Below are 60,948 nucleotides of genomic sequence, written 5' to 3' on the forward strand. Positions count from 1 at the left end.
AAATCAGAGCAGCGGTCTCCTCAGCACTTTTGAAAATCCGTCCACTTACTCAGATGCCTATATATGGATCTTAGGAGTCTAACTCCAAGATCCCATTTTAGAAGATCTTGCCTCAAATATTTATGGACATTGTTTGGGACAAGAACCAAATTACTCCACTTTCATCATGCATATTGTTTAGGCTTAGTTTAAACAAGCTACCTACTTTGTACGGGACAAAGCCTCCTGTCTTCACACAAGCAAAAATTCCCAGTGAAGTCTGATTAAGGAATCAGCAGGAACTGGCCCAGTATTTGTGACTTTTATAGGTTAACAACTCATCTCAATGAGGTCTTTGAACTTCTCATGCCAGTTACAGGTCACAACAACACACCTATCTCACTGAAAAGGCCAGACACCTTCTGACAGGAAAGCAACCAGCAAACCAAAGAAAAAGACAAGAAAACAGATTTTTTCAGGTCTTCTGAGGAAACAGTGGGAATGTTAAAGACAGACGCGCCTAGCACTAAAAGTAAAAACACTATCTCAGATTCAGTAGTTACAGAAGGGCAAGATGTTACTTGTTTTAAAAGGAGAGTCAGGGGAAATAAAGCTGAAGAGGGTGAAACATATGGCACTCACATTCCACTTTATGACATGAGACCAGGCTTTCCCACTGAAGTCAACATACGGCCATCTGAAGGGATCATCCAACTTCCTACGGGGAGAGAATCATTCCTGTTTCCCATTAGTTAGCTCCCAAACGCCCAATTACTCCCAGTGAAAATTTGGCATTTTCCTCTCTAGAAAAAGCTTTTGTTTTCACCCCAACAAATCTTACTCTACCACCCATTTTGCTAAATCACCTCCCCTCCTGCTGCTTGGTAACTGTGCAAGGTCCGAACAATCTTCCAACTTTTAGGGTCTGAACTTCCCATCAAGTACTTTCTCATTAAGGATTTCTGTTTAACTTCAAACTAGGCTCCAGGAGTGAATTTAAAGAAGGACCATGTGTAAGTGCCAAGCCACCTCCGCTTTTTAACTAAAAATTGCCAGATTATGGGTCCGTGCATTGTGCAAGACCATTTTTGTTTTTCGAACTGAGATAGAGAGACCAGGAAGTTAAAAGGCAACCCCGATGCACTGACACCTTTCAAGCTGCAAGTTGGTTTTATTTTCCCCCTAAACAAACAAAGTAACTTTTTTTAGCCCAGACCCCACAAGTGCTTTCTCTGGTGCTCGTTATTCACACCTGTGTCATATCAGGATCTACACAGTGAGACAGTTTTATTTATGGCTGTTCATTTGGTAGAACATTGGTTCCTTTAACTGCACCATGACCACCTGGGTTTCTCTTTTGCCTTTCTACAGCAGGTCAAATAAGCCAACAGGTCCACCTGCTCCCATTGGCCAGCCACATCCATTCAGATATATACTGATTGATATACTGTCCTCTACAAGTGCAACAGACTGCAGGGACCTTCAAGTCTGATTCTGCAAACATGGCCAGGTGAGACATCACGAGTCTCCTTGACTTCAAAGCACAATGCCAGGTAGTAAATGTTTACAGGGCCTGGCCTCGTATGCGGCTGTGTCTGTGGCCTAATGTATCTGGGATTCGGTATATGAAAATGATCACAACAGTTCAGTCCCTTTTTTAATGCACGTCATACTATGAGCCAAATTCCTCCTTCCTTTACAACAGGCAAACAAAGTCAATGGGACGTGCAACTGAAGGCATATTTAGCCCACCATGGTTAAGATATTGCAGAGGGGAGTCCTTGTCTGAATTACAATTTTCTGTCCATTCTGTCAAATTCTACTTGCTTCACTGCGGATTCATAGACAGGACAGGCCTGATTTTCAGCTGAGCTGAGCACTGCAGCTCCCATTGACGTCACTTGGAATAGTGGGTGCTCAGCCCCTCCTAGAACCAGACCCTAAGGTATTTCTATATTTCTGTGGTTTTCCCATTATCACACAGCTCTTCTGGAGTGGAGGGAACCAATAAAATAAGCCAACTGGGGGTTTCATTGGCCTTAGAGCTGGGATGAATTTGACCCAATCAGTCATGGTTCACTACAGATAGCAATACCTAGCTCTTATAGAGCATTTTGCATCAGTAGATCTCAAAACACTTTACAAAGGAGGTCTACCTCGTTGTCCCCATTTTAAAGAGGCATGGAGAGGGGAAGGATACTGGCCCGAGGTCATTCAGCTGGCCCATGGCAAAGCCAGGAATAGAACCCACGTCTCCCAAGTCCTAGTCCAGTCCTCTATCCACTAGGCCTCACTGCCTTTATCTCCATGATCAGCCTGATTTTCCCAGCACTTTCCCGACGTGTCGCCTTCTTAGCTGGCTAGGAATGTCATCTTCCACCAGCCGAGAAAGCTGACGAGGCATGGAACACGCCGTTTTCATACTTCTCCAGGGCTGTTAGTTTTATGCTGTATTCTATTCATATTACACACTAAAACGATGACACCAAAAAAAAAATGTAAGGAACCAAAAGCCAAGCACTCAAAAGTTACGAAATGCCAGAATTCAGATTATCTGTGCCACCTTAACTGGGCCCCCGCATGCATGGGCGCCTAACTCCTTACAGCTCCTTTGAAAAACTCAGTTAAACACCCTCCATCTTGCATATCACCATTCTCTGTACTGTGGCAGCACCTAGGGGCCCCAATCAGAGATCCGAGCTCTATTCCACTAGACACTGTATCTACAACCACAACAAAAAATGGTTTCTGCACCAAGGAGCTTAAAGTCTGTAGTTTTATCCAGACCAGTTTGCCCATCCATATTTTAAATGAAGCAAATTCATGGGGGAAAAAATCCCTGGTTTTACCAGGCCTCTTCCCCACACTCAGCCTTATCCCAGTAAAATTTATGTGCTTCAGAAATGCTCATATTAGCAGTGTATTAAAACAAAAGTATATCTATGTAGCATGGTTACAATCGTACAACATAGGTGCATAATCAAGCCTAAGGGTTCATTAGATCTATACAAATCTTCTCTGTATGCAACATAGTATGAGGAAAATATTGTAAATACCTTTATACTTTTAAGAAAGCACATTGCAATTACTCAAGTCGTACACTGTACAAAAGCTAAAAGAAGAAGAGCCAACTCTGTGTTAAAGGCAAGCTGCCAAAAGACAGTGAAAGTGAAGCAGAGTTTAACCAGTGCACCTGTTAGACAAAATATACAGCAGAAAATGCCAGAGTGTTGTAAATATTACAGCGAAGCAAGGGATAATAGCATAGTCTCTCTACCACCACAAACCATGCAGGGAGTGCAAGATGACAGAGAATATTTTCAGAGCAGAATTTGGCTGGAAGTGGAACCAGCTCCCCAGATGTTTCCCCAGTGTAAAATACAAACTGTGGCTTTGGATGGTAGCCGAGAGACTGCTGTAGCCCATTCTTTCCAGAACAGAACCCATGGACACTTTTACAGAAGAAGTAACACCAAAGCGGCAACCAGGCCAGCCATAAATAAGGGAGAAGGGTTAGCGCCTCTTCCTGCTTCCAATGTCAGTCTGGCAATTGCGCTTCCGTCGCTGCTTGCCTCAGGCGCGGAAGCCGAAGGATGATCGACGGGCGGCTGAGCAGAGCCAAAGTGGAAGTTCTCCTTCATTTCTTCCAGCATAAGGTATAGACTAGCATTGCTGCTGTTGCAGAACTAGCTTTAATCTCCATGAGTGGGTTAGACCATTGTCCTTTAGACAGCCACCCTGTGAAATAATCGCTCTCTCTTTTGGTACATCTGTGTGACTAGTAAAACATGGGGCCAAGGCACTTGGATGAAGGGGGTTTTCTTCTCTTTGCTATTACCCTGAACACTGAACCCTAGAAGCTACAACCCTGAACACTGGCAGTTGCAGTTAATCTTTCTGTCTCTGCTCTGCGCACAGCAGAACCGGAGTTTCTGCTTTCAGTCTCTCCAAGGCAATGGGCTCCATGAGGAAAGCAGTTAAGAACAACATAATATAGTAGTTAAATAGCCCCAGGAGAGCGATCGTGTATGTCTAATAGCTTCACAGGTGATCCACTGAGCGACACCCTCTGAAAGGTGCTGGCCTGGGGCCAGATTCTGTTCTTTGGAGGTGCGTGTGCAGCTCCTATCGAACTTCTGGCTCAGCCTCGCCTGCTCCGTGTAAAGCTGCCACGACCGCTAGCCTGCTGGGTGAAGAGCGATCAGCATAAAACCATTAAGGGAGCCAGACGTGCTGCCTATTATGGTTCCTATCCCCTGTTCATCACGATGGTATTTCCGCCTTTCAAGGGGGCCAGTTTTACAGAGACCTCCCCCAACGGGAGGATAGAGCTTCCTGGTAAAGCCATGGAACGAGCGTTCCCAGCACTCAGAAAGGAGCCTGGGTTTGGCTTGGAGGAGAGGGGCAAAGAAAGGAGGCGTGATAAGAGAGGGTAAAAGAAGAGGGGCAAACAGAGAGTTTGCAAAAGGGAGCTGATGGAGACAGAAGCCGTGGTTGAATCCAACACAGCAGCCAGGTTCCAAAACACAGTAAGGTGCAGTGTATGCAACCGACTGCAACCCCATTTGTAACCAGCTCTGGAACCCTTACACTGCTGTATTTGTAGCACAGATGACTCGGACAAACCCCCAGCTGTCCTAGGGAGAGTTTGGCATGAACCAAGCATGCAGGATCGGGCCGCAAATGGTATCGTTTACATAAAAAACCCAATTCAGTAGACTCAGCTCCTTAGCACACCAGATCCAAAGCAGTCCTTAGCTTAGCCCAGGATGTGTCCTCCGCACTGTGTGTGGACTACTCCGCTCTAGGCTTTAAACAAGTCATTTTTCAGCCATCACCTACCGTTCGATTTACATAGTAAACTAATCTGATCTCTAGGACTAAAATAGCCAAGCTCATCTTGTAAATATAGCAACGTACGTATTAACTGCTGCAGCTCCATTTTAGAGTTGTTTCACGTTAAGGCCCCTCCTAACAACAACAAAATGCAGCTAATAAAAATGCCCACTAAGCCAAACCATATTACCTCACTCAGAAACAAACACAAACAAAAGAAAAGAGCTAAGCAAGGGAACATCACTGCATTTGGGATTGAGAAATCAGTAACGCATAACAAAGCCCATCACTAGCTCTCACTTTCATTTGTCTTCCTGTGTTTATCCAATAATTCATTCTAGTGACTTCAACTATAGGAATATTTAACTGGGGCTGGTAAGTAGCGTACGGAAATTACAGCCAGACCGATGGAGCTGAACTGATTTACTGGAGCTGAGGACCCGGCTCTTTGTTTGCACAGCCATACCTATAGTTTATAGAGTCATAGATTTTAAGCCCCGAAGGGACCCTCGTCCGACCGATGGAGCTGAACTGATTTACTGGAGCTGAGGACCCGGCTCTTTGTTTGCACAGCCATACCTATAGTTTATAGAGTCATAGATTTTAAGCCCCGAAGGGACCCTCGTCTGACCTCCCCTATAACACAGGCCACAGAATTTCACTCCCTATTTTCGCCATCTAGATCGTAATTTCTGGTTGAGCTAGGGCATCTCTTTTAGAAAGACATCCAGTCTTGATCTACGGATTTCAAGTGATAAGAATCCCCTCCACACCCGTTGGTCAGTTGTTTCAATGGTTAATTACTCTCGTTGTTAAAAATGTGCACTTTATATAGCTCTGTTTACAGATACATTATTTAGGCTAACCCCTTTCGGCTTGAACCCCAGAATTACTCCAGCCTTCTCTAATAGTCTGCTGCCAACTCACAGATCTTTCAAACAACATACGTGAAACACCAAAATCTTGGAGTGGAAAAGCAAAATGGTCAATAATAAATACTGAAACACAAAATTTTGAGTTATTACAAAAGAAAAAAAATATTGACTACTGATAAGCCCAGCTGGTGTCCTGTGTGAACTTGGAGACATTACTTCAGTCTCTGTGCCAGATTAAATCATTCATTGAAATACCTGGTGGTTGCTTGCCAGATCGTCTTGTATATTAACGGCTGCAAGCAAACATTAGTGAAAGGAGAACTGCACAGTGAAACTGCCCAACTCAGTGTCCCGACTGAGCGTGCCTTTTTGCATGTCGGAGAGCTCTGTTAAGCTGCTGCAAACCGCTGGGATTTCGTTGGATGTGAAAGTTTGTGGGAGGGACCGGTGATCTTGAAAAATCGCCCCTTAAAATTCCTGTTACAATAAAAATAAACAAATGTCGAGAAAGAAGAATGGCCCCCAATACAAAATCAATGTTCGGTTCTTTGTGCAGATAAAGTACATTTCAGACAATACTAGCAGATGCAATGGCAACAGGCGCATACTGTGGTGGTGGTAGCCTGTATGAGGTCCGACATTGTGATCTCAGGTGAGAGTCAGGACTTCTGGATTCTATTCCTGGCTCTGCCAAAGTGCGTGAGCTTGAGGAAAACATTTCATATGGATCCTGAGGACTTGACCTCCAAGGGTTGAGGAAATGAACAGTTGTGAGTGAGTTGTTAACCGCCCTCTCCTTTCCATATTGCTAAATGAAAGGAGGCCGCAGGCAGAACCTTGCTAAATGGGATTAGGGTCCTGGCATGGGAAAGAGGCTCATGGTGTGGCAAATATTGCAAACCAATGACTCCACACAATATAGGGTTGAAGCCTGAGGGCAGCTGCAGCTCCTAAGGACCCTGCTTCAGTCTAGGAACCCTCTGTAAAAACTGCGTCTACGCATTAGCAAAAGACTAATAGTCCGAGTCTCTGCTTCCCAAAGCACTAACTACCTCCCCTCTGATGCTGGCTGACGTGATCCCCTGACCAAGATAATCCTAGAGTTAGCTTCAAACCCACCACTTCCCAGTGTGAGAGGTGGACCCCTGTTAGTGCACTGCCAGATTAGTCTATGGGGAGGGGGTGTGGGGCAGAGAAGGAGGAGGGTAGGAAAAGCTTCAGAGTCTACTCTGTTCCCTGTCACAGCAAGCACAGTCCCATAGCCATGGGCAAAACAGCCCACAGCTCCTTGAAAGAGGTCTGCTCCCCCTCAATACAGGTGGGGGTGTAGTGGGTGGACCTAGGTACAATCCTACCAGCCCAAGCTGCTCTTCTCAGAGTGGAACTGAGGGCCACATGAGCCCCACGGAGCTGCCAGAGGACGCCACCAACCATTCACCCCTCCCCCAGGTTGTATGTGGAGCCTCTAGATGCATTGAGAAGGGAAAAAACCCAACCGCTGCCATCACCACCACGGTCCCACACGAACTGAAGGAAAGGCAGAGAGTGGAAAGAGAGAAAAGAAAGGGAGAGAGTTTCACTTGTGCCAGGATGTGGCAAGGAGAGACCCACAGGTGGCTAGAGCACGGGCGGCCAAACTGCGGCTTTTGAGCCAGATGCAGCTCTTTTACAGTTAAAGCGCAGCTCACAGAGCGCCCCACAACCCCATTTTCTGCCTACCCGAGCTCGGGGCTTCTGCCCTGCAGCGGGGTGGTGGGGTGAGGGGCTTCTGCCAGAGGCGATTGGTTCCTGATGAGAGTGGGGGGTCACCATTTAAAGGTTCACACCCCCCCCCCAACAAGTTGAGTCATGCCCCTCCATCACACTCTCCCCTTAACCTGAGTGGTCGTCCCTGCAGCTTCCAGCTGTTTCCATGGCCTCTCCCCACGACTGCAGCGCCCAGCTGCACCATGTGACTGAGCGGGGCCATCAAATCCTGGCAAAAATCTGGAGGGTGGCATGTGACTCCACGTGCTCTCCCCCCAGGGTGTCACCTCTGGCTTCTGCCCAACAGGGAGAGGGGTCTCGGGGCTTCAACCCCCACAGGGTGTGCCTGCTTTAGCAGGACTGGGGCTGAAGCCCCGAGCCCAGACAGGCACCTCCTGCGGGGCTGAAGCCACAAGAACCCCCTCCCCACAGGGCAGAAGCCCCTACCCCACCACTCCACCGCAGGGCTGAAGCCCTGAGCCCCAGCAGGTGGCCCCAGCTCTTGAACTTCTGAAGACCGTTGTTTGTGGCTCAGAGGGTCAGTAAGTTTGGCCACCCTGGGGCTAGAGGAAGCAGAGGACCTCTGCCAATCCGTTATAAGGGGGGGGTCTGTCATGAAAGGAGCGGCAATCTTTGCTCCTGCAAGTTGTATTTAGCATTGTGTTACGTGAGCTGCATCCAATACTACCTCTGCGGCCCTGAGGATGTCACATGGGCAGCAGCTCTGTGCTGACTGGGCCGCAAGCGACCTGCGGGCCACAGGTTGAGAACCACTGCTCTTGACCATATAGCTGACGCTCCGGCCCCACCCTTGAGCTCTTAGCCCTCTGACAACGTGCAAGCCTCAACCTGCACTGCCGTCTGAAATTCACTGACTGGTTCCTGTTCAGCGAGCCTTACTGCTTTCACAGTGCGGTCCTTCCCAGCCTCGGCATTCACACCGGTAGCTTCCATTCCTGAGAACGCACACTCCCTCATTCAGGCACGGGTTAGGTTTGCACAGGTTCACCGGGTGTTTAGCCTCTGTAACAGAGAAAAACACAAACAGAACGGCAGGCTCTGGAGCATTACACAATATTAACTTCTCAAACCCACCTCCGGCGTGAGCACGTTGGCATGACAGTAAATGTTGCCCTTGCAGGGAAAGTCGGTTGGATTTACAGAAAGAGGTGGAAGGAAATAAAATACTTCAATGGCAGAGACCCAAGCCATTTGCCGTGTTGTTGTGTGTACATTGTAACAGCAAAACACCATCAGTTAAAGTCTAGAAAAGGTCAGGGAAGAGGATTTACTTTACTAGCTGTCCTGAGTAAGAGCCTGGCATGGCTCCCACTAAGGCAAGGGCATCGGGTCCACTAACAGACACCCCACAAAAGAGAGTAAGACATGTTTCCTGTCCCAAACAGCTTACAGTTGAAAGCCCCAGTCCAGCAGTCAGATGCATTAGCACAGAGCCCAGAGCTCCTGCACAGGAACTGAGAGAGACCACACAAGACATGGGACAGCATCTTAGATTAAAAAAAAAAAAAAGAGGGTGGAGAGATTATTGATAGAAAAGAAGGTGGGAAAGATTTCTGAAGAAATGGGTTTTTAAAGGGGGATTTGAAGGAGGAAAGTGTGTGTGTGAGAGAGAGAGAGCACAAGCGCGACCGCCTATCAGCTCTCCTAGCATAGCAGACTACAGCTGTCGGCAAGCCTCAGCACTTTTCGTGCCATTTTTCTGTAAAAACACAGGGTTAAGCAGCAGCATCTTAGAAGAATCTTCTTGTACCGTGACCGGCATTTCTGCAATAGTGTTTGCATGTGAAATTCCTCAGCTAAACAATTAAGTGGCTTAGAATGTGGGTCTTCTAACCACATCACTTTTGTTCTCTCACAACTTGGGTGCCTGGTAAAGAATATAAAAATCAGTTTCTCTATCCCCAGAATTGGCTCATTTGGATGCTATTTTCTATCAGGATTGTGTCTAAATAGTTATCTGTCAGAGCAACTTGGGATCCCATTCATGAACTCTCCAGAGAAGGTGGGAGGTAATGCAAAATACTGCAATGCAAGTCTCTGCCCTCTGCGGGGTGGAATAAGAACTACTCAACCACATGGCATAAGCACCCATTCCCTCACCCTGCATCGGTCTCCAACTTTCTAATTCCAGAAAACCGAATACCCCTGCCCCACCCCTTCCCTGAGGCCCTGCCCCCTGCTCACTCCATGCCCCCTCTGTCCCCAATCCTGCAAACAAACGAACAAACGAACATGAGTATCTTTACACCTGTATGTAGTTCCGTTGAGTTGAACGGGACTACTCACATGTGTAAAGTTATTCAAATGCGGAATCAGAGCAATAGTCCTCCCTCTGCTCCATTTCAATCCCAGCAATAACATTAATTTATAGACTAAGACCAAAAGGCACTAATTCTAGTCTAACCTCCTGGATATCGTAGGCCATTAAATTTCGTCCCATCGTGCATGTATTGAGTCTAATAACTCGTTAAATAGCTAATGTTTGGCTAAAGCATACCTTCCAGAAGTGCATCTAGTCTTGATTTAAAGACTTTATGAGATGGAGAACCCACCACTTCTCATGGCAAATTGTTCCAATTGTTAATCACTCTCACTGATAAAAATGTGTGCCTTATTTCTAATTTGAATTTTTTCTGGCTTCAGCTTCCAGACTTTTTTTATGCCTTTCTCTGCTAAATTAAGGAGCCCTATAGTATCTGATGATATTTCCCCATGAAGATACTTCTACACCTCTCAGTCATCTCTCAGTCTTCCTTTTGATAAACTAAACATATTGAGCTCTTTCAGCCTCTCATGGTAAAGCATTTTCTCTAGTCCTCAAATTATCTTTGTGGCTGTCTTCTACACCCTCTCCAACTTTTCACCATCCTATTTAAAACAGACACCAGATTCAGATAAAGTATTTGTTTCACCAATGCCATATACATATACTCCTACATGCTGGTGTTGCTCTCCAAAATGGATGCATGATAAAAGGGTGAATAGGTCAAAGTGAATTTAAGCTTCAAATGCAGGTGAGTCAGACAGCTAGTAAGAATATAACTTGTAAAACAGAAATTGGGGAACTATTTTACTTTCTTGGAGGATAATGGGCAATCCAAAAGGGATACTAAGAATCTGCTCCACCCTTAGCTCTATTTGCTTAATAACTTGTCAGATATTGCTCTTGTACAAGTACAAAACCTGAGTTGTTCATGTCACATCATCCGTATAAATGTTTTGTATAATGCAACATTGGTGCAACAGTTCTATTCCATCTATGAGAAAGTGGACTACAGTTCATGTTTGTCAATGGTGGTAAATTGTGGAAATGACAGACCAATAAATATATTTTGATTTCATAAATGCCTATATTGTAATTTTGTGTGTGGAATTAGGACCACACATTATCACAGCTGCAATGGGTCCATTAAAAAGGCCCACTCCTGAAGCCCAAATACAAATCCATAGAGCACAACCACTGAAATGCACCCCTGTCCAGATACCTATATAAATAAATCTGGACAAACTGACTCCCACCCCTACATGCAGATACACACGTGTATTCATGGGTACACATGTAGCATGCACTAACACCTGTACTTCCACATTATTTATCATTGTTGTTTTGTGCCTAGAGACCCCAACTAAGATCAGGGCTCCAGGGTGGCAGGTGCCGGACATACACATAAAAAGAGAGAGTCTGCAACAAAGAGTTTATAATGTAGCTAGACAAAGGTGGGGAGAAATGTCTGATACATTGGCTCTTCTGCAATTACTAGTCAACAACATTCACTTTTTAAGACATAATACATTTCTTTTAGACTTCCCTGCTCTTTTAAACACTTGTTATGAAATGAACACACACATATTTTATATCATTTTTTTTGCGCACAAGCCAGCAAAAGGAATAAAAGTCAAAGAGTTAGGCTGCAAATTTTATTCACACGGGTATACACACATGTGGCAATACACACAGCTCCCTACACAAAGACACACAGTCTTTTACACACATACAATGCCTACACGCACACACACACTTGCCTACACAGAGACACTTTTTCATATACTTTTCCAGGGGCTGCCTAAATCACCCAGCCGGGAAGGGAGGAGGGTGGGCTGGAGGGGAACAGATGGGATGGGGGTGGAGGAGAGTGGATGGGGGAGGGAAAGAGGCCAAGAACGAGAGCAGGGGGGGTGTGAGAGGGGGCAGTGAAGGAGAGAGGAGGGGGTGTGGGGGGTATGTGAGGTGGATGGGGATGCAGGGGGAGGCAGAAGGCTACAGATGCATGACGATGTGGAGGGCACAGGGGTGTATATGGACATAATGGGAGTGCAGCAGTGTATGGAGGTGAATGGGTGCACGGCTGCAGGGGGAGCGAGGGACATGGGGGTGGTGGCTTTGGGAGGTGGAGAGGATGGGTGGGAGAGTACTGTAAGGGGTACAGGGCTGGGATGGGTAGGTATGGGGGCAGGACGGGATGGGACGGGGGAGGGATGCAGTGACGGGGGGTGGGAGTGCAGGGGGTGGGAAGTGGAGGGATCCAATGACAGGGGGATCAGGGTGTGGGGGGGTTGGGGCAGGGAGGGATGCAGTGATGGGGGGATGGAGGGTTGGGGCGGGGAGGGATGCCGTAACAGGGGATGGGGGTGCAGCCCCATTCCCAGCATTCTGAGACGGGGATACACACACCTCGAACTCCTGGGTGCCGGCACTGGGGCGACAGACAGACCGTGGTTCGCCGCAGGGCATGTGCCGCAGCTGGAGCCCATCGTCACGAGGAGCGTGAGGAGAAGAGGGCCGGCAGCAGCTGGACAGGTGCGTGCTACGCGACCCCTCAACAGCCACCTTCTGAGCGTGAGTCGCGCTAGGCCCTGACCCGGCCAATGGGAGCTGCGCCTGTGGGTGGGGCAGCACCCGGACCCCCTGCTCTGGCTGCCCCTAAGGCTAGGAGCTGGACATGCCAGCTGCTTCCCAACCCAGGAGCCGTGCAGCATGGTGGCTGGCGCCGCCAACCGGATAGTCAACGGCCCGGTCAGTAGTGCTGACCAGAGCCGCCAGGATCCCTTTTTGACCAGGTATTCCAGTCCAAAACTGGACACTTAGTCACCCTAATCTAGCCAGTAAGCTCTTTAGGGCAGGGGTCCTTTACTAACTCTGTGTTTGTACAGGGCCTAGCACAATGGGGCACAATTCTTGGCTGGCGCTTGGGCATTGTCACAATAAATATAGTTAGTAATAACTACACCACTAGCAGCCACTGGAGAATCTCCTTTAGCTCAAGTGAGGAGAGGCTTAGCTTTTGAAACAGAAAAATCCTGCATTCAATCGACATTCTCATTAGGAAGATCCAAATGGCCACGGTGAAGTTCCTTGACAGGATTTGTTACCGTACACAGACAACGTCTGCATTACAACAGACACTATGTGGATTTCTACTGTCCAGCCAACCATCAGTGGCACATCCTTTAGCAGAAGATTAACATCAGGATTCCAGTACCAACTTCCATGACCTGTGACCATTATTTAGGTTTTACACTGAACAATTCACTGATCTGCTCCATCTGTCCAAGCTGGGGTCAAGGAATCGGGGTGGCGGGAGGAGTGTCAAAGAGTGCACTGAAAACACTAGCCTTTGATCCAAGCTACCTTTCACATACTTTTAACATCAGAACCCATGATTTTCCTGCCTTTGCAATCATCACATGGCCTCTGGTTCTGTTATTATGTCTCCGGCTTTAAGCAGGAGTTGAAATGATAGATTTTTCTCTGTTACACTGTCCTTGTCCCCAGCCTTGGCCCACAAACAATAGTTACCAGCACACGCAAATAACAGCTGCAATTCAGGAAATGCTGTGTTTCTGCTCTGTAATCATGGACTTTTGCCACCTTGTCTTCTACAGCCAAGACCTACTGAACACTTAAGCAAAAGTCTGGAGAGCCTAAGTGGAATTTTCCTCACACGTAGACCCTATCAGCTTTCTCTGAGCATGGGAGAATTTCACCCTTAATACATATTTCTCTACTGCACATCAACTGCTATTAAAACTGCACACAGAGGTCAAGATTCCCCCTTGTTTCTAGTAAAGTGCTATGCCCTAGGAACATCACCCTACACTGACCCATGATCACCCTGTGGCTCTTTCTCTTTGTATGCCCTATATTAAGCAGCTCTGAAGAAGGGGCACCTTAAGGCCACTCTGTACTCTGCCACCCACAATCAAAGAGACAAGGTAGGTGAGGTAATATCTTTTATTGAAGTAACACGTGGGTGAGGTAAAAGATGTTATCTCACCCACCTTGTCTTTCTAACAGGGACCAACATGGCTACGACCATACTGCATACCCACAGTCAAAAGTCCATTCTCCTCTGATGTATTGAGAATTCCTGAGGAAATACTGACTTTCCCAGTCTCTTGTCTTTAAAGGGCAACTGAGTGAATAGAAGGAGCTGACTAGGTCTTTAAGGTCGCACTGTTACACGCTATGCAAACATCCCAGACTCTCGGCAGGGAGGAATTTGCAGGTTGTGACTGAGAAGGTTTTCATGTTGTCTCAGTCCACCGGACGTAATTTTAATTGTAGGAATTCCCAGAAGTTTGTTCTCATGTGCAAACAGAAAATTAGCCATGCCCTGAGCACCAATTGTTTCACATACCAGCCAGTTCAAGTAAACATCATTTTCCTCTTGGGAACTTAAGCCATTTCATTTCTTCAGTGGGGGAAGCATGACTCACTTGTCTTGTGGGGCATCCCTTCATCTTAGGGCCTGCAGTCTCCCAATCAGACACCTCCACTCCGGGTCAAACACTGAGGTCTTTACTTAGGCAAACTCCCACCAAAGTGAATGAACTGACCCTGAAGGTCAGAAAAGCAATATAAATACTCAGCACACAGAAAAGAAAGAGACCCCTTGTTTTGCAGCAGGGACCCCCAAAATCCATTGCAATCTGCTTCCACCCCACCTACCCCAGCATGCTAGTGATTCACCATAAAGCTGATCAGAGCCTCCTCAATCTGCCATGCCCCCAAAATTCTTTCTGCATCATCACATTCCCTTCTCTCCCCCACAGACAAAGCTGGGGAGGATTTGACAGTCCTTTTTTCTTCTTTCCACTAAGCATTAATTAGTGTTTAACCTACATCCATTTAACGCCAGCAATACATTCCTAAGAACTCTACTTGGTAAACAGAATACATTGACCCTTCTAAGACGAACTGATTATTATGCCTTTGCAGCCTGCACATGATAACTTTCTGATGGGCCAGCTTTTAAGCTCTCTCCCCCGTCTAGGATAAAGGCAAGTGCATCTTTGAAGATGAAACATGGATCAGCTGGGACTCTTTTGATCTTCGATGCTTTCAGACAATTACAGAATGTTCCTCTGACCATCTATAATCATTTCAGCCTAACCGCCTTCCAAGTGGAAGAGTTTAATCCCATTTCATCTCGACTTTATCTGCTCATAAAACATTAGCACATCTGCCATCTCTCTTAGCCAAGGAAGTGCTTTGAAAACGTTGTTCATTCCTTCCTGAAACAGAATTACCCAATAGAACCATTTCCCATCTATCGAAAGGCTTGACCTTTAAAGCAGTTACTGGGCATAGAAGTGTTATTCTATTTGGCTAGGCACTTATATGGCCCTCATCCTGGTAGTAACTGAACACTTCCCAAGTATTCAAGGATTGATGGCCATAACATCCCTTCAGGGAAGAATTATTCTCATTTTATAGACAGGGAACTAAGCCACAGGGAGACAAGGGACATTTGCGAAGATCACACGGGACATCTGTGGCAGAAATGGTAACAGCCCAGATCACTCAAGTCCCAGTCTAGGTAGGATGGATGGTCTTGAATTTAGGGCACTAATCGCCCTCATTTTTCCATATTCAGATGATGATAAATATATCTGCAGATCTCAAAGCACTGGATTTGCCTGTATTGGCAACAGGGCTTCATTATAAAACAGAGAAATGGCAAGAAGATAAATTGAGTCTTACCCTGTATAAATATATGCCATAGAAGGGCCCAGTGCTGCAAGTTACTGAGTAGCTCCTGCAAGCAGCACTACTGACTTGCTCAGCACCCTGCAGGATCAGGCCTTAAATCATTTCAATGGAGCTGCATGTGTAACCCACACACCTCCTGTGTGTGGTGTTCTCTCCCATCTAGTGGTACCGAGACCACTTAGAGAGAGAGATTAACAAGTCTGCTGTACAGTCTTAGCTAACAGCCATATGGATTTTAGCTCATGCGGTAGAGGCTCAGGCATTTAGCTCTAGAGTTCCAGGTTCGATCCCGCCTGCTAACAACCGGGGTCTGTTGAAACTATGGCACTAAACACATGGGTATAAACATCAAGTACCTATGTATATTCTTAAAACTAATTTACAGTCATCACCTGTATTCTTCCTGCTTAATAAAAGCACCTCTAACTCTTTAGATCACCTGTGTCATTACCTTTACACTTACCTGTACATCTCATAAGAAAATACAAAGCCACAGCTTTTTAAAAACACCCCAGAAGGCTGAAAGTTATTCCTTTATCCCCCTTTCCTTTGATCATAAAAGGACACCGTTCCATAGTTAGCAATGGGGGCTTTACCCCAGCTATCTGGGGGATTGCCCAATTCAGAAAAATAAGGAGAAAAAAAGACAATGAAGAAAATAAATTTTTGTCCATGTCAGGTCCATGTGCTTATGAGGGCTCTTAATTTAATGGAATAGCCCCTTCTATGTGTTCCCCCTTCTCCAGTGCCCCAGGCTGTGTGTGCACGTGAGCCCTCAGACAGCAGCTTTTCACTGAACAGCAGAACACTGAGAGCACTCGCAAAAGTGCCCCTAATAACGGGGACCGTTTGCAATGAAGGCAAGTTACAGTCGCCCCACCTAAACGTTCGACCTAAAGCTACCATGGTTAGTTAGTGGCCAGTAACTACAAGGGCAAGCAAGTCAGCCATGAGCAGCAAGTGGACAGGGGACAACAGGAAGGAAATGATGGGACTGAGCCACAAGTTTCAGATCTGGATCCAAAACCTGCTGAGATAAAGGACTCACACAATCAGGTGTTGGAACCTTCCTTGTGGCTCATAAGGAACTTGTCACCAGCTGCTTTGAAATACGTCCCCTCTTCGTACCCCCAGTAAGAACATTGCATTGGATACCTTGCAGTGTATGTAGTATGTGACATCCTACACATTTAAAGCAAGATTTAAATTCTCTTGTGCCTCTAACACACAGAGTGAAGCTGATTTAACCCAGATAGGATTACAACAGGCAACCACAACTGGTAAAGTAGCCAAACCAAACCTCATGGACTGGACCGGGGCTCAGTGAGATCCTTGGGTTTGTCCGTTTTATAAGGCTTCTAACAGCTGGTTTCTGGGTGCAGCGGGAGAACTGAGAAAGGGAGGCCAAAAGCCATCTCACCTTCACATATTCTTTCCATAATAAAGTCTTTGTAATTGCGCAGATCATCATAAGATGAAACGTGGACCAGGTAGTTGGGAGAACCGGCCACCCTCAGCAGCGTCTCCCTCCGTACACCCCCAATCCCGACAACAAACACCGACACGCCATTGCGCCGCAGCTGCTGAGCTGGAACTACTGCATCCTCGGTGCCGCTCCCATCCGTGATCACAACCACGGCCTTGCTCACCCCGGGCCTCGCCCCCTTTGGAACGGTCATGACGTCATCATGAATGTGCAGCAAGGCTCTGCCCGCGGAGGCCGAGCCACCAAGGAAAGGCGCTTGGCTGATGGCTTGAAAGAGAGCTGAGCTGGTGACGTGCGCGTCCAGGGCAAATGCAGTGCGAGCTCTGCTGCCGTAGACCACGAGGCCGATCTGGGTGACGTCCCGATTGATACTGAACTGCAGAGAGCTGCTACTGACAAAGTTCCTCACCCGCAGGAAGTTCTCCCTGCCAACTCCAGCTGAGGCATCCAAGGCAAAAACCAGATCCAGAGACTGGGACTGGCAGCCTGGAAAGGAGAGAGCAAAGTTTAAGCCTTTCAGAATATAGTCATTATTGACCGAGCAAAGCAGAGGAGCCACCTCCCGTAGGCAAACACATCACTACTGGGCAGTAATGAACGGCGGCATTATGAGGAATGGCAGATTGCAATTCACAATTCATTGTTACAGGAATATACAGCCCCCTCGTAATGAGCAGCTAGAGAAGATAATCCCCAGCTATACAATCAACACATGCGCTACTGCATTAGATTATATTTCTAGTTTCTTTACACTTGTTACACTGGTTTGAGCCAAATCCTTAACCTTGAATGGTCTCTTACTATATGTGTTAACTACTTATGCTGATCAACCTGTTTCACCTCATATTTAGCTGTGACTACCTGAGTACCTTTCCCACATGTGACAAAGAGCTCTGCCTAAGCTCGAAAGCTTGTCTCTTTCACCAAGAGAAGTTTGTCCCAGAAAAGATATTACCTCATGCACCTTCTGTCTCTCTGTACCAAGGGTATTCCTTTTTCAGTCAGAGGCTTGGCCCTGTGGTCTGAGCCCATAATTGGAGGAGCCAGGACACTCGAGTTTGATCTAGGCTCGGACAATGACTCCCTGGGAAGCTTTGGGCAAGATACGTACCTTCTCTGTGCCTCAGTTCCCCATCCATAAAACAGAGATCATAATTCTGACTACCCTCACTCTGAGGGGCATTAGAAGGATTAATTACTTATGGCTAGACTGTGCCGTTGAGGCCCTGTCACAGAGTGGCCAGCATTTTAAGAGCCTCACCTGTGTCTGATGAGCTGCCCCCCAGCTAAAGCAGTGAAGCCAGGAATCAGGTGATAGCTTGGAGATCACCTTGTCCTCATAACAGGCAGCAAATAGCTCATTTGAGCTAGAGAACTGCAGGGAACAGGGAAGGCTCCTACAGGCGTCTCTGAAGCAGTGGAAATACCCCAGGTTATATGTGGCTCCCAGGCAGGCAGCCTGTGGAGCGTAATCCTGTAGGGAGCCGTCTAGGAAGAAGGAGGGAGCAGAGAGGCTTGCCTTGATGCCCACGTAGATGTACGGAGTAAACAAACTCCTGCAGAAGGGTCTGGATCAGAGGGGAAGTTCACGGTTGAGATGTCGAACTTGTGTTAAACAGTTTTATTTTGAAGAAATAACACTGAGTCCCTGAAGAAAAGTGAGTGAAATCCTGTGACTGGAGAGCGTTCTTTGGTGCACCGACCAGTGAAATAGTTCACCAGCTTCCAGGCCCACAAGGCGGGGGCAGACTAGAGCCGCAGCGCCCCAGACGAAGCTTGGATGGTGCCCTAGGGGCTTCATTTCCTCCCCCTAATCCCCACTGCAGATAGAGAGTGTACATGTTGCAGTTTACCCCTTTCAGCGGCACATAATACTTGATCCATATGAGCCCCCCCTCCCCATACCACTAGCCCGCTGGCTAGCCAGCTCTCTGGGCTGGTACAGGAGTTGGGAGTGGACCACAACCCGTCCTTACCGTTTTTTGATTGATTCGTGCCTATGGGTGCCTGAGGAAGCAGCAGTCTTAGACACCACAGCCACCCTTGCAGCTGGGGAACATAGGTCTTTGCATGGGAGGGGTTCAGTGCTTTCAGCCTCTCTAGTCCCTGACACAAGCTAGCTCTCAAGGTCCAGGGAGTGCTCTGCCGATTATGGATCAGTATCACTGGATTCCCGACCATTGTTGTGTGGGGGAACCGAAGTTCATTCTTTTAACCATCCTACTCCTTAAATCTTGAACTCCCCTGAGCAGTTATTCTGTCACTGCACTACAATCTATAGCCACGGCCTTACCTGGATGACTGTCTACACTGCAGATTTTTTTCTGCAGCTCAGGGATCTTGTTGAACAGATCCGAGGGGTTGGAATAGACAACCGTCCGCTTTGGATTCCCAGTCACGTTGTCCAGCTCTGCTTTTAAGAAGTCGCTGCCCACGCCAATTAGGAAGAGCCCTCTGCCCCTGGTATATTTAGCTGCTTCTACCACAGGATCCTGGGACTCCGAATCCGTGAGCAAGACAACCACACGCGGGAGATCGTCGTGAACATCCGCGAAGGCCGGAGCACTCTTAAAGCCATGCTGCGTGACATACCGAAGGGCTTTGCCGGTGAAGGTTCCCCCTCCGCTGAAATGCATGGTGTCAACGCTCTTCATGAGACCGAGCACATCCTTGTACTTGCCCACTTTGATCGGGATCTGGACATCACTGCTGTACTGGGCCACTCCAATGTTTGCTGGGGAGTCTTTGCTCAACACTGCCCGAATGAACCTTTTCAGGAAGGCCTTGTAGCGCAGGAATCCCTCCAAGGTGGTACCAGATGAGCTGTCCACCAGGAAAAGAAGATCCACGCTGCACTCCAGACTCAACTTCGGTGCTGAAAGCAAAGGAAGTGAGTAACTGCATGTAATGCAAAAAATAAGCAAGCACATCATGTGGGTCTCCTGCAATCCCAGTGATCTGAAGGAGAGAGAGAATGAACCCCAGAGCCTCTCTGTCAAGAAAACAAAACAATGTGTTGGGCAACATGTTTTGTACAGTAGGAAAATCATGCCTCAGGACACCATTCGCTTTGGTAGGATGCCACAAAAACCTCAAGAGGCTGAGGAATACGTTGCAGGAAGTCATCCAGTGATTAGGGCATCTTTTGATACAACTTGAGAAACCTTAAAGGAGTCTGATCTCAGAAAATGTGGAGCACCCACCCCTTGAGCACCCACCCTCAACCTCAGCCCCTTGAGGTTTCTGTGGCATCCTACCAAAGCGAATGGCATCCTGAGGCATGATTCTCCTCTTGTACAAAACATTCTTGGGCACCCAGAATCATTAATCCCTTCTGAAATTCCCAGCCCATATGTGCAGGTAAGTTCTTCAGGGATCTGAGGGAGGAGAGGCGAGGGGTGCAGAGCCAAGGCACAGGTATTTCAGCTGTCCCCCTCCTTCAGCAGGATCCACTTCTCATGCCCTGCTTCCAGATTTCCCCGCATACTGAGATGGAAGGAGCCCCAATGAGGCTGTAGATGAGGGGTGGGCAAACCTTTTGGCCCGAGGGCCACATCTGGATATGGAAATTGTATGGTGGGCCATGAATGCTCATGAAATTGGGGGTTGGGGTGTGTGAGGGCTCTGGCTGGGGGTGCGAGCTCTGGGGTGGGGCTGGGGATGAGGGGTGGGTGCAGTAGGTTGCTCCGGGCTGGGACCGAGGGGTTTGGAGGGAGGGAGGGGGATCAGGGCTGGGGAATGGGGTTGGGACGTGGGAGGGGGTTGGGAAGCAGGCTCAGGGCAGTGCCTACCTTAAGCAGCTCCAAGAAGCAGCGGCATGTCCCTGCTCTGGCTCCTATGCGGAGGTGAGGCCAGGCAGCTCTGCGTGCTGCCCCATCTGCAGGTGCCGCCCCTGCAGCTCCCATTTACGTGATTCCTGGCCAATGGGAGCTGCAGGGGGCAGTGCTTGGGGTGGGGACAGCATGCGGAGCCCCCTGGCTGCCCTTACGTGTAGGGACCAGAGGGGGGACATGCCACTGTTTCCAGGAGCTGTGCGGAGTGAGGCAAGCACCGGAACGGGGCAAGCCCCGGACCCCGCTTCCCAGTGGTAGCTCGAGGGCCAGATTAAAATGTTTGGAGGTCCGGAGTTTGCCCACCCCTGCGGTTGACCAAGTTCACAGGGGCTTCTGAATATAGTGGGACTCAATGACAGCTACTGGTGGGGAATGGAAAATGCCCCCCCCCCCCCCGATTTCTGCACTTGATCAAAGTTGCACAGGCAAAGTTCAGGGGACACGGGGTAAGCAGCATGGCTAGCATGCAATGGTCCCGTACTAACCCAGCCCAGCTGCTGCTGGAGCACACCGTTCAGGCTGTGTGGTCGCAGTGCCAATGAAATTTGACCCAGCTGCCCCTCCTGACAGATGGGGAGGCAGCCTGGCCAAATGGAGTTGTGACCTAGCACACGGGGAGTCTGTGCCTGTAGGGCAGAGTGCAGGGGAGTCCGCGGAGAACCGACTCCTGGTGACAGGCTCATGCACGGTGTGGGTAACAGGGCACACTCCCTAGCAGAGGGAGACTCAGGGACCCTGCTGGGGAGAGGGGGAGGAAGAGGCAAGCAGGGACCAGAACAGGGTTCTTAAGAGGGGTAGGGGGAAGGACCGGAATTTGCCACCTCCTGGAAACATCTAAATTGGCACCACTGGTGGGACTCATTTCTTGGTGCCTTCTGCAGCCACAGTGGCTCTGAGGAGAGAGCAGGAAGGATCATCCCCTGGAAATGGTAGCACTAGGCAGCAAGTCCCAGTCACTGACAGCCCTACAGCCCTGTATCAAGCGGTAGGAAAACAAACTCAGCCCTCTGAGCAGGGTTTAAAAGGCAGTGGTTAGCCTCAACCCCATCCAGCAAACTGCATTATAATTCTATACCAGGGCTGTTACAGGAAGGCAGGCTGTAGAGGGATGGTCCCAATCAACAGATTCAAGAGCTAACACCGCACCAGTGGACCAGGTTTAGGCCCCACATACCGCAGCTGGCATCTCCTCCAAATCCAACAGGACACACACAGTGGTACCTTTCTAATCCCTCTGGAACGCATGTGCCTCCATTGTGACAAGGCTGGGAATCGCAGGGATCTGCAAAGGCACCCGAGAAGGAGAAGGAGAGAGCCTGGGTTGGGCCCAGAGAGAAAATACAGCAGTCATGCTACACAGTGGATTAGCTATAAGTGTTTTGAGAGTATGCAGAGTCAGATGGGCTCTAGGGCATTTGGAAGGTAATTGTCCTTCGCTTTGCAGAAAGGTCTCTTTCTCTACTCAAATAAAGCATAGTTAAGTAAGGCTGGGATGTCTGTGTAGCTTTGCTTGAGTATTAATAATGTACAAAGATAAGCCCCATTAGCAGAACTCAGTAATTTCTTAAATTTAACTTATTTACACTTGAATGAATATATTCTTGACAAGGGCAGCTCCAACCATTTAAAAAAGCCTGCTCTCTTTAAGCACGGTTTTGTAAGACCACATTACAATTCAGTGTCAGCTCTATAAAGCTGTCCATTCCTACGTGTGTTTGCCACCTTGCACTTGAATTGCTGTGGAGTTAAATCACTTACATCAGGGAAATGCTGGAGTAACTCCACTGGAGTTACACTGGTGTAAATCTGAAGTAACTATTGAAATCAGTGCGGTTCCTTCAGATTCACACCAGCATAGAAGAGATTAGAACCTGGTCCATTCTGTTCAGATACCTTTTGGTGCATATTCAGCACGGATGGTTCTGGGGTGTGGCTTACACTTTTTGCTCAAAAGCTACCATGAAAAATAGTGAATGCAAGCAGTCCAAAACACTCTACCACTGAACATTTCATCTGCTGGGCTGTATTTATGGCGTGTCCCCGTAGCACGGTATGGTGACACCATACATTGACGGTATCAGAACAAGTTTGGCAGCTATCCATTTCATTTTCAAATCCTACCCTTTCCTCCAGAATTTACTGCATTGCTTGTGTAGCACATACAAATTTTGCTAGATCGAGGAATCTCCATTTCCCTTCCGAATCAGGGGGATTAAATGATGAGGATGTATTTTCAAAGGGCATTCAAGGAAAATAAAGCAATCAGGTCACTCCATGATTTGAACCACTGAGTGGTCTGTCATACTGGTAAATCAACCAGAGGAGCTATTCCCACACAACCACAAAACCAAGTTACACAACTACTAAGTGTCAGGTTCCCTCTTAAATGAATGATACTGATGGTTCCAAATTACATGGCTGAAGGCATCTCACTCAACTACAACTTGAGCAGAAATGTTCCACGTTGGTAGCAATGCAGTCCCCAAACTAATGCAATACTTGGACACTATTTCTTGCTGGCTTATGCAGATGATGACAATAGTAATTTGGGAACGGTGTGATTCGATCAACAAACAAGAACGTGAAGAATTTCAGACTAATAAAGGTGAACCAGCTCCTCCAGGAGTGAAGGGAGAGACTGAAGGTAACTGTTTTAAGCCAGCAGAATGATTTCATGGTCAAGAACATGAGTGAAACAAGAAATCTCACTCTTTTCTTTAGTGGTTAATGAAAGACTGGTAAAGGGTCTATTCCTCACGAACATCCATTAAGAATTATGATCCCTGCTTTTCTGATCCTTGCTGAGGAACTGAATGTGATTTTAAAATAATCACCTGAGTTTAGTTCACTTTTTTTTTCTTAGACTGTAATGAGATTTTTCAGAAAGGTCATGTCCTACCTGGGCATGTAGTTCGGTAGCATCTGGCCGGGTGTTTGATCAAGACTCTTTTCCAACTAAGATAGAAAGATTGATACAAAATATGAAATTGGACTGACCAAGTATTTAAAAGATTAAGAAGGCATTTGCAAGGCTGACCATTTAATCAAAGTTCTTGACAAATGAGTTTTCCCTCAAAAAATGCAGTTTCATCAAAATTGAAACATTTTGTGGGAACAGACTGATTTTTGACAGAATTAAAATTTGAGGTGAAAAAGTTGCAACAAATCATTTTGACTATCAATTTGCTTCACTTTGTTTAGACTACTAATTATTTCATATGCCGAATTAAAATATTTGATATTATAATATTTTTACAATACCAGATATTTCAATAGTTCTGAATTGTCATTTTTTGGACTTTTCATTCTGTGGGAAATATCAATCTTTTGTTCTGAATCTGAATAAAAACAAATTTTGAAATGTTGCAACTTCCCATGAAACGGAAACTCTGATCTCCAACCAGCTCTAACTTTTCCAGTTAATAAGAGAGCAAGGGCTGCACTAGAAAGCAACTCTTGATTCCCAAGAATCCCTCCATATGAGATCAATGAGTGAATGATCATTGATCATGTTTTTGAAACCATTCATCTCATCTTAAAGGTGACCTGGAAGGGAAAAATAAATGATGTGTGTCCCCCTTTTTTGCTTGTTTATAACTAAGGCTGCGTGTCGGTCACGGAAGTCACAGATTTTTTTGCAGGGGCCAGTGTGGTTTGCTCAGGGGCTGCCCGAACAGCAGCAGCAGTTTAGGTGTGGGAGGGGGATCAGGGCTGGGTCAGGGAATTGGGTTCCAGGGCAGCGCTTAACTCAGGGGGTAGGGGAGCTCCCCCAGAAGCGGCTGGCATATCTCTGCAGCTCCTAGGCAGAGGGGCCACGGGACTCTGTGCGCTGCCCGTGATTGCAGGCACACTCCCGCAGCTCCGGTTGGCTACGGTTCCCCTCCAGCCTGCCATCCCCTCCAACCCCAGCGGGGGTCCCGGGCCACGCACCGATGCCCACCCCCCCCCGGAGCATTCCCCCTGGAGCATCCCTGGCCCAAGTTTTAGTTAGGGGTATATAGTACAAGTCATGGACAGGTCACGGGTCATGAATTTTTGTTTACTGCTCGTGACTTGTCCATGACTTTTATTAAAAATATCTGTGACTAAAACGTAGCCTTATTTATAACATGCCGGGGGTAGGAGAGTTTTGTTTTAAAAGGTGGATGGATTCCCGATTTTTTTAAAACTTTAGAAAGATCAGCCTTGTCAAGTCTAATCTTCCCTAGTTTTGCTGGAGGACTCATTGGGGCTTAGAGGAGTGTAGTGTGGCATTTCTCAGCCCTTCATTGAAGAGGAAAGGATGCTCACTCTTTAACAGATCTTTCCTTCCAGGGGTTTGTTAGACATTTGGAGTTTTAAAAAAAAGATCTGAGATTCTGGACAGCCTGAATAAAAATAGATTCCCAGCTCAATGAGTCAAATTTCACTTCCTTTGTATTTGATGTCATAACCCTACTAGTCTGGAAAACAAGACCTGAATTTCTAGTATAAAAAACAAGCAAGAGAAAAAACACCAACAATTCCTCCCCTTCTGCCTCCCTCCCCTTCAGGATCTCTTTATATATCAGACAAACAAAAAAAGAGCACAAACCTACATTTTTCTTTGCAGGTCACTTTAAAATTCTTTCATTAATTGTACAAATTGCAGTAATGAAGCTTTTAGAAGGCATTCGATTTCTTTAAGGATCTGATAAGTTTCACAATCTTTCAAATACATCCTCACCTCAGCGCGAGAGGAATCTCCTTGTGCAACTTGCTGCCACTGACCTGACAATATACTTCTCTGTTTTGCAACCTATCTGCTTAATATTTTCTTCGGTATGAGTGGGAGCTGTTTCCAGACAGCTATTGAAGCCTCTCCATAGCCCAGCGTCTCCCAGTTCCATTAAGTAAGGATAAAAGGACTTCCCTGAAAATAAAAGCTTGCCTGGCTAATATCACAACTAGCTGGATTCGGTTCAGGGTCAACAGAGTATCTGGGATTTATCCACTCTCTTTATTGCATAGAATATAAGCAAGTGTTGCACAAATAGGAATTGTGTGAAATACATAAATGAGGCTATTTACATAACAGGCAGGATGGTCCAGTGACAAGGAAACCTGCCTGGGAATCTGGGTTCTAACCCTGGCTCTGCCACTGACCTACTGGGTGATCTTGGGCAAGTCACTTTGCCTCTCCATGCCTCCGTTTCCCCTCTCACCCTTTGCTTAGATTGCACCTTCTTCAGGGCACAGACTTTCTCTATGTATATGTACAGAGCCTGTCCCAACCTCAGCTGGGGCCACTAGGTGCTGTTGTAATATAAATATTAATATAAAGTTACAGTAAATCATAAACCCAAGTCATCGTACCTAACAATGGAGGTGTGTGTGCTCTCACTCTGTCTGCACCACTAACTTCAAGAGAGGAGGCTCGCTGACTTACCTGTAAAATGGACAGAGAGATGTATGCACCGCATTTGGTCTCTTTGACCCTTTCCAACACATATAGTTCCCAGCCAGCTCTTTCACGGTCTCCACTGTCTTGCGTTCGCAAGGGTGAGATTCAATCTTGCAACCTGGCACAAAGAGTGCACACAAAATAGCTGGTGCATTTGTTTGCAAGTGAAGTTGTCTGGGAGTGGGAGCTGACACAGCTGGGATATTGCTCAAGCCACAGCAATGCCAGCTTGTCTCATTGTCCAGCAAAGAGAGTTCATTGCAGCTTTTCGACAAGTCCCTCGGTGATGCCCCAAAACAAGTAAACCTGTTGCTGGTGGGCAGGTCAGCCCTTTACTGGATTCCTGGGGGCAGCTTCTGTAGTCTGCATTGTTCTGGCACAATACCTGCACCCATGTCCACCAAGTCCACCCCTGTTCTTCTGTTCTACAGAGCTTCCTATACCACCATCATCACTGTACTAGCTAAGCACCTTCCAGTAGTGGGTTCAGCAATTTGACTTACATGATCACTTGTAGTTCTTAGGGGATTTTCACCTCTCATCTATCTTAGGTATTTATATGACCCCCACTACTGTATATCTGAGTAGCTCACTGTCTTTAATGTATTTATCCTCAACGCCCATTTGAGGTAGGAATTATCCCCACTTTAAATGGGGGGCTGAGGTACAGAAAGACTAAGTGACTTGACCAAGGTCACACAGTAAGACTGTGGCAGAGCAAGGACTCAAAACCCAGGTCTCCTAAGACCTAGGAGAGTTTGCTGATCATTGGACCATCCTCCCTCTCACACAGAGTCCCTGGGGTTTGAGCAGCGCACACAGGGGTGTGGCTGTGCCACGAAGTCATCTTTTGATTGATGGTAACCTCTCAACAGCCTCCATTTCTTTCCTCTAGACAGAGGAGAAGACCTCTCCCAAAGGGGTAGACTGTGCCACCCTGTGAGCTGTGTTAGAGGCGCCAGCTTTAGAGAGACGCTCTGGAAGTGAAAGGCCAAGCTGACAATCCCCATACAGAAGTGAAAGGCAGGACAGTCATTAGTAAACATGCACCAGGGTGGCATAGTTACCTGGAGAGACAGCACTGCAGACAGTAGAACTGGTGAGGGTGCTATACAGGCCATTGGCAGCATCGTCCACATGTTCAGCAAACAGCACATGCTGCTCAGCTGGTTCACTGGCCAGCGTGTGCAGCTCCTCCCACCTGCACAGGAGACAGGACATGTTAATACAATCTTCTGGCATTAAAGAACAGGAACAGACCCTTTGCAGTCACAGCTATTTTCCTGGATGGGCATTAAAAAGAACAAACACTCAGAACTACTAGTGATGTAGCTTTACGTCCACACAGGACCCCAGTGTATCTTCTCTTAAAAATCCATTGACATTTCTAAAGACACATGCTCATAACAGAGCACTTCTCCCTCCAAGCGCCCTTCTTTCTCGCTCACCCCGTTCACAAAATGACCTCCTACTCCACATTCATATCCCTCCGGGGCGCTGGAACAATTTGTACAGTGGGGCGTGCTGAGAGCCACTGAACTAAACTGTAAACCCTATACATGATGGAAAGCACTTCAAGCCAGGGAGCGCTCCCGCACTCCCAGCACCCATGTGTCCCTCCCCAAATTGCTCCTCCGACTCTGTGATTGCCCCTCGCCCACTTGGTCTTGCTCAGGGGACTTAGATGCTGAAGGCAATGGCTAGTCTGTTAGCAGTGCACCACTCCCTGCCCCCCAAGAGACAATTTTCTACCTTGGAAACTTGACTCCCACAGCAAATACTGTGGTACCCCTGTCCTTCAGCTGCTTAGCGGGTGTTGCTACATTGCCTTGTGATTTCCCGTCCGAGAGGATGATCAGGATTTCAGGGACAGAGGAATTTCTGCCACCAGGGAAACCTTTCTGGAGAACGTATTTCAGCGCAAGCCCCGTTTCTGTGCTCCCGCCTCTGAAACAAGCAAGAGAAAACTGAAAGAAGAGGTTTTGGGCTAAGTGTCCGACTCCCTTTTGCTTTCTTCCCACTCCCCGCTGCCTGCTCTCTGATAGCACCAAGTCTAGGGCACTTCTGCACTTAGACCCATTGCACAGCCATACTGATGAGTCTAATTCTGTAATTTTCACCACCTTCCTGCTATTAGTTGGCAGCTCCCCTTCCTTTGACTCTTCCTTCCCCACCCCACAGGTGCAGACATGCCTTGAGAAAAAAATCCACAGATGCAATAATGGGATGGCTGCTTTCAGTGAAAGACTCCTGGTAACTCATGTATTTAAGAGAAGGCTAAACCATACCAATCAGCATGGTCCAGCAGAGAGAGCACTGGGTTAGGACCCAGGAGATTTGGCTTCAATTCCCCCCTCTGTGACCTTAGGCAAGCTACTTCAATAGTGCATACCTCAGTTTCCCCATCTGTAAAATGAGGATAATGAGGCTAACCTTTCTTTACAAAGCGCTTTGAGAACTACACTGCCCCTGTATGGAAGAGCTGATTAACAATGAAATCTTCCATTTACCAGCCCCACGTACAGTGTTCGTGAAAATACGAACACTTCAACCATCTTGCTTTCCAATGGGTATAAATTTTATACTGCAGGTACAAGCCCCTTACAGAGAGCAAAACCATAGTGAAATTTCTTTAGAATAGAACTATAGCTAGATGCCTAGGGAGCAATTGCTAAAAGAGGGCAATTGCATGGCAACTCACTGTTTGTTTTGGAGAATGTTTCTTAATTAAGTGTTGGCAATTCAGCTGTGCCCAGAGGCACAGTCCCTTCTCTCGCTCGTTAATTTTTGATTAATTTGATTTTCCACAGAATGCCATTTGTTCATCAGTAATAAACCCCCCAAAAATGCAAATCCCAAAGGACTTCTGAGTGCATCCCTGGAAACTGATGAGGGGAGAATACAAGGCACTCTTTATTCAGCCTTCCTAGAAAAACTTTTCAATTAATGACGAACAAAGAGCGAGGCACAGAGAGCAGTTCACCTGGATTTCACAATAAATTAAACCAGTGAGGTCAGGAAGGTAAAGGTGGGGGAAAGCCACCCATGATTCCAGCTAGTGGAGCACAGCTGTGTAGATACAGCTCCAAGCTGGAAAAGCATTCTGGGTATTAATATGCAAATAAGCAGTCCCAAGTATCCCAGTCTGCTTTAGAATTCAATTATCTGGCCACTGCCACAGGCACCTTCCTGACTGGAGAAGGGGTCAAGCCTGCAACCATTTTAAATTGGCACAAATTATCAACTTCACTTCGTTTTTGTCTCTGACACGAACATACTTTAATCATGGGACACCATTTCATCACATTATTATTATTTGTCTGACAATAGCATCTAGAGGCCATGGTGGAGATTGGGATCCCATTGTGCTAGGTGCTGTACAAACATATAGTTAGAGAGTCTCTCCCTGAAGAGCTTATAGTCAAAATGGACAAGGCAAAGGGTGGGAGAAGGGAAGTACTATTATCCCCATTTTACAGATGGGGAACCAAGGCAGAGAGATTCAAGGTCAGATTTTCCAAGGGGTGAAGATCTCAGCTGGGTTTTTTCAAAAATCTGGCCATAAGCACTTCATAGAGCCAGGCCCTTATTTGGTATCTATAGAAATGATGAGTTCTTATGAAAATCTGGCCCTAATTTTGGGTGCTGAGCATTTGAAAGTCTGACCCTGAGCTCTCCTGAAAACTGGGCAGGTCATGTGAGGGCAAAGGTCACACAAGCCCATCTGGGAACTTAACCCATGTTGTGTGACTCCTAGTGAAATGCCCGAAGCACAAAGCCCTGCTCCCTCTGTGTTCTTCTTTCCTCCATGTCTAATTCAGAGAATGATCCACAAATACAGCTCTTGGAGATGCACATGCAGCGAAGAGTCAAGTAACGGAATATTTTGGCAGTTATGCTGTTCTGAGGCTGGAGTGGGAATGCCTATTGGCCATGCTAATACGATAGAAAGCGATTATTTTAACACTGACTATCATTTATCCAGTACCCAACTAAATATGTACCCTCACAAGTGCCAATGGGTTGTACATTCCACTAGTGATATAAATTACTTTATAAACCAGGACAGTTGTTAAGTACTAGGGAACGACAGAGCCTATGAGCCTTTCAGCTGCTCTACAACTGCTAACAATAAAAGTCTATAATGTCGGTGTTGTAAACTGCTGCTTGCTGTTTAAATACAGAATAAGAATCCATCTTCTCCATCTCCTTCCCCAGTATCAGGCGGCGTGCACGGTTAGCTGTAAGACTGTTACAGTTCTACAATTCTAACTGTAATTATAAGACTTATTTCCTTACTGGGTATTAAACAATGCACTTTTACCAGATAGCTCTCTAGTCTAATTTACACCACATCACAGGCAGCTTGAGGGACACAGAAAATGAATAAAATACTATGTAAAATTTTAGGAAAAACACAAATTTACAATTCTATACAGCACAGCTCTGGAGAAGGAAGGAAGGCCCTGTAGTTGTTTCCTTGAGCTCTCCCACCTCTATCCACATGTTGTCTCTTGTCTTAGTTTGTAAGCTCTTTGGGGGCAGGGGCCATCTTTTTGTTTGCATGTACACACAGCCTAGCACAATGTTTAGTCTAGAGAAGAGAAAACTGAGAGGGGACATGATAACAGTTTTCAAATACATAAAAGATTGTTACAAGGAGGAGGGAGGAAAGTTGTTCTTGTTAACCTCTGAGGATAGGACAAGAAGCAAAGGGCTTAAATTGCAGCAAGGGCAGTTTAGGTTGGACATTAGAAAAAACTTCCTCTCGGAATACTTAAGCACTGGAATAAATTGCCTAGGGAGGTTGTTGAATCTCTATTACTGGAGGTTTTTAAGAGCAGATTAGACAACCCCCTATCAGGGTTGGTTAGATAATACTTAGTCCTGCCTTGAGTGCAGGGGAGTGGACTAGATGACCTCTCGAGGTCCTTTCCAGTTCTACACTTCTAGGATTCTATGAATGGGGTCTGGTCCAGGACTGTGGCTCTGAGACACTTCCACAGTACAAAGACAAATACTAAAAGCTGTTAAGGCACAGCTATGCCAGGCTTCTATTTCTGGCCTGGCCACAGCCTTCCTGCATGAAGAGGACTGTATATTCCAAAGGGATCCATAATTCTGGGTGCCTCAGCTTCAGCTGCCCAACTTGAGCTATAGAGGAGCCGTTTAATGTGAAGGGATTTGGACACGTAATTCCCATTAGGTGGCCTTGAAAAATCTTAGCCTTCTATTAGAGTAGCATTGAGAGAACCTCCAGCCAGCACTGGGTTCCTTGCGTGGGCACTGACAGGCAGAAGGTGACATTGTCCTTTTCCAGAGGAGTTTACAAGTGAGGGCCTCAGTCCTACATATTACTCTGAGTGAGAAATACCCAATTAGATGAGTGTAAAAACTAGGGCAGTTGATGTATTGACACCAACACTTTATTTTAACCCTTGCCCCTTTAACATTTACCCTTATTTTTTTTTATGGTTTAACAATTGTCATGTGTTACTTCCAACAACTATATCCAGATAAGCCACAAATTTCCTGCCCCCACCCTCCTGCGGACTATATAAGCCAAGAGTTCTGTAACCTGCCATCCTTGATTCAACATTTGATATCAGAGTAAGCCCAGACCACCTTGAGCCCTTTGGCTAATTAAGCCTCTCTATCCGAAGAGACATTTCCATCTGTTTTCTAATCCTGGCTGAGGAGTTTCAACATAAACCATTTCCTGTTATTGCCTTTTAGTGTTGCTTTTACTTCAATCCAAAGCAATTACAGGTAGCCAGACTGCAAATGTCAATTCTTTCTTTGAGGCATGATGTTCTTCTTCATATATATTGTCACACACACACGGTCTCTCTCTCTCACACACACACACACACACATCCACCTCTGTACTTCCAAATCACGTTTAATTTGTTTGAATGATTCTCTATTTTAATAATGACTGAATTTCTTGATATCTCAAGTATTTGATCACATGTATGCTCAGAGCTCCTAAGTTCTCCAAGTCCATTTACTTCTCTTTGTTTCACCATATACCTGTCTTTCTTTTATATATAATGCATTCCAGGAGCTTTTCTTTTATCTTCTCTCTGATGCATAATCCCATTCTCCCCCTCAACTTTCCATTATTTTCAACCAAACTTCAAGAACATATGTTAAGTCTCTGGTCAGATGCTACTGGCCATCAGTTTGTTTCAGTCCCGGTGTGACTTGAACCATCCATAAAAATCTAACAAATTCTACAACATGTCCCAAGCTCTGACCCAGCAGCAGAGGTAGTTGAGGTGCTTGAACTAACAGTTATTATGGCTGAAAATATTATAATGCTACTTCATAATACTGGGAGAGTCTCAGCTGCTGAAAATTGGCACTGCTCTGTTAAAGTCAATGGGTAATCCCAGTCGCGGTGTGAGCTTGGATAACCTCTCCTGACTCAGATGCTTTAGCTGAACCACAAAATATAGGCTTGAATAACTATGAAATTCTATGGTCTGTGTTATATATGTGGTCTGACTACATGATCATAATGATCTCTTCTGGCCTTAAACTCTATCAAATCAGGTTTTCCCATGTATAAAACAGACATATTATTAGTCACATAACTCACTGGATTGTTGGAAGCTGTAACTAATTGCTTAACATTTATAATGTGCTTTGAGATCCTTGGATGAAAGATACCATATGTGAGTGAAAATATACAATATATTCAGTTTGATGGCCCCAATAAATTGTATCCATTTGAGCCATGGAGATTAGAAAAGGTTCAAATCAGAATTTGGGGTTAGGGCCCCTCATAAAAGAAATTCTGCCATAAGCGCAGGACAGAAAGCAGGTGTTATATGGGACACATCTCCCCAGCAGAAACAAAGAGCATCAGGATCACACTTTCAGAGCCTCCCAACCAGAAATCTTATTTTTGGCAATCTGATAGCTGGAATCCATCCATAACTATTTTGTTCATTCCTATATTTCAGCCTTTCATCTAAAACTAGATGAAATGGCCACATGTAAGGCCATTATTTCTGTTAAATCTGTCAACATTCATCTGCCATCATTAAAAGACATTTTCAGTGCCAAGCCAAATTCCAGATATCCAATGTGGCCTCATTTTCTCTGCTGTCAGAGGCTTTGAAACAATAGCCAAAGAGGAGCTGGTATCCCTCTGCTATACTTCCCCTGGAACATTACACAAAAGGTTTTCTAGACCGTATAATTAAGTTATCACTGAAAAAACTACAGATCTTGCTCACTTGAAGTTGAAGAGGATCTTGAGTTTGTTTGCAAACTCTGGGCCATATTCAGAATTTGTTTAGACACTTTGACTATTGAATGAGCTGATCCTTTAACCCGAATGCCTTTTCTGCTGAAATTCTACAGCCTGTGGGAGATACTCCTATATTTTGTCCCCACTTACTTTCATAGGCTCAATGTGACCTTCCCTACCACCCAAACAAAAGAAAAGAGCACTTTTTAAAAAAGGAGATGATTTGGGCTCCAATTTCCTTTCTTACAGCTTAAGGTTCATTCCACACTTAAAAGTAACGTCAGCATAACTGTGTCAGTCAGGGGTGTGAAAAAACCACATCCCTGACCAATAGATTTATGCTGACAAAACAGACACAGCTGTGTTGATGGAATAGGTCTTCTGTTGATGCAACTAATATTCGGGGAGGTGGTGTTCCTATATGAATAGAAAAACTACTTTTGTTGGGATACAGTGTGTTTACACTAGGGGGTTATGCCAGCACAGTTACACTGACATAAGTATGATTAGGGTGACCAGATGTCCCAATTTTATAGGGACAGTCCCAATATTTGGGACTTTTTCTTATATAGAGTCTATTACCCCTCACCCCGTCCCAATTTTTCACACTTTCTATTGGGTCCCCCTAGATGGCATAGGTTCCATAGTGTAGACATACCATTAGGCTAAGATTTTCAGAGGCCTGAAGGAGACAGAAGCCCGGACCTCACCTCATAGGCATCTTTGAAACTCCAACTCCATTTCCTAGAGCCACATGAATACATCAAAATCTCAACTTTCATTAAAAAGTAAGTTTCTAGGACAAAATCTTGGCCTACTGAAATCAATAGGAGTTTTGTCTTTGACTTCAACATGGATAGATGCTCCCACTATCCCTTGTGACTGGGGAGAACAGCTTGAAAATATAAACCCGAAACACTCAAAAACCAAAAGACAAACAACAACAACCTGACGTTTATCTGGTTTGTTTGTTTTTTAAATCATGATTTTTAAGGTGAACTTATGATTTTGGGAGCCTGATCAAGATTTCTGAACACTTTGGTTGACAAGACTGTGGAAATGGAAACCCAACTGCAGTGTGATAAGAAACAAAGACCAGAAACAAAACTGACAACTATAGAAACCAACCAAGTCTAGCTTCAGCAAACAAGCTGCGTGAAGTGCAAGTAGTAACAAATTGGCATGGGTGGTTAAAAATCTGTGCATGATCTTTATCTCTGAGTCAAATTTACAGTGCTTCCTTATTCCCATCAAGTCTCATGGGGACCTACAAGAATTCATGGCACTACTTTTGAAGGAGCTAATCATCTGGACTTAGAAGCAATCACGGACCAAAAAGGCCATTTTAGTGTTAGACCTCTGCTCTGCCACATGGGAGCCACACAATCAATTTTTATTCTAACTGGCCAACCCAGAAGGGACTGAGAATGTTTTTCTCCAGAGTAACCCCTACGATTGATTGACAGTGTAGCTTTTTATTTTATTTAAAGTGAATTTTGTAATATGGTATTACATCACAGTGGGTTTGGCTCTGGCGACTACAGTTTCAAGCTTAACAGAGTGAAAGTCACCTCTGCTAGTTGCTTCAGAGTTAGTCTCTAGGAACACATAAAGACCAAGGATAATGACCACACATATATTTACCAATACAAAGTCTAGTCTATTTCGTAAGTTTTATTTAAGTTACAATTAAAGTTGTGATTACCCAAGCATAAAACTGACCTATGCACAAGTTACAACTACAGTTCTACTCACATCCTTACCAATAGTGTTAGGGTCTGATGGGTCTCTCACGGCTTGATCATCAGTAGAGGGATGGTTCCTGCTGGAGTCTCCCAGAGGGAGCTCAGTTTTCCCATTCTGGCATCCCCTTTTTATAATGTGATTCTGTCTACACCTACATTCTGCGAGTGTCCATAAAAGCGTCTGCCTTCTTTTCTCTTATTGCTCTGTGTCCCCTGGAAACTTAAGGGACCCCAATTTTCTATAGGCTGTGTAAATTCCCTTTGTTCTCATTAGCATTGATGCACAACCTGTATACCATGGTTAAGACACGTCTGAGACAGATGCGGCTTTACGGTATTTTTATGATCTAATATTAATCTTCTGGGTAATTTTTCGCAATATTATTACTCGTTACCTCTTTTCCCATAATCTTAGGGCATCAGGTTATTTCTCGGTCACTTATGTCATCATTTCTGGTCTCCAAGGCCTAAAATAGCTAAGGTAAAGTCTTGCAGGCCTCAACCTACGGGTCTTGCATTTCAGCTTGTCTTACTCATGTCTAATAATTGGTTCCTCTAAATACTGATCAATCTTATACTTTTATAATCCTACAAATTAACTCTAACATACAGTGAATATATGTAACATAAATTGATTAATCATAACCTCACACAATAAATGAATACTAAACTAAAATCACTGGCTACAACAGGCACTGCTGATGAGCTCTAAAGGGAATCTGGTTCACTCCTTCCTAGTCAGCAGAGTGAAGGACAGGGCACAAGGCCTGGCCAGAAAATGCACATACCCTCAGAGAGAATAGGGCTGTCTAACAGAACTTACTTGAACACAATCTTCTTGATTTTCTCCTTCACTTCCTCCTTGGTTAAATACGAATCCAAGGGGAATTCTAGCTGGGGAGTCGAGCTAAACTGGATCACTCCCACTCTAACCTGAAAGAAGAGGTTAAATAGCATAAGGAGCAGGTGGCTGGGAGGGTTTTATTATTTTGATTATGTGACAGATTTAGGAACCTTGAATTGTTTCAAGATAAACCACACTCTTCTTATTGCCCTTCTTGGCTAAGACCCTCCAATAAATACCATTCACTCACATTCCAAGGCTGGGGGGGTGGGGGGGAGAGGGCAGAAGCTCACTATGATTGGGGGAGGTGGAGGGATAGGAGGGGGAGTGAGGAGAGCTACTGAGCACAACGGAGGCAGCCGGCTCCAGGCACCCTGGCAGGTCTTACTGCCATTCCTACAGCAGTTCCTTGGTGGATGGCACCCCGTGCCTCCCTCGCTCCTCGGCAACTGTTGCCCTGGGCGCTCACACTCCTTCCCTCTGCCCTGGTGCCTACCCTGTCCCCCACCCCAGCAGGTTGGATATCTCCACTGGGTCCTGCTGTGGCTGGAAGGCTGGGCTGGAAAGTCACATGCGCCGGTGCCTCTCCTGGCTGGATGGGGCCACACATCCCCCCCCCTCCCCCCACAGTGCGGTACCTGCACACCCACCCAGCTAGCATAGCTGCTTCGATTGGCCAAGAGAAAGCAGATGGGGAAAGGAGAACTTGGGTTTGAACAGAGACTGGGAGTGGCTGGGCCATTACACATATTGAATCTATTTCCCATGTTACGTATCCTCACACCTTCTTGTCAACTGTCTAAATGGGCCATCTTGATGATCACTACAAAAGTATTTTTCTCCTGCTGATAATAGCTCATCCTAATTAATTAGCCTCTTACAGTTTGTATGGCAACTTCCACCTTCTCTGTACGTACACAGCTTCTTACTATATGTTCCATTCTATGCATCCGATGAAGTGGGCTGTAGCCCACGAAAGCTTATGCTCTAATAAATGTGTTAGTCTCTAAGGTGCCACGAATACTCCTGTTCTTTTTGTGGATACAGACTAACATGGCTGCTACTCTGAAAGCTGTATATTCAGTATCCATGGAAAATCTTCCTCGTTGTCTAACCCCATAGTTAGACCTTGATTTAAGCCAACATCCAAAATAAGAAAGGAAAATAATGATGACCGGAGCTGGATCCCTTCCCTTCCCATTTATTTTAATTCATTTTATGCTGGATGGATCCCAGAGACTTGGATTCTAATCAGAAGCTCTTGCCCAACCAATCATCACACGCTGGCTCTGCGGGACATCAGCTCTTTGAGAACACTGTGCTACGGCTGGAATCATACAGTTCCACGAGCTCTCAGGAAGACAGATCGTGCCTGTGTGTTTGATGAAACAGGAAGTGTCTGGTATCTTGTCAAGCAAAAAACTAGAACTCCACAGAGGGTGGGGACATAAGAACAGGGCAATAATTGTTGCTTAAGGAGAAATCGTTCTTAATCATGTAGAGACAGGAAATCCAACTGGAAGCTTCTCACTGGTTCTTTGCTGGATATGACAGCTGTTCCCAAGTGTTAAGGTTAGCCATGAAAGGCACAGCTCCAGAACCAATTGACAAGCCCCACACACCACTGGGAAATCTGAGACACTTATTGCAGGCATCTATAGGCCACCAGTCACCTTACTACACTGTGGATGGCCTTCAGGGAAATCCTTCCATTCTACCCCTTCATTTTGGAATAGAGAATACTTTTAAAAAGAGAGAGGACAAACAGGACCTCCGCAGGCTTCATAACCACTTATATCCATAGAGATAGCTGGTTAACCTCCCTGGGATAAATTCTGCAGCCAGGATTTCCAAAAGTGATTTGTGATTTTTGGGTGCCTGACTTGAGACAAATTCAAGGGACCCGATTTTCGGAAAGCATTGAGCACCCATCCTCTGAAAAATTAGGCTCTTTTAATTAGTCTCAACGTAGGCATCCAAAAATCACTAATCGGTTTTTAAAAGTCTGGCTTGTAACCTTTAGTCTGCAAGAGCTTGTCCCATATTTTTAAATGCCAAATGAAACTTTGAAACATTTACAACATATACATATGATCCAGCATCAGCTCTTCATAGAACCTCGCCATATCCTTTTCTGGGTAACCTTTGGATCCCTCCCTTCCAGCAACTCTAATGTTTGTCATTTCAATCTACACATATGGTGTTCTGATGTATCAGGTAGAACCATGCTGTTTGTAACTAAAACAAGACATTTACTGTCACACTCACCCTATCTGGATTGATGTTCAAGGCATCACATAGTTTGCCTGCGAAGTGCTTAGACCTCTCAAAGCTTCCTTTGCCAATGCTGTATGACCCATCTAACAGAAGGAGGAGATCTACTGAAGCAGAGCACTGCATCACTGGAAGAGAACAAGATATATGCTGTCAGGATGCACATTTATACTTAGGTCACAGATGACAACAGAATTCAGTGAGCCAGGTTTACGGGGGGGGGGGGGGGGGAGAGGGGGAAGAAAGTTCAGCTGATCATCAATTTATCTCCTCCAGAAAGGAAACAGCAAGAAATCCAGGCATATGGGATTTCCACTGTATTGTCCTGGGGCCAGCCTTGGAGTTCCCAAAATCTAGTGTAACTTTGTGGTCTGGCCCCCAGCACTGTAGTACCAGAAACAATACATTCTTGCAACTTGGGGTTTCCCATGTGCTCACCTATAAAAGCTCTTAACGCATTTAATGATTCTGTTTAACACAGAGACAGTGCACTAAAGCATCCACTAAGATGATCCACAGGACGATGCAGAAAAGGGTGAGCAGCAAGTGACTGATTATAGTTTATATGTGGATATAGAAGACTTGAGTTGTAGCAGTTGTAGAGAGGAAGGATGGTCCAGTGTTTAGTGTTTGCATAGGATTTAGGATATAAGGATTCAAAGACCTTGTTGAGCTACAGACTTCCTGGGTGACACTGGGCAGTTGGTAACTGGGGCCATAAGATAAAGAAGTGCCAAAGCTGAATATCTAGGATTAAGCGCATTATACAAGGACAAAAAATTAGAGCTGGTTGAAAAAGTAAAAAATAAATTACATGAAAAATTTCAAAATTGTTTCACCAGGGTTGGAAACATTATCTTCCCCCCCTCTTTTTTTTTTTTTTAAACTCTCATCTTTGAAGCTTTTATCAGAACAGTTATCAAAATTTGCATTTTAATGCAAATGTAAGGGGACTGTTGCCCCCTTACTAACATTCAGTGGGGGTGTTTTAGTTGCTAGCTCCCAGTACTAAAAAGGGAGAAGGGTCGATGGGGAATCGGGACCCTGAGACTGACAGTCCCCAGGAACAATGGGGAGAGGCCAATGCTCCAGGTCAGCCTGAATGACACGGTGGACAGGCTAATCAAGGAGTCAGGAGGCCAGGGAGGTCCCTTCCTCCCTGTGAGCTGGATTTGCCTGGGTCAGACAGACAGAGTGGGGCCAAGCTAAGGAGAAAGCAGGGGCCCGAGATGAGCTGGGGAGATGAGCTGTGCCAGATCCAGAGAGAGCAGACCCTGTCCTGGGAGCAGAGCTGCAGCCCCAAAGCTAGAGGCACAGCCCAGAGAGATCAGACTTGCCCTGGGAGCAGAGCTGCAGCAACCAGAGCCAGAGGGGCCAAAGAAGCAGCCCACGAACCAGGTCAGTGCTCAGAGCAGAATCACAGAAGCAGCCTGCGGAGCAGACCTGTCCTGGGAGCAGAACTGTAGCAGAGGCAGAGGGGCCAAAGAAGCAGCCCATGGAGCTGGAGGCAGAGCAGCAGAGACAGAGTGGTGGAGCTGGGGCTGGAGCAGTCTGGAGCTGGGTGCGGTGAGCAGCTGGGGAGAGCGAGGGGGACCCTGGGCAGCACAGGGAGACACCTCAGCCAAGAGGCTCTGCAGGCCAGGCTTGGATCGTAACCCCGACAGGGCGGGGGCAACACTGGGAAGAAGGGTCCTACCACTTAGAGCCTGAGAGCGTGTGGCCACCACCAGAGCAAGTGTCCAACCCACAGCATCCCTACAGCACAGCCAGGACCTGAGAAGAAGGCCTGGGACTTACAAGGAACAGACTGTGAACTGCCCTGACATTCCAGAGACACTGTTTGTGATGTTTCCTGCCACAGAGTGGGCTGATGTGTTTTCTTTAACCTTTCTCATTTTCCCTTATTCTTTTTAAAATTAATTGTTGATTAAAGAACTTGCATTTGCTTTAAATTGTATGTAATGATCAGTGGGTCAGAGTAGTGCCCAGTGCAGAGAGAGTACCCCAGAGTGGAGGCACCCTAGCCCCTGTCCTAGGTGACCACAGCAGGGTTGGGGGTCGAGCCCCCCAGGAATCCTGGGCCCAGCCTTGTGGGGGTTACGAGGACTCTGCCAGACAGGAGAGTGGAAGGGGAGTCCTCAAGGGCAGGGAGGCCAAAGACTCAGATCCTTTCGCCGGGGTAGTGCAGAAGCCAAGAAAGTTCCCCACAATAGTGGGACTATTCCCCCGCTTACACAAATGTTGCAATATATTTAGCAAAAATAAAGACATTTCAAAGAAGTCAACAACTTTTCAACACAAAAGGAAATCTATTTGACTGAAAAATTGTAATGACCTCTTAAAAAAATTGGGGAGGGGAGCAACCCTCATCTATGCTAGAGAAAGTAGGTTTTGGGTGGTGGGAGAATAGGTGGCCAAAACAAACAAACAAACCATCTTTCCAGACCCCGGATCCTGAGGCTTGAAGGAGCCAAAACAGCCCCAGATATATCTTAGAGCAGCTCTTAATAAGCATGTGGTCAACTTTAGGCATGTGGTCATGTGACCCGGCCCACTGACTTCAAATAGGACTGCTTAAAATTAAGCACATTCATAAGTGCTTTCCTGGATTGGAGCGTTCAGCATTTTGTAGCCCTACGTGAGATACGTCAAACAAAAAACAAGTTACAGAACCTCTCCCCAACACCACCACCACAACATACACACACACAGAACTTGCAACATATCTAGTGGCTAGTTGAATCAGACACATTTTGTCTCTGAAGAAAGCAGAAAAGCCTTTTTTCAAACGCGCTATTTTAAAAACACAAACTGTCTGATCAGCTCTGAGGCTTTGACTAGATCAGTCGAGCTTCAGGCTGCACTGGGATGATGTCCTGGTGTCACCTAGGCATGTGTGAAAAATGTTTGCTCAGTAATTACTAGTTGCTGTGAGCATCTGCGCCAAGGTGGAAGCTGATGGTTTTCACTGACAAAGGTTAAACTGGTTTCAGAGTAGCAGCCGTGTTAGTCTGTATTCGCAAAAAGAAAAGGAGTATTTGTGGCACCTTAGAGACTAACCAATTTATTTGAGCATAAGATTTCGTGAGCGAAGGTGCCACAAGTACTCCTTTTCTTTTAAAGATTAAGCTGAGGCTCCCTTTTCAGTCTCTGCAGAGACACTCAAACCAAAACACTTCCCTGGAATTTGGGAAAAAGCTGGGTAATAGGAAAGAGGACACGTCCCTGACGTTGGCAGAGCAGCCACGAGTTCTTACAGTTTTTCAGCAGCCTGTCACAATCATGACATTCAGCTCAGGCAGCAAGGCATCGCATTGCTGCGTAGGGGACGCTAGTTTGGAAGCAACCTCAGACGTCTCACTCCTCAAAGCAGGGGAGTGGGATTATCCTAAGGAAGCATGGCTACGTCGTGGCTACAGAGAAATGGATGGAAAACCAAAAGGCACCTCCTACCCCTCAAGCAAACTTTCTCCCACCCTGTAACTTCCAAGGGATGAAATGGAGTCTTGGCATAAACCACGGCCTCCCACTGAGCTAGAACTGATAAGCAACTACTAGAACAGCTTCCACATACAGGACATCCTTCAGCTGGGGATCTGAAAGTTCTTTACAATGGTGAATTGGTTAAGCCTAGAGATAGGTTAGTATTCCAAAAATCAACCTGTATTATAATCCCAGATTGCTTTAGATTCTCTGGCCTTCAGTTTACCTGTGATCTTCACAGGCTCCTACTAGGAACCGATTACCTAAATCCCTTAAAATTAGTGTTTTGTCCAAAATCACACAGCAAGTCAGCAGCAGAGCTGAGAACAGAATCCAGAAGTCCTGACTCCTAGTCTCTAGTCTAGCAGTAACTACTCGACCATCCTCTGTCCTGAAAGACATGTGAACAGTTGCTCCTCTGCCAGGTAACACCAGGAGAAATTTTAAGAGGGGGGAAAAAAATTTCACTGTGTCCTTAATGTCAGTGATATGTTCAGAGAAAATTTTAAAGACCCCCTGCAGCATTTTGTAAGACCAACTTTGAGGGAAACTGAGATGCAGTGTCAGAAAGGAGGAAGCAGTAATTACAGAAGAAAGTGTAAAGGGTGTTCCAACGATAACTGGAGTTCTTTTTAATGGCCCAGCTATAAAAAAGCATTTGTGGCCAGTGCCCCTCCCCCCACCAGTCACTTCTCTTCCCAGACAGTTTATCATCACAATTTTCTCATTCCTAGTAGTGAGAAAGTGTGTTTATAATTAGGATTTTCTAATGTCAGATTATAAAGGATTTAAAGCATTCCATTCTGGGTCGCTGGGTTTTGTTATACGGTAGCCTCATTCTCTCAGAAGTCCTGTTCTTTGCAAGTCCATTCCAAGCCTCGATTGGCTGGAACGCCAAAATTAAGACAACAGTTCCGCAGCACAGACAAGCTATAGCAGGCAAACAGGGCCTCGTTGCTAGTGCTGTTCGCACTTCAGCAGCTCCGCCTCCGTGTTTGAAATCAAAGCACTGAGACCCACCAGTGAGGTGCGTAACTATGAGTTTCGTTGGTCATGCCTGCTCTGCATGAGTATTCACACAGCCCAGATTAAACTCCAAAAATCCTGTCCTAACCCATACTGAGGTCAGTGACAAACCCAGTAAGGATTCTCTGGAGACTCTTCTGTCTTACTGGGGAAAGAATCTGGAAGAGATGTCCCCATGACGTTACAAAGTCTCTCAGAACACTGCTAGGAACTTCTGTTACCATATTAATAGCATTAGCTGCTCTATATCCTAAACAACCAGATACGGATATTAGAGTTATGAGGTAACATCTTTATGGAACACTATGCCCCTGCATGTTATAACCATGAGTAACAAACCGATCAAGAGCACCAATGTACAGGGTATCTGCCGAATAATGCTGTCATAAATATAAAGGGAAGGGTAAATACCTTTAAATCCCTCCTGGCCAGAGGAAAAACCCTTTCATCTGTAAAGGGTTAAGAAGCTAAGACAACCTCGCTGGCACCTGACCAAAATGACTAATGAGGAGACAAGATACTTTCAAAGCTGGAGGGTGGGGGAAAACAAAGGGTTCTCTCTGTCTGTGTGTTGCTTTTGCCAGGACCAGAGCAGGAATGCAGGTCAGAACTCCTGTAAAAAGTCAGTAAGAAATCTAGTTAGATATGCATTAGATTCTGTTTTGTTGAAATGGCTGATAGAATAAGTTGTGCCGAATGGAATGTATATTCCTGTTTTTGTGTCTTTTTGTAACTTAAGGTTTAGCCTAGAGGGATTCTCTATGTTTTGAATCTGATTACCCTGTAAGGTATTTACCATCCTGATTTTACAGAGGTGATTCTTTTACTTTTTCTTTAATTAAAATTCTTCTTCTAAGAACCTGATTGATTTTTCATTGTTCTTAAGATCCAAGGGTTTGGGTCCTATGCAAATTGGTGAGGATTTTTATCACGCCTTCCCCAGGAAAGGGGGTGTAGGGTTTGGGGAGGATTTTGGAGGGAAAAACGTTTCCAAGTGGGCTCTTTCCCAGTTATATTTGTTAGACTCTTTGTGGTGGCAGCAATAAAGTCCAGGGACAAAAGGCAAAATAGTTTGTACCTTGGGGAAGTTTTAACCTAAAGCTGGTAAAAATAAGCTTATGGGGTTTTTCATGTAGGTCTGCACATCTGTACCCTGAAGTTCAGAGTGGGGAGGGAACCTTGACAAATGCCCTCTCATTTTTTGTTTTCCTCGTGCTCGTTGCAGTCCCCGCGGTCACTTTCAGTTGCTGCACTAGCATTGGCTAGGGACACTCCCGGGCTGCGGCTGTTACATCTTGTATGATATAGAGATAGCTCAAAGCAGCCTCATCTTATCCAATTGTTTTTCTCTTGCTGCATAACTAGGTCCTCCTGGACTGCTGTTTCTACAGCTGTTACAGACTTAAAATGAATGTAATTAAGAAATAAACACACAGAATGAGGAGGAAGTCTCTTTTCTATCATTCTTTAAGTCTATAATATGATAGGGATGAACTGTATGTTACAGACAAGTTCAAAACCAGTCAGGTCCTGGCAGACAGGAGCTTACCTTTAAGTTGGACAATGGACATGGAAAATGAAGGTTACAGTAAAAGATCATGCAATATAATTTTGTAACATACACCTCTATCTGACTATCGAGGTACTTAATATGATCCCCATCACCACGGCCGCACAAATAACAACAAATTGATTCTCACAACACCTCTCTGTGGGGAAGCATCATCACCATTTCACACATGGGGAACTGAGATGACGTGATTTACCATAGATCACCCCGGAAGTCTGTGACAGAACCTGAAACAGAACTCAGGTCTTCTGAGTTACTGTACAGTACCTTAACTATAAGACCATCCTGGCTCAGACTATCCTGTTGGGTTCCTCTGTTAAACACATAACTAGGGTGACCAGATAGCAACTATGAAAAAACGGGACAAGGGATGGGGGACAATAGGTGCCTATATAAGAAAAAGTCCAAAAAAACGGGACTGTCCCTATAAAAACGGGACATCTGGTCACATTACACATAACTAACTTGAACGAGGGGTTAATATGCTGAAATATTACCTTTAGGTTTGAGGGAACAAATGTAGGCAAGAAGGCTGAAGTGGTGGAACAGAAGCCAACTGAAATAAATGAGCCTCAAATCTGAAGGAGTAGATTGAGGTTGCATGTGGAACATAGCATTTGGGAGAGTTTTCCAGCATGGGGACACTGATGTAAGGTTCGATTAGTGGGAGGGGAGTTAGCAGGGTGGAGGGTGAGTGGAAAAGTAGGGGGAGAGGTGATGTAGGCAGCATTAGAGCTGGGCAAAGCCTTGAAGGTGAGGATTAGGCGTTTTTGAATTTCTAGTTTATAAACACAAACTTACGTTGGCCAGCAGCAGAAATCTTGACAATTGTCTCCTGGTTGGCATGAAGTTCTTGTAGACCCCATGTGAGCAGCACTGTGGGATCAAATATATATTAACCCATTAATCTGATTATTTCTAAACTATTTAAAAATACTTCTGCAGGGCATTCATTCATGTTAGTGCCACAGACACCGATTAAGATGTAATTAAAGTGGGTGGGTAGGAGTGGTAAAGAATTTGCAAAAACAATGTTTCTTGGGGTTCCAATTTACTCTCTGAAACGTGCCAAGTTTACAACTCAAAATATTGTCTAACTAGGGTTGCCAACTCAGATTGGGATCTGAAAAATCAAGTAGTGTTTTGATTCCTGTATCCTCAACAGGATCATCAGATCTCTGTTCTCCAGAAGGAACATAGCAGGATGCACTAATCAAATAGGGGGGGTTTTAGTCAGTAGCGCTAGGAGATAGGATTGTGAAGGAAAAGACACAGCTGATGTCTTATGTCAACGTGCCAGTGTACAGTGCCACTTTTCTGACTGCTACAACACACCTTACATTTGGTGGATATCTAGGCTTTATCTGATTTATAGATTAATATATTCTAAGGCCAGAAGGGACCATTACGATAATCTAGTCTGACCTCTTGTATACCACAGTTCATAGAACTTCCCCAAAATAATTCCTAGAGCAGAGTTTTCAGAAAAACATCCAACCTTGATTTAAAAAATGGTTAGTGATGGGGAATCCACCACAGCCCGTGGTAAATTGTTCCAAAGGTTAATTGCTCTCATCCTTTAAAATGTACGCATTATTTCCAATCTTAATTTGTCTAGCTTCAATTCCTAGCCACTGGATCATGTTAAGGGCTTTCTCTGCTACACTGAAGAGCCCATTATTAAATGTTTGTTCCCCATGTAGGTACTTATAGACTGTAATTAAGTCATCCCTTAACCTTCTCTTTGTTAAAATAAAATAGATTAAATTCTTTAAGTCTATCACTATAAGGCACGTTTTCTAATCCTTTAATCATTCTCATGGCTCTTCCCTGAATACTGCAATATACCAATATCCTTCTTGAACTATGGACACCAGAACTGGTAACAGTAGTTCAGCAGTGGTTGCACCAGTGCCAAATACAGAGGTAAAATAACCTCTCTACTCCTATTTGAAATTCTCCTTATGCATTCCAGGATTGCATTAGCTCTTCTGGCCACAGCATTGCACAGGGAGCTCATGTTCAGCTGATTATCCACCACGACCTCCAAATCTTTTCCAGAGTCACTACTTCCCAAAATAGAATCCCCATTCTGTAAGTATGGCCTACATTCTTTGTTCCTAGATGTATATATTTGCATTTAGTCGTACTAAAACGCATATTGTTTGCTTGAGCCCAGAGATCCATATTGCTCTGAATCAGTGACCTGTCCTCTTCATTATTTACTATTCCCCCAATTTTTGGGTCATCTGCAAACTTTATCAGTCATGATTGTATGTTTTCTTCGCCAGGTCATTGATAAAAATGTTAAATAGAATAGGGCCAATAACTGATCCCTGGGGGACCCCACTGGAAACCTACCCCGTCACTGATGATTTCCCATTTACGATTACATTGAGACCTTTCAGTTAGCCAGTTTTTAATCTGCTTAACATGTGCCATGTTCATTTTATTTGTTCTAGTTTTTTTCATCAAAATGTCATGTGGTACCAAATCAAATGTCTTAAAGAAGTCTGCAGATGTTACGTCAACACTATGAGCAGTTTGGCTGATTAAAGGTAATCTCATCAAAACAGAGAAAGTTAGTTTAATAGGATCTGTTTCCCATAAACCCATGTTGATTTGCATTAATTACATATACCCTTCTTTGTTCTTTATTAATTGAGTCCCATATCAGCTGCTCCATTATCTTTGCCGGGATTGATGTCACGCTGATAGGCCTATAATTACCTGGGCCACCCCGCTTACCCTTTTTAAAAACTGGCACAACATTAGCTTTCTTCCAGTCTTCTGGAACTTCCCCAGTGCTCCAAGAGTTATTGAAAACCAACATTAATGGTCCAGTGAGCTACTCGACCAGCTCTTTTAAAATTCTGGGATGCAACATATCTGGACCTGCTGATTTTAAAATGTCTAACTTCAGTAGCTTCTGTTTAACATCCTACAGAGCTCCTGTTGGAATGGAAAGTGCTCTCTCATCACCATATGATGAGACTGCATAATCTGTGTCTTCCTCAAATACAGAATAGAAATATCTATTGAACACTTTTCTGCCTTATTATCGATAACTACCATTTCCATCTAATAATGGACCATTATCAGAATTCTGTTTCTAATGTATTAAAAAAACTCCTTATTGTCCTCAACTCTGGAGGCCATAGATTTCTCCTTGTGTCCCTTGACTTCCTTTATCAATTTTCTACAATTCCTACCTTCTACTTTATATTCATTACTATCAACTTCTCCTTTCTTCAATTTGTAATATATTATTTTTTAATTTTTTTTATAGCTGGCTTCATTTCCCCTCTAAACAAAGTCTTTTTTTAAACCAGCACAGTCTTCTTCCTCAATTATGGCATTGTGGCTTTTGGGACATCTAGTAAGGGGTTCTGAAACGATTCCCAATTATCATTCATATTTTTCTAGTTCTTCCTCCCAGCTGACTGGGCTCATAGTTGTTTTCAGCTTTGTGAAATTGGCCCTATTACAGCAGCAAGTGTATAGATTACTGGTCTGGCCTTCATTCTGCTGGCACGTTATAAGTGTGATCAAGTCACAATCGCTTGTACCTAAGCTACCATTAATTTGTAGTTCTGTGATCAGTTCCTCTTTATCTGTTAGGACAAAGTCTAAAAGAGAATTCCGCCATATGGCAAAGAGACAGAGACTTAAAAGTGAGGTGCTTCTCCGTGCAGGACAGGGGGGCTAACCACTGACACATCTGAGAAGGACTTGCTGGAGGGACTTGGTCCAACCTGAAATGCTGACAAACCTCACAAGAAGGGGTGATATCCAACTGGGTGCGTCTCAGGACCTTAGTTTTGTTTTCAGAGACCTGTAACTCTCAAGTGCTTTCAGAGCAAAGTTTCTGTGGGTAAGAAATTCCTTTGCTAAGCCTGTATTCCCAGCTTTCCTGCCAATGTCTCCAAAGAGATTAAACTAGAAGTCCAGAAGCCATAGCCTAAGTGGACCTCTAGGGTGAGTACGTATTAGCAACTGCGGGGGCTCAAGAGGTTCCAGACACTGATTCAGCATCTAGGGTGGCTGGGCAGTAGTGCCTCATGTCCCAAAGAAGGGTGTTAGACAGGATGTCTGAACCTGCCCTATAGTCCTGGAGCTAGAAATAGCGATTACGCTCTATCCAGAGCCGATGGGCTCAAAAGCACTTGAGACCTCTCGTTTGGGTCCACTCACAACAGCCTGATGCCTGGACAGTGGGGGACTAGCCCAGGCTGTGACATAACATTTGTATGAACTCTGCAGCCCAGTCAAACATTGGACAGCTATTGCCATCTACATTTGCACTCTTGCTTGACAGAAAGCATCCATCCCTTTTCTACTGCCTCTCTCCTAGCCCCAATGGTGAATATTTAGGGATAGTAAAATTCTCCCATGTTGAGAGCCACTGCAAAGATCATATACCACTTGGAGCCCACTTGAACCTTCAAAATGGGGCTCAAGCAGTGCAGAGGGTCAACCCTCTACAGCAGAGGTTCTCAAACAGTGGTCTGCAAACTCCATTCAGGTGGTCTGCAGATAGTTCTCTCTAAGGTCAGCTCCCAGACTGCTGCGCTGGGCATCACAGCATGGGGAGTTGATGGCCAGCCCTCTGTGGAGAAAGAGGTGGTTAGGGACTATTTAGAAAAGCTGGACGCGCACAAGTCCATGGGGCCGGACGAGTTGCATCCGAGAGTGCTAAAGGAGTTGGCGGATGTGATTGCAGAGCCATTGGCCATTATCTTTGAAAACTCGTGGCGAATGGGGGAAGTCCCAGATGACTGGAAAAAGGCTAATGTAGTGCCAATCTTTAAAAAAGGGAAGAAGGAGGATCCTGGGAACTACAGGCCAGTCAGCCTCACCTCAGTCCCCGGAAAAATCATGGAGCAGGTCCTCAAAGAATCAATCCTGAAGCACTTACATGAGAGGAAAGTGATCAGGAACAGTCAGCATGGATTCACCAAGGGAAGGTCATGCCTGACTAATCTAATCGCCTTCTATGATGAGATTACTGGTTCTGTGGATGAAGGGAAAGCAGTGGATGTATTGTTTCTTGACTTTAGCAAAGCTTTTGACAAGGTCTCCCACAGTATTCTTGTCAGCAAGTTAAAGAAGTATGGGCTGGATGAATGCACTATAAGGTGTGTAGAAAGTTGGCTAGATTGTCGGGCTCAATGGGTAGCGATCAATGGCTCCATGTCTAGTTGGCAGCCGGTGTCAAGTGGAGTGCCCCAGGGGTCGGTCCTGGGGCCGGTTTTGTTCAATATCTTCATTAATGATCTGGAGGATGGTGTGGATTGCACCCTCAGCAAATTTGCGGATGATACTAAACTAGGAGGAGTGGTAGATACGCTGGAGGGCAGGGATAGGATACAGAGGGACCTAGACAAATTGGAGGATTGGGCCAAAAGAAATCTGATGAGGTTCAATAAGGATAAGTGCAGGGTCCTGCACTTAGGACGGAAGAACCCAATGCACAGCTACAGACTAGGGACCAAATGGCTAGGCAGCAGTTCTGCGGAAAAGGACCTAGGGGTGACAGTGGACGAGAAGCTGGATATGAGTCAGCAGTGTGCCCTTGTTGCCAAGAAGGCCAATGGCATTTTGGGATGTATAAGTAGGGGCATAGCCAGCAGATCGAGGGACGTGATCGTTCCCCTCTATTCGACATTGTGAGGCCTCATCTGGAGTACTGTGTCCAGTTTTGGGCCCCACACTACAAGAAGGATGTGGATAAATTGGAGAGAGTCCAGCGAAGGGCAACAAAAATGATTAGGGGTCTGGAACACATGACTTATGAGGAGAGGCTGAGGGAACTGGGATTGTTTAGTCTGCAGAAGAGAAGAATGAGGGGGGTTTTGATAGCTGCTTTCAACTACCTGAGAGGTGGTTCCAGGGAGGATGGTTCTAGACTATTCTCAGTGGTAGAAGAGGACAGGACAAGGAGTAATGGTCTCAAGTTGCAGTGGGGGGAGGTTTAGGTTGGATATTAGGAAAAACTTTTTCACTAAGAGGGTGGTGAAACACTGGAATGCATTACCTAGGGAGGTGGTAGAATCTCCTTCCTTAGAAGTTTTTCAGGTCAGGCTTGACAAAGCCCTGGCTGGGATGATTTAATTGGGGATTGGTCCTGCTTTGAGCAGGGGGTTGGACTAGATGACCTCCTGAGGTCCCTTCCAACCCTGATATTCTATGATTCTATGAAGGTGCATGCCTGGGCGGCCACTCACAAGATAACGAAGGGCGTGTGGCTCCACTAATTAGGTGCCTAGACCCTGGAGAAGATGCACATGTAAGGTGAGGTGGTGGCCTTGGGGGGAACAGAGGGTAGGTGGCAGGGGGCAGTGGGATAAGAAGGTGGGGTGGGGGGAATTTGAGACATGCAGGGCTGTGGTGACCAGCTCCAGGGCTGCAGCTACCAGGGAGAGATGGTCCTCCTTCCCAGCCTCGGCTCTGTGGCGGGAAAGAGACCCCACTCCAGCTCAGGGGCTGCCATGGTGGGGTGGCGGGATGAGGAGAGAGAGACCTCCCTCCTTGCCAGCCCCAGCTTGGAGGCTGCCGCGGGGGGGAAGAGAGGGAGAGTCCCTCTCTCCACCGCCGCGGTGGCCCCCCTGTTGGGGCTGAGAAGGAGGGGGGGGTCTCTCCTTCTCTCCACAGCAGCGGCAGCCCCGCTGCTGGGGCTGGGAAGGAGGGGGGGTCTCTCCCTCTCTCCACCGCAGCGGCAGCCTCTCTGCAGGGGCTGGGAAGGAGGTGGGTGAGACCCCCCCTCCCTCCCAGCCCAGTTCGGTGGCTGCCACAGCAGGGGAGACCCCCCTTCTTCCTAGCCCCAACTCGGGGGCTGCTGCGGCGGTGGAGAGAGGGCACATCCATCGCATTACAAAGGTAAGACTACTGATATTAAAATATGAGTTGTGCGTTTTATCTGTAGAACAAAAAAAAGTTAATTAAGGTTTTTTTATATAGCACTTTTATCCATAGCACTTTACAATAGTTAACTAACGGTACAAACAACATTTGGAAAGATCATTAAGTGCTCCGCCGAGACCCTCAGCAATTTTCAAGTGGTCCGCAGAAAAAAAAATTTGAGAACCACTGCCCTATACTATACAGATTTCATGGGGGAGACCAGCATTTCTCAAATTGTGGGTCCGACCCAAAAGGAAGTTGCGGGGGGGGGGGGGGATCAGAAGGTTATTTTAGGGGGGTTGCAGTACTGCGATCCTTAGTTCTGCGCTTCCTTCAGAGCTGGGTGGCCAGAGTGTGGCAGCTGCTGACTGACAGCCTAGCTCTGCAAACAGCAGCGCAGAAGGAAAGGTGGCATCCTTACTTCTGTGCTGCTGCTGGCAGGGGGCTGCCTTCAGAGCTGGGCTCCCAATCAGCAGCCACCGCTCTCCAGCTGCCCAGCTCGGATGGCAGAAGTAAGGGTAGCAGTACCGCAACCCCCCCCACAATAACCTTGTGACCCCCACCCCCGCCAACTCCTTTTTGGGTCAGGACCCCTACAATTACAGTACCATGAGATTTCAGATTTAAATCGCTGACATCATGAAATTTACAATTTTTAAAATCCAACCATCATGAAATTGACCAAAATGGACCTTGAATTTGGTAGGGCCCTACTGGTAACATACAAACACTGAGAGTAGAACTTGTTCCTGCTGACCTGCCTCGTTAGTGCTGCTAGAGACCGAGTCCAGGCGTAGGAATAGTTGTCACTGTGCTCATACTCACATCAGGCACGACATGCCATTGTAGGCAAGACCAAGATGTCTACATCCCTGTGGCTTCCCACCCAGGGTGAAAACGCTGCGCCTACTCCCTAGAGATGGGACAGGCTTATTGCAGGGTGGATTCTCACAAACAGGATGGTTCGTAACACATTGCCCTTTTCCCCTTTGTGTCTGGAAGATCCTACAGCTGCAAAGTGTCATTAGCTAATGTCTGGCTTTACTAGGTTTACTTCAGTGGTTCCCAACCAGGGGCCTGGGGTCCCTGGGGGGCTGCGAGCAGGTTTCAGGGGGTCTGCCAAGCAGGGCCGGCATTAGACTTGCTGGGGCTTAGGACAGAAAGACGAAGCCCCACTGATTGGTGCTGAAGCCAGAGGCTCTGAGCCCTGCCAGCTGGGGCTGAAGCTGAAGCCTAAGCAACTTCGCTTTGCAGGGCGCCCTGTGGCATGGGGCCCCAGGCAAGTGTCCTGCTTGCTACTCCCTAACACTGGCCCTGGCTTTTATATGCAGAGAAACAGTTGTGACACAGCTGGGCCATGGAGTTTTTATAGCTTGGTTGAGGGGGAAGGAGGCTCAGAAAGAGAAAGGTTGAGAACCCCTGCACTAGTTAATAAGCTATAGTGCTGGAAGGGATGCTAAGAGAAGACTCTTCTCAGCCCAGCCATGAAAGGGTCCAGATCAGAAGCACGTCTCCCCAGGAACAAACTGGAATATGTATTTCAATATCAGGGTTTTTAATTAAAATTGGCATTTCTGAGGCTCCTGCTGGGGACAGCTATGTTGCAGAAGTGACATTTTTTACACTTAACAGCATGGCAGCCCTAGTGTACGTTAGGGACTTTAAATCCACTACCAACTTGCCATTGGTCTGATTTATCAACCAGAAGAAATGTTTTCATGATTAAATACTACTTGAAATTATTAAAGGCCTTATCTCACATCTGCAGGTGCAGCTCCATTGACTTCAATAGCATTGCACCTGCTGCTATCTGGGGCCAGATCCTCAGCTGGTGTAAAACAGTGTTACACCACTTGGGGGATTTGGTCCCTGAGTCTGAACCAGACCCTGGCCCTACCATAGCTTTTTAATTTTGCTAATCCTGTATTACAATCAGGATGGGGACTTCTTCTGAAGTCACGTCAAGAAGACTTGACTTCTTCTGAAGGCAAGTCACACTGCCTGCATCACAATGTCCCTGTTTCACATGCTGTCTGCTGTGCTACCCCAGGTTTGGGGGCTTTTTGGAAGGCCCAGTCCAAGGGAATCTTTCCCTCCAATGGGTGCTGGATCCAGCCCTAAAATTCTATATTGAAGTAACTCTGATCTCCACTGAAGATGTCCATAATTCCTGACATATACAGAGTACTGACTCCCAAAGTCTTGTCCCAGCCTCCACTGGGGCTTGCATAACAGGGATGAATAATTCAGGGAAATGTCTCTACCTAGAGACTGATCTTGAAAACACTTAATACCAGGTGCAGTGCTTAATACCAGCTTTTTGTTCTGTGTTTGTACAGCGCCCAGCACAACGGGGTCCATGACTAGGGTTCCTAAGCTCTACAGTAACACACAATAATACTCCTGAGAGTAGTTGTTTTGCAGTCAAGCAAGAGTTCAAATTCCATTGAAGTCAGTGGCTCACTCACAGTGCACAGCACGACATCCAGTAATGAGAGTTGTTAGCAGGACTGAATCCTTCATTTTGTGCCAAATTCATGACTAACAACCAACGTGATGGGGCTCTTTCACGGGCACTGACCTGCCACCAGACTCAGAAGTAACCAATGTAGATTTAAAAAACCCACTCGTGTTTTCTATTGTGTATGAGCCGTTAAGAGTGCTAGTTTCTTACCGACACTGGGCCTGATCCAGTGGCCACTGAATAAACGGAAAGGCTCCCCTTGACTTCCCTGGGCTTTGGGTCTGGACCATTGCACTGTGTTTGCACTGCGATGGTACTCGTGCATAAGTGTGACGCTTCAGGGCGGCAGTGAAGCTGTAGAACATGCTTGAAGAACTGGATAATGGATGCAGCAAAAGCCTAGAGACTGTTGCAGGTTCAACCTGCTACTGGAGAGCATTGCAACAAGGCACCTCCTCTCAGTCTGCCGCACATGCTCAACTCCCTCCTCTCAACTTCCCAGCAACCTTTTCCCTTCTCACGGTTAAGGAATGTGAAGTACCTCAGACAGAGACTGGGCGATTTTTCCTCTGACTGCTGAAGAGATCCCGTCACGGCAGTCTGAGAAAAGTGCAGCTGAACGTGTATTATACCCAGAAGATTTGGCAAGAACAGTAGCTGCCCATTTGGTTAAGGTTGTGAAGCATCCTTTCATTGGTTCAGTTTGCAATCTGAGGTTCTGTTTAGACTCTCAGCTGCCACTTGGAGTTCAGGCAACAGCTACAGCCAGGTGGCTTTTCTGTGGCAGCGTTGATTGGACGCAAATCTTGTTACTGTCATCCATGCCTTTGTCATGTGATCACAAAACACGTGTGCTTGGTGTTGCCAACTCTTGCCAATGCACTGTGAGTAATGCGATTTTGGCCCCTGCTAGAGCTAATCTGAGTGGAGAAACTCCAGCCTTCAAAATTTTTGGATTGCCAGGCGGGGTGGAGAACAACTGATTGGCTGCCTTCTCAACTTCTCCACCTCCTGGGGAATAGCAGCCTACCAGAGCTGCTGCAGGAGGCAGGCAAAAGTTCTATTTCCCACCCCTCAGAAGCAGAGAGAAGTTTTTGGATAAAGGAAGGTGGAGAGGGAGCAGCCAACACCATTTTCACAAAAGGGAAGGAGGAAGCAGAAAGAGCCCAGAAGCTCAGGCCAGCTCCCCCCTCCACCCCTTCTGAAAAATGGGTTGACTCCTCCCCGCTCCTTTCCTCTGGAAGCCATTTATTTTTATTTCTACAAACTTGGAAGCACTCAGAGCTGGTGTTTCTGTGATGATATTTGGCAATTCCAAAGGAAAGGAAGTGGAGATATTCCAGCCACAGACAAGATGTTCTTCAAAAGCAAAGTTTGGCAAGTCACGTTGTTCTCGTATGGCTCTCACAGCAAGACTAGATCAACCAGCTGGTTGGACTACTCCTAACAAACATGTTTACACTGAAAATAAAATCTGATCTATTTACTCAGCCTTCCTGTGCTTAAATTGTCACAGAAAAAGCCAGGATATCTATTGATCTTCTTTATTTGTGATTGCTTCAGATAGAAATTCTTTCAAAACCTCACAGATAGATTCTCAACGAAATTTTTAAATGTGGTTTTAGTCGCTTTTTACATGTTCACTGTGTGCTTACGCACAAAGAAAAAGCAGTGTGAGTGAGACATTGGTCAGGGATTAGACCAGAAATTAAGTTTCAGACTGGGGAGTGACATGCCCTTATCTCTTCATAACACATGCAGGGACATATGGACTGGGTATTCTGAAAGGTATTTTGCAAGGTATTTTGCCATCTTCATACTTTGAAACCCCAGTTAGTTAATTAAGGGCCATTTGCAAAAAGGAAAAGGCAGGAGGGGTGTAATGCAAAGGAGTGTTTTGCACAGAAATGAAGCTTCAGGTTGGGGAGTAGCATGTACTGGTCTCTTCATAACAGTTTAACGGAGATGAGTACATGTCCCTTGTGGTGACCCAAGAGGTAACTGGGGTGTAACATGTGCCAGCAGCAAAAATAAAGTTTCAAGTCAGGGGGTGGCATCTCCAAGATACTTTAGTGTATTCTAACAGTTGCAAGGAGGTGTCATTGGGGGTACTGTGTCATTTACAGTCAGTCAAACTCAGGTCCTCATTCAAGGAAGGTGGATGTGTGTGGGAGGTGTAAGGTGTGGCAGCATTTTGTGCAGGAAAAAAAACTGGATCATGGCGTGGTATTTCCCAGCTACCTCAGAAAAGTTCGATGCTCACAGGACACGTCACCCGGGGGAGCTTGAGGAGTATCTTTTACACATCCTCAAATCCCAGTTACTTATTCGAATTAAGAGGAGATTGCATTACAGGGGGGTGGTTCCCGCTCAGAAATGTGTATTCTTATAACAGTACTATATTTTGGTATAAAAGTCAAAATCAACCTCCTGTATTTCCTTGAAATTCTTAAAAGTTTAAATTTACACAGATGATGTATTTATTCTTTTTAAAACAATCAGCCTTTCAACATCGGAATAAGGACCCAACTTCAACCTCCTTGCCACAGCTGAAGTAAATGGGGGCATCCGAGCCTCAGCCCCTTTGGTATGAAAAGACAAATGTTAAAATAAAATGTACCTTGGGCACAGAGGAAAACGCAGATGGAGTCAAATGACAGGAAGAGGCTCATGGTGACAAACTGAAATTTAAAAAGAAAGGAACAAACATTAAATTTTCATGAACTCCCTAAAATACAATCCTTAAGTTATAACTTTCACTGGGGAGATGGATTCCATTCCTTTACAGATGTCCAACATCGCCACTTGAGAAAGTTTGTTTGCCCCAACTCTTCTCTAGCACAGTGTGAGAGAAAGTCTTAGCCAAAACATATCACCCTTCTGGGAGGAGTTTTCAGGAGGGGAGCACAGAGGAGAACAGAAGCACAGAGGAATCAGACATAAGAGTAAACTAGTCAGAAATTTCAAGATACACAGAAGGAAATGAGGTCCTAGGGCCTGAAGACAAATTCTTTCACTGCACGGAGGATGCTCTTCAGTTTGCATTGCAGGTGTCGGTCCTAGGAAAGACTAATGGCACGGAACATGGAGATTAGTTCATCTTACGTATAAGATGGAGTGCTGAGAGCTAAGACACCGGAGTTCAATCCCAGCTAGGGCACCCATGTATGTCTACACTGCAAAGAAAAACCCATGGCACTGAGTCTGAGCCTGGGTCAATTGACTCGGGCTTCCAGGGCCCAAGCTCTGAGGCTAAAAAATAGCAGTGTAGATGTTCCTGCTCAGGATGAAGCCTGGGCTCTGAAACCCAGGGAGGGTCTCAGAGCCCAGGCTCCAACCCGAGCGGGAACATCTACACTGCTACTTTTAGCCTCACGGCCTGATCACACAAGCCTGAGTCAACTGACCCAGGCTCAGATTCAGCGCCACAGGTTTTTCCTTGCAGTGTAGACGTACCTTTAGTGCCAAGGTACCCGAGTCCCACTGAAACCAGACTGAGGCACCAAATCTGCTTTGGTGCTCTTGAAAATCCCACTAAGTGCCTAAGATACATCTTTAAGCACCTAATCCATTTGGAAATCTGGCCCTAAAATCCTATGTGACCTTGGGTAAGTCCCTGCACCTTTCTGTGCCTCCATTTCCCCATACACAGAGTGGAATACTGCAGTAAGACTCCTCAGTCTACATTTATTGATGTCGAGATCCTTGGTAGTGGTATTCCAGAAGCGCTAAGTGTTATCATTATCCATCCTACGGGTGTCATGGAAAAGGGATTCTCTTATCAAGTGAGGTATGCAAGAACCGTCTACCATTTGAATGATGGACTCTGTGTTCTCCCACATAACCTCAGGTCGAGTTACAAATGTAAATGGGAGCACATCCAGTTGACAGCTGGAGGAAGAAAAAGGGTCTGATTATCATCCTCATTGCCAGGGGGTGCAAATACAAAAACAAAACCCACCCTTTACACACACTATTTAGAGTCTCCAGAAACACTAACCTCATTACAAAGGCAAGCACTGACCCTAACCTCTCACATCCCACATGCTCATGACCTGATCACAACTTCATTACCTAGCATTCCTAAACAGACCTGTAAACAAAAAAAGGTCTCAGAAGACACAAAGTGGTTAATTAGATCTGTCCTGATTAACTATACCTCGCCGTAAGCAGAGGCCTGTGTTTATACAATGGGTGATGAGAAAAGGACACAAACCTTTTATTGAGGGTTACCTAACAGCAACATACCATGATGTTTCCAAAACATGATGGCTCGGCTAGGATGACACCGGAAAAAAACCCAGGAGAGAGAGAGCAGAAAGATCACACCTTTGCAACTGATGGAATGTTGCTTTTTCTCTCCTTAGAATTGATCGTCATGGGAATAGCAAGGGCCAGAAGAGGAGACGTGGAGAAGAAGGGGCATCACTTGGTGCATTGGAGGGCAAAGGATCTTCTGGGGGTTGGATGTTCTGCCCCCTTCCTAGTCAAACTCAAAATACTCAACCTTTCACCAAAGATCTCAAAACGTTTGATAAAGTTTTCAAACCAATGGCAAGTGGTGTCTACTTTAACAGTGAAAACTCTCTCAAGAGTTCTGACTGTCCTGCTGCTCACTAACCATCTCTAGACAGCATAGGCCTGTATTCTAATTCAAGGCTTCCCACAGCATGTGGAGGATCCTAAGCAACGCAAGACAAGCAAGGCTCCTTGCAGCTCTCTCTGGCCCTTGTTATGGACACCCAGCTTCTGCTTACCCAAAGCTGGCCAATGCAAAACAGCGAGGGAAGAGATTGTAGGAAAAGATCCCTAGAGTGGTGCCCCGCTACCCAGCGACACTGTATCACAAAGGGACAAGGAGTGAAAAGAGGGTCATGGCCTTGGCAGCGCTAGTACTGGAATCATCTATCACCGTCAGTTGCTGGACAGTTGGCAGCTCTCTTGCGTGCAGGGGTAAAAATGCATCTACCCAGGTAGCACAGGTATGAGGCTGCCACTGTTCTTTACGCAGTTTTCTAGTTGACCACATTTAGTGTTGCAGGAACGTATATCTCAGATCCAAATGCAACGGCTCAATCACAGAAACTGAGCGGATGGCAAAAGCCTTTACTTATTTTAGCCTGGATACGTGCTTTTTCTCAAGTAAATAAACTAACATCAACATTTAGCTCCATTTGTAAACACTGTCCTTTTGGTGGTAGATCTTACCTTCCTAGCAGCTGGGAGGGAGCGGGTACAGTAACACCCTAGTGGGGTCACATGAAGGTTGAAATGGTTAAGATTCCAAACTGATATATAACCCCATGAAGACAAAGATGTAAACAGAGGGCATGTCAAATGTCAGTTGGTTTTACCATTCATCAGCTTTAAACCCATCACTTATCAGAGCCAGAGGGAATGCAGGACTTTGACCTTAAGTGATAGATGACTGCAGATGGGCTTCGGATGCCACCATCACTAATGCAACAAAGCTCTGGCTGAGCCAGTCACTGAGCCCAGATCTCCTTCCACCCCAGTCCACAAGACCATCCTTTGTCCTCCATCACTTATTTGGTCCATCTTATTGAAACTAAATGGGGGAGGGACAGTGTCTTTCTACATGTTTGTACAACAACTAGCTCAATGGGGCTCTGGTCTCACTTGAGGGCCCTGGGTGCTCCTGCAATACAACTAATAGCCGTACTAAGTGTCTTATCTGAAGGACCTTACTAATGGAGGACCAGGTAGCTAACGTCTGCCATTACTGTAGGCTTCTTCCACTAGGCAGTGGTAGCCACATCCTGACAGTCTGTCCCAATCAATCACCATCTCCATAGCTGTCTGGGAACTGTCAAATACATTGACAGGTTTCAGAGTAGCAGCCTTGTTAGTCTGTATCTGCAAAAAGAAGAGGAGGACTTGTGGCACCTTAGAGACTAACCAATTTATCTGAGCATAAGCTTTCGTGAGCTACAGCTCACTTCATCGGATTGCATCCGATGCATCAGTTGCATCCGATGAAGTGAGCTGTAGCTCACGAAAGCTTATGCTCAGATAAATTGGTTAGTCTCTAAGGTGCCACAAGTCCTCCTCTTCTTTTTGTCGAATACATTAGTTATCAGTGAGCAGATAAAGGAAATAGCTATCTGGGCAGGGATTGGCTTCTGAAGCAAAATTATGTTCTTGGAATCAGCCTCAAGATGAGCAGTTCTACTGGTCAGTGATAGCGTGGTGGTTGTTTTTGTGATGGGAACACCTGGTCTGTAGGAGCTGGACTGAGAGGAAATTTTTTTCTTTTTGTAAGGAAATTTTGCGTTGTTTAAATGCAAAACACAAAATTAGCTTGTAGAATGATTGCTGCAAATTAGAACTAGCCAAGAGCTCAGTAGGAGTAAAAACCAAAAACCAGGACTTGACATTTAAATGGATAAGGAGAATATCCACAGTAGGATAGTAACATTATGTGTGCACATACACAAGAAGCTTGTCGGGATATAAACCTTCATGCCTCAGGGCATAAGGCACCCTCTAATTGACAAGGAGGATTAGGAAAGGAACCTCTCCTCTGGGCAGGTTATTCCATAATTGCTCACTTCAGGATTCTTGCACCTTCCCCCAGAATGTCTCATACCAGCCACTGTCAGAGGAAGGATCAGAAACTAGATGGATTGTTGTAGAATATATGGGCTAAAGGTATTAACATAACCCCAGTCACTGTCCAAAATTAAACCGTGTTAAACAAGGTTCGGGGTTTGGTATACAGACCTCGGGCTGCTTAGAACCCTAGCACACACACTGTTAAACATCCTTGTAACCTTTTATTAAAGATGAAGAAAAGGAGGAAAAACATTTTAAGCATTTGAAATGTAAAGTATTAAATAAGGCTTTCATATTAACAGCATCCCTTGTTCCCTTTCCCTTTGGCCGAAGAGTGTTTTGGCTGAAAAGCCTCCTGTGTTTGTCAGTCTCTTAGATCAGGGGTGGGCAAACGTTTTGGCCTGAGGGCCACATGGGGGTTCCAAAACTGTATGGAGGGCTGGGTAGGGAAGGCTATGCCTCCCCAAACAGCCTGGCCCCCGCCCCCTTCCTGCCCCGATTGTTCCCCTCAGAACTCCCAACCCATCCAACCCCCCCCGCTCCTTGTCCCATGTCCACCCCCTCCTGGGACCCCCTGCCCCTAACTGCCCCCCCCATCCAACCCCCCCAGG

The 60,948-nt window shown here is 45.8% G+C and overlaps 1 protein-coding gene across 1 annotated transcript; it reads right to left on the reverse strand.

The window, feature by feature from the left end:
- Window positions 1–6,033: 6,033 nt before the first annotated feature.
- On the reverse strand, window positions 6,034–58,141 carry VWA2 (von Willebrand factor A domain containing 2). The gene is made up of 14 exons (XM_077822871.1): window positions 58,091–58,141; window positions 56,382–56,442; window positions 45,196–45,270; window positions 38,310–38,443; window positions 36,021–36,130; window positions 27,944–28,138; window positions 27,259–27,392; window positions 26,177–26,309; window positions 23,669–23,724; window positions 21,944–22,051; window positions 19,230–19,811; window positions 16,871–17,422; window positions 8,337–8,459; window positions 6,034–6,167 (listed from the first exon to the last, which is right to left on the reverse strand). Exons 1-14 carry the CDS (start codon window positions 58,139–58,141, stop codon window positions 6,034–6,036), a joined length of 2,448 nt encoding a protein of 815 aa, XP_077678997.1.
- Window positions 58,142–60,948: the final 2,807 nt, after the last annotated feature.

The sequence above is a fragment of the Eretmochelys imbricata genome, chromosome 7 (genome assembly GCF_965152235.1).
Source record: "Eretmochelys imbricata isolate rEreImb1 chromosome 7, rEreImb1.hap1, whole genome shotgun sequence".
NCBI lineage: Eukaryota > Metazoa > Chordata > Testudines > Cheloniidae > Eretmochelys > Eretmochelys imbricata.

Excerpts from the sequence above, each read along its gene's own strand:
- VWA2 (XM_077822871.1), bottom strand. The coding sequence starts at position 58,141 with ATGACGATCAATTCTAAGGAGAGAAAAAGCAACATTCCATCAGTTGCA. Across the intron at positions 38,444-45,195 it reads GATTTCTGCTGCTGGCCAAC|TGATGCAGTGCTCTGCTTCA; the intron begins GTAAGTTTGTGT and ends GTTCTCTTCCAG. Across the intron at positions 26,310-27,258 it reads CTGCAGTGCTGTCTCTCCAG|GTTGCAAGATTGAATCTCAC; the intron begins GTAACTATGCCA and ends TCTTTGTGCCAG.